Raw genomic sequence first — 71523 nt, 5'->3', positions numbered from 1 at the left:
CTCCATGCAGACTGGCAACTCCATGCAGACTGGCAGCTCCATGCAGACTGGCAGCTCCTTGCAGACTGGCAGCTCCTTGCAGACTGGCAGCTCCTTGCAGACTGGCAACTCCATGCAGACTGGCAGCTCCATGCAGACTGGCAGCTCTAGCTGCTCCATGCAGACTGGCAGCTCTGGCTGCTCCATGCAGACTGGCAGCTCTGGCTGCTCCATGCAGACTGGCAGCTCTGGCTGCTCCGAACAGGCAGGAGGCTCCGGCAGCGCTGGAGAGGAGAAAGGCTCTGATAGCGCTGAACAGGCGGGAGACTCCGACAGCGCAGGAGAGAAGAAAGGCTCCGACAGCGCTGAATAGGCGGGAGACTCCGACAGCGCAGGAGAGGGAGAAAGGCTCTGATAACGCTGAACAGGCGGGAGACTCCGACAGCGCAGGAGAGAAGAAAGGCTCCGACAGCGCTGAATAGGCGGGAGACTCTGACAGCGCAGGAGAGGGAGAAAGCGCTGGCTGCGCTGAACAGGCGAGGTGCACTGAAGGCCTGGTGCGTGGTACTGGAACTGGTGGTACTGGATTGAGGACACGCACAGGAAGCCTGGTGCGGGGAGCTGCCATCGGAGGACTGGTGTGTGAAGGTGGCACAGGATGGACTGGACCGTGAAGGTGTACTGGAGAGCCTGAGAGCAGGACTGGCACAGGACGTGCAAGGCTAGGTAGGTACACAGGAGGCCTAGTGCGTGAGGCTGGCACATTTTTCACCAGCCGACTAACACGCACCTCAGGACTAGTATGGAGCGCTGACCCAGGTGCCATTAAATCCCCGACACGCTCCGTCGGACGAATCTTGTACCTAAAGCACCAAACTAGCAACTCCCTCATTACTCTCTCCTCCAATTTCCCCATTAACTCCTTCACAGTCTCTGTTTCGCTCACCTCCAACACCGGTTCTGGTCTCCTCCTTGGCTCCTCACGATAAACAGGGAGAGTTGGCTCAGGTCTGTCTCCTGACTCAGCCATTCTCCCTCTGAGCCCCCCAAGAAATTTTTGGAGCTGATTTTCAGGTTTCGCTCTGCGCCGCCGTGTCTTTCTTTTCGACTCCATTCTCCTATAGCCCTCTTTGCACTGCTCCAGCAAATCCCAGGCGGGCTCCGGCACTCTCTCTGGGTCAGCCGCCCACCTGTCTATTTCTTCCCACGTCGTATACTCCAAGCCTCTGCTGTCCATAACGTCCTCCCTTCGCTGCTCCAGCTGCCTGTTAACACGCTGCTCGGTCCGTGTGTGGTGGGTGATTCGGTAACGGCGTTCTTCGTTTGTTGAATGAAAGTCGGACCGAAATGCAGCGTGTTGGTTACTCATGTTTTTTAATGAAACAAATGAATCGCGGTACATGAAATAACTGATATAAATAAATAACAACAAAACAGAACGTGAAACCTAATTACAGCCTATCTGGTGAAACTACACAGAGACAGGAACAATCACCCACGAAATACAAAGTGAAACCCAGGCTACCTAAATACGGTTCCCAATCAGAGACAACGAGAATCACCTGACTCTGATTGAGAACCGCCTCAGGCAGCCAAACCTATACTAAACACACCCCTAATCAACCACAATCCCAATGCCTACAAAAACCCCAATACAACAACACAATAACATAAACCCATGTCACACCCTGGCCTGACCAACTAATTATCTAAAACACAAAATACTAAGACCAAGGCGTGACACCTATGATGTACCCTTTAAGGGTAATGAAAGCCCATGCAGTTGATCAAAGTTTGCAGAGGCTGTCTGTCTGCCTGTTTTGCTGTAGTAATTCACTGTGTCTTTCTATTGTCCTCTCTGTGTGAACTCAGATAAGCATCAGCACATTCTGCAGGTCTCCCTCTGCTGTGTCATCTCTTGTATTTTTGTAGGTCAGAGCTGTTGAGGATGAGCAGCAGGAGGAAGCACACGGCTCCATCCTGCCTTCATTCACATAGAGCACTGCACGTTAAATATTAATCATGTCATTCACTGGTCATTCATGTATCCACAAACTTCCTGCCCTCAGGTTTCCGCACTGGGGGTTTGTCTCATAGGCTAGGTTACTATTCGTACCATTTGTTCTTTCGGTTTGCAAATTGAATGTTTTATTACATCATACTAATTTTGCCATTCTGCCCCTGTCCCCAATCTTCTACCTTATTCTGTTCCTCTCTTTTTCTCTCACTCGACCCCTTCCTTTATTCTCTCACTCCCTCCCATTTCTTCGGTCCTGTTGTAGGGTAATAAAGGGGGTGTGAGTGCGCGCATGTCTGTGTTCGGTCACACCATCTGTTTCCTGAACTGCCACCTGCCGGCCCACATGGAGAACTCTGAGCAGCGCATGGAGGACTTTGAGAGCATCCTGCAGCAGCAGCAGTTTGAAGGCCAGGCTGCCACAGGGGTGCTGGACCACGAGTTAGTCTCTATACATATGAACACTGGACCACGAGTTAGTCTCTATACATATGAACACTGGGACACGAGTTAGTCTCTATACATATGAACACTGGACTACGAGTTAGTCTCTATACATATGAACACTGGAACACAAGTTAGTCTCTATACATATGAACACTGGAACACGAGTTAGTCTCTATACATATGAACACTGGAACACGAGTTAGTCTCTATACATATGAACATTGGACCACGAGTTAGTCTCTATACATATCAACACTGTAACACGAGTGAGTCTCTATACATATGAACATTAAACCACGAGTTAGTCTCTATACATATCAACACTGTAACACAAGTTAGTCTCTGTACATATGAACACTGGACCACGAGTTAGTCTCTATACATATGAACACTGTAACACGAGTTAGTCTCTATACATATGAACGCTGGAACACGAGTTAGTCTCTATACATATGAACACTGGAACACGAGTTAGTCACTATACATATGAACACTGGAACACGAGTTAGTCACTATACATATGAACACTGAGCCCACTTAAGTTTACATCCAGGCACTTGCGCAAATAAACAACAGTGTAGTTTTTTTGTGGGGGGGGGGGGTCGCCTAAAGGTCCCAAAACTTCTGCGCATGTGTGAGATTCTCTATGTAGATTTTTTACATAGCTGCTGCTCACTTTGCTAGCGCTTCCCCCTCCTTCCTCCCTGCTGCGATGATCTGACGTCTTTATCTAGTGTAGCCTAGTCTAAAACCTTTCACATGTTGTACAATAGACATACCCTGGTGTTGTACAACAGACATTACCATTGTATTGTACAACAGACATTACTGACATGTTGTACAATAGACATTACTGACATGTTGTACAATAGACATAACCGTCGTATTGTACAATAGACATTACTGACATGTTGTACAATAGACATTACTGACATGTTGTACAACATACATTACTGACATGTTGTACAATAGACATACCCTGGTGTTGTACAACAGACATTACCGTCGTATTGTACAATAGACATTACTGACATGTTGTACAATAGACATTACTGACATGTTGTACAATAGACATTACCAAACTTATTTGTCTGTTGTAACAGTAGGCTTTTACTAACATAAGCACAACACAAACAGGCAGTCTAAATAGCGATTGCATGTCATGTTTTCATCGTCATTGCAAACATTGTCTCAGCAGGAATAAACAAACACATAAGAAAGCATACTTGCAGCAGTCTACCCTCCCTTGTATCCAGTAAAGATATAGAGGGTGTACAGTAGTTACGGTTACACTAAAAGTACCTCATTTAGCCATCGATATACCTAACCAAAGCAAATATTTGGTGTGATTTAGAGGACATACCTTATAATTAAAGGCATCTTCACAGTTCCGCTCTGCCCTCAGTCCACTCCATACTATTCTTCTCCTCCACAGTGTGGTGTTCTGGTTTGGAGATCTGAATTTCCGCATTGATGAACTGGAAATTCCGGCTGTGAAAGCAGCCATTGATAACAACAAACTCACCATGCTATGGGAGAAAGACCAGGTGAGATGCATGTTCAAGAAGAAAGCTCACTATTAAATGGAGAGTGTAATGTAGAGGATGCCACTAGAAGGCATTCAGAGATCAACATAACAGAGACACATAATTTAACCTTATTCACTGTTATCTCCTATTCTACAGCTGAACATGGCCAAAGACAGCGAGTCAGTGCTGGAGGGATTTCTGGAGGGTCCTCTCAAATTCCCCCCCACTTACAAGTTTGATGTGGGGACAGATACATACGATACAAGGTTTGTGGTGACATGGGGGTCTTTCTTGCACCTAAAGATCAAATGAGAGGAGTGTTCTTATCATCACAGCTCTTACCCCCCCCCCTGCTTTCTCTATCTCTTTCTCTCGCTTTCTCTCTCTCTCAGTGGGAAGAAGCGTAAGCCTGCGTGGACAGACAGGATCCTGTGGCGTCTGAGGGCCACAGTTCCCTCTGGGCTGACCCCTAATGCTGGGAAGAGAGGCTCTATTTTAGGGCCGAGCAGCGGGACCAAGGTCACCCAGCACTTCTACCGCAGTCACATGGAGTACATGGTCAGCGACCACAAGCCTGTCTCTTCCATCTTCACCCTCCAGGTGAGACACGGCCCCTCTCCCTCTCTTTCCCCCCCATGTCCCAGTTGTCACCGGAGTTGTGACATGCACGTAACTTTACCTAAAACGCAGCTGTAACCTGTAATAAACAGTGATAACCATTGTTGTAACAGATTTCTACAGACTGTATGTTGATGCTGTATTATGTCGGAGAGAGATGTTGATGTTGTGTTCTATTGATTATATACCATGATGATATTGACCTCCAGAATTCTGTGTGTAGTTCCCCTATAAGGTGGACATGCCCCTGGTGACGATCATGGTGGAGGATGAGTGGAACAGCATTGCAGATGCCACGTGCACGTTCAAGGCTGCACCTAATTTCTCTCGCAGCTCCTGGGACTGGATTGGGCTGTACAAGGTTCTAACTCGCAACCTTCTAGAGCAGATTTCAATGTTTAACAAAGCGTGACGTAACCCAGATAATGTGTCATGATGAAGTCATAATTAGCTAAGACATTAAGTGTTTTTGTAAAATCAGGAATCGGTGCTGCCTTTGCCTCCCCAGGTGGGATTCAAACACCATAAGGACTATGTAGGCTATGTGTGGGCCAAGCAGGAGGAGGCAGATTACCATAGAGTAGAACACGAGGTAAGGGCAACTTTTAATAACAAACATGAATGAACTGGAGAACCTTGTCATGGTACTGTATCTTTATGTGTTTTGACTCGTCTCTCCCTCTTTGCGTGTCTTTACCTCTGCAGGTGACCTTTACTGAGGAAGAGTTGCCCAAGGGCTCAGGAGACTTCATCTTGTGTTACTATAGCAATAACACGAGCACCCTCGTGGGTGTGACAGAGCCTTTCCAGGTGCTTACAGTGATGCTGTCTAGTTTGTATGGTAAATAATAAAACATTGAAGTATAATGGGATTGGTCATTTAACTCTCCTTTGGTTCTTCCACACCCATCCCCGCTACTTCATTTTGTTCTACACCATTTCCTGTGCTACTTCCCTATGCGCTTCTTTTCCTTGGTCCTTTGCTCTTCTTTCTCTATCTCTTCCTCCTCTCCTCCTCTCCCTCATCTCTCCTCTGCAGATCCAGCTGCCCACCTCCAGCCCTGCTAGTAGCCCCTCTGACGACAGCTCTGATTTCACCTCTGAGGACGACAGCGTGGTTGGTATGAAGACCATGTCCCGCAGCCCCAGCCCCCGGAAAAAGAAAAACAGAGCCCGACACAGCCATAGGCGCAGTCCCAGCCACAGCCGTAGCCGCAGTGGCAGCCCTGCGCTGCCCAAAATGAAGGGCCTCAAACTGCAGCCTGGATCAGCCCACAACATCACAGATGGGGAGAAGGAGAAGGCCTCATCTGAGGCTGGGGATAGAGGGTTGTAATAGAGCCCCTGTTATTCTGCGCTCACATGACCAACTCTGTGTGGTTTCTTAGTACATGATGCACTGTACTGTATTATATGTTTCCTTTATTGAAAATGTACATTTTCGGGTGCCATTTGTTTCAGGACTGGGGTTAGGCTTCTCGTACTGGAAGACTACTTTGTCTTGTGTGATTTTTCTTAAGCTGTTTTCAAATGTATGTCTCCCTGTAGATTCTCTCATTCCTCTCACACTCTCTCTCACACTCGGTCACTCTTCCCTCTCAGGTGTAGAAAATACAGGGAGTTTTTGGCTGATTTTAAGAGAACCTTACAGGGCAAATCATTACCAAATCTCAGGCAGAGGGAATTGGCCACCAAAATGCATATTGCCAGTTGTTTCACAGATATTTTGAAGCAGCATAATATTTACCCCTCTGTATCAGCTCTGGGGGCTTAGTCAGCAGGTTAGCATGTGTGACAGCATGAACAAATGATGTCTTTTGATGAGGTGAACAATTAGTTTGACTCCCAAAGGGAACATTCCTCGCAAATAGTAATAATCCCTATTTGCTTTAGCGCAAGTCCTGTCCTACATGTTGATACAGAATTGTGTCTGCTGCTACATATATTCTCTAAGGGACCTGGTCCACAAGTGATTTTTTTATGAGTTTTGGATTTAAAAAAAAGTAGAATCACCAGGAATTCATCAGAAAAGGAGTTTAATTTAGTAAATCTGTTCCAAAGTATTCCCACAAATAAAAAAAAAAGAGACATGTGATCGGGGTTTAATGTAATCAAGGTATGAAATGTATGTTATTTTAACATTTATTTTTGGACTTAGTTGTGGTCAATTTGCAGTGTACAAATGATTATTATTATGCTCCCGACCATCCGATCCGATAAAAATCATCCAGTGGCAGAATCGAGTTGCCTACCCCTGCCTTAGGAAGTGGGCCAAGGAGATGAACATAGAGAGCCAACCCTTAAGGAAATGTGATTCCATTTGCATCCACTGTGTTAGACAGAGTTCTAAATGCTAGGTGTAGTATACTACCAGTATATGAATACCTGCCCTTATTCATGAACCCTTGTGAGTTGGCTTGATTGCATGGATCTTCAATGCCATGAAGAAAAAATAAGTTGAAACATTTTCACCTTCAGGGTACCGGTGTTTCCATTTCTCTTATTTTCTTCCCTGCACTTCACCTCTCTTTTTCCCTCCTCTCTCTCGTGTCCCCTCTCTCCCTTTTCTCTATTGGTGATAGTGATTAGCTGAAACTGTTCTGTCACTAGAAGTGATGTGTTGGATTGTTAACCTGTGACCTCCAATTCAACACCCTAGACACTTTCTACCTATGGGCTGTTAGCTTAGGACAGTGTGTGCTGTTGTACTGTAACCTCATTGTGCGTGATTTCATGTATGTATGCCACTGTGTGTGTGTGTGTGTGTGTGTGTGTGTGTGTGTGTGTGTGTGTGTGTGTGTGTGTGTGTGTGTGTGTGTGTGTGTGTGTGTGTGTGTGTGTGTGTGTGTGTGTGTTTTGGGTTTACAAGAGTGAGTGTGTGATTGTGTATGACTGATAGTGATGTGTGTACGTGCTTGTATGGTTTTCTGGACATACTGTACATTCCGGTACTGTGATTTTGTGCCGTTAAAAGTGCTGTTTTTGACTTTTGACTGTTTGGAAAAAATGTTATGACGACAATGTAAACACAAAATGACATGTTAGATGTAGATACATAAGGAAAATGAAAGGCTGACTCAGTTTGCTTGCAGAACAGCAAGAAAGACAATTTCTTTCATCCTATTTAAACGATACAAAAATACACTGTAGACAGTCTGAAGCTCCTCCAAGGTAAATGATCAGTACTGCATACGTACAAGTGGAAATGGCTTTATATTGTTGTTATCCATTGATTATGTGTATCAATCAATATAACTTAATTGATCCAAAGTATGGTTATAGAAAAGGTGATAAGGAATGATCTGAAAGTCTAATTCAATTGTCTTTTGCTATTTTAGTCTTTGGAAATGTCTCTCTCCCACACTGTATGTGGAATTTTAAATATATGAATAAGGAATGTTATTGAAAGATTATAACGTGTTTAAAACAGGTGAGAGTAGGCTATGTACTGTATGTAAATGTCAAATATCAAATAGAGAACATATGACAATCAATGCCAAAAATTATGCATATATTTTCTTATTTTATTGTGTCAAATGACAACCTGAATTCTGCTGGCAGGTGTGGGAGGACAATGTTAATGCAAACGGGTTTATAGTCAGTTCTATTTAATATATAGTGTATACATATTTGTTTTTATTTATTTTAATTTTATATTTATTCATGCACACAACATAGTTTTATGTGGAGGCAAAAAGAAACAACCTCTTGACTTTGTTTATCTGTGATGTCAGATCAAATGTCATTTTTTAAAATTGTATTGTCTCTGCTAGCTTGTATGTGATTGGGATTAAAACAACTGGAAAACATTACAACAACATTGTGAGAGGCTTGAATTGGCTAGTTGTTGAATGTTGATATTAGAGGGTGTGTTGTGGACCCGTCCAATGGGGTCAGGGGAACCTCTCTGCTTTCCAGCTTAACACCTCTGTCATACGCATTGTTTCGAGAGAAAAAAGAAAAGTCCTCTTTAAGCTGTACAGCTGGTCTGCTCTTTGAGTCTTTCTTGTTTTCAGTCGGTCAGATCAAAGAAGCATTTCTCTACACCCACAATAACATCTGCTAAATATGTGTATGTGACCAATAAAATTTTATTTTATTTGACATCAATAAGGAACTAATTATATTGCAATACATTGATGTTTTTGCAGTATATTGTAAGAAACAGCTCTATTATAAAACATACAATGCCTAGACACCTCATTGTGTCGGGGGTGGTTTGTTACAGTGGAGAAGACCACCAGAAATGTTACAAAGGAAACATATGCTATGAGGTACTTTCAGTGTTGGTTGTTATTTAACAATAACCAGGTCAGATCTTCAATAGTCATTATAAGCTCATCACTAAGCTAAGGATCCTGGGAGTAAACATCTCCCTCTGCAACTGGATCCTGGACTTCCTGACGGGCCACCCCCAGGTGGTGAGGGTAGGTAGCAACACATCTGCCACGTTGATCCTAATCACTGGTGCCTAGTGCGTGCTTAGTCAGGGGTGCGTGCTTAGTCCCCTCCTGTACTCCCTGTTCACCCATGACTGCATGGCCAGGCACGACTCCAGCACCATCATTAAGTTTGCAGACGACACAACAGTGGTAGGCCTGATCACCGACAACGACGAGACAGCCTATAAGGAGGAGGTCAGAGACCTGGCCGGGTGGTGCCAGAATAACAACCTATCCCTCAACGTAACCAAGAATAAGGAGACGATTGTGGACTACAGGAAAAGGAGGACCGAGTACGCCCCAATTCTCATCGACGGGGCTGCAGTGGAGCAGGTTGAGAGATTCAAGTTCCTTGGTGTCCACATCACCAACAAACTAGAATGGACCAAACACAACAAGACAGTCATGAAGAGGGCACGACAAAGCCTATTCCTCCTCAGGAACTAAAAAGATTTGGCATGGGTCCTGAGATCCTCAAAAGGTTCTACAGCTGCAACATCGAGAGCATCCTGACTGGTTGCATCACTGTCTGGTACAGCAATTGCTCGGCCTGACCGCAAGGCACTACAGAGGGTAGTGCGTACGGCCCAGTACATCACTGGGCAAAGCTGCCTGCCATCCAGGACCTCTACACCAGGCGTGTCAGAGGAAGGCCCTAAAAATTGTCAAAGACCCCAGCCACCCCAGTCATAGACTGTTCTCTCTGCTACCGCATGGCAAGCAGTACCGGAGTGCCAAGTCTATGACAAAAAGGCTTCTCAACAGCTTTTACCCCCAAGCCATAAGACTCCTGAACAGGTAATCAAATGGTTACCCAGACTATTTGCACTGTGTGTCCCCCCCCCCAACCCTTCTCTTTTACGCTGCTGCTACTCTGTTTATCAGATATACAAAGTCACTTTACATTCATGTACATACTACCTCAATTGGGCCGACCAACCAGTGCTCCCACACATTGGCTAACTGGGCTATCTGCATTGTGTCCCACCCACCACCCGCCAACCCCTCTTTTACGCTACTGCTACTCTCTGTTCAAATATGCATAGTAACGTCAACCATATCTACATGTACATACAGTACTACCTCAATCAGCCTGACTAACCGGTGTCTGTATGTAGCCTCGCTACTTTTCATAGCCTCGCTACTGTATATAGTCTGTCTTTCAACTGTTGTTTTATTTCTTTACTTACCTATTGTTCACCTAATAGCTTTTTTTGCACTATTTCTTAGAGCCTGTAAGTAAGCAATTCACTGTAAGATCTACTACACTTGTTGTATTCGGGCGCACGTGACAAATAAACTTTGTTTTGATTTGAAGAAGCGTTAACATTATTTTGTAATTCTACCAACGTAGAAAATGATTTACTTCGCTTTTACATTGGCTGCATTCATGTAAAGCCCTATCTAAACCATTTACAATTGTCTGTCCCCACTCCCCAGGCTGCCATCCAGTCCCAGTTAGACGGGGTGTGTACAGGTCTCAGTTATATATCCAAAGTCTGTTGATTTGAATGGTTTAATCTGTACCCCTCTCCTCCCTGTAGATGTGAGTCTGGTCGAGGCTGAGGTCCTGAGTGTTCCAGTGGAGAAGCGCAGACAGGGAACAGAGCCCTCCAGATGGTTACTCATGGACCTGAACACTGGCCTGATCAAGAAACACATCAGCGAGATGGACAGGAGGGTAACACAAGGTAAGGAGGAAGGATAGAAAAGTTAAGGTCATTTTCTGGACATTGAAATAAAATCATGTCCACTGCTGGAAGGCTCACTTTCTCTCCCTGATTCTCTCCTCTGTCCTCTGTGGAAGAGTTCAGACAGGGAACTGAGAACAACAAGAGCGGATGCATCACCTAGCCTGTCGGAGCGATGGAGAGAACTGACATATTGACAACTCGGTTTGAGAAAGTGTTTGTTTGTGCGTGTTTGTGTATACTGATGGAGTCAGAATTTTGTAAAGCCCTATCTAAACAATTTTCAATTGTTTGTCTTCACTCTCCAGGCTGTCAGCCAGTCCCAGTTAGATGATGTACCTACAGGCCTCAGCTCCACTATTGCCTGGGGGACATAAATGACACCCAGAACTCCCTGGCAGACATCAGCAAGGACTGGAAGCAAAGCATCAACACGGTTGAGTCTTGAAGGATGTAAAATATACTGGGATACAACACAGTTAGCTTGCCTCAGCTGTGGAGAATCTAAAGAATATATTTTAAGATGCCACATTATTGGGGACTATTATTATTGGCTTGCATTGCATTTGTTGTGATACTGTATGACAGACCTCTTCAACCTTGTTCCTGGAGAGTTACCTAATTATTATCTGGTTGATAAGCTAAATCAGGTACAGTGCCTTCATAAAGTATTCACACCTCTTGACTTTTTCCACATTTTGTTGTGTTACAGCCTGAATTTAAAATAGATTAAATTAAGATGTTGTGTCACTAGCCTACACGCAGAATACCCCATAATGTCAAAGTGGAATTGTGTTTTTACAAATGATTCAAAATGAATTCAAAAGCTTTAATGTCTTGAGTCAACAAGTATTCAACCCGTTTTTTATGGCAAGCCAAAATAAGTTCAGGGTTAAAGATCAACAAGTCACATAATAAGTTACATGGACTCACTCTGTGTGCAAAAAAAGTGTTTAACGTGATTTTCTTATGACTACTTCATCTCTGTACCCCACACATACAGCAGTGAATTTCCAATGCCTCACAAAGAAGGGCATCTATTGGTAGATGGGTAAAAAAGAAATGAAAACAATGAACATCACTTTGAGCCTGGTGAACTTATAATTACACTTTGGATGGTGTGTCACTACCAGTGGCGATTTTAGCATGTAAATCTTGGTGGGGAAAACAAAAAAATTTGTTTTTTAGATGCATGCCAGCAAAGACACAACACAACACATGACATATCACATCACTAAACAATACATTAATTGCACTATAAAGGTGACAAACGGTGCCCACAAACTTTTTTTTTTTAAATATTTTTTATTTAACCTTTATTTAACTTGGCAAGTCAGTAAAGAACAAATTCTTATTTACATACATAAAGCTGTCCCAACAGCAGAGTCCCAACACCTTACCACTGCTACACCTAGCTATCAGCAGAGCCTTGTCTGGCAACTAAACAGTTAATTCAGCCTCATTTACTGCCTTTAAAAAACATAGCTGATATGGCTGACTTGCTTAAACAAATGTGGTTTCTTCTGACAATTGAGATGTACAAACTATGGCGTAAGTGGACGACAAGCGGATTAGTGGCAATCAGTAATTTCGATTAAGACATTAATGAGTGAGCTCGGACCGACGTAGTCAATATACTGTAACTATTTTTTCAGCACTTTTGAAATGTACAGCGATAGAATTCAGAACATGGGCCATTCTTAAAGTATTCTCCCTGTACACCAAGTCAGAACCTTAGGATAAATAAATGGGGCATATAAGCAGACCATTTTTATTTAATTTTTATTTTACCTTTATTTAACTAGGCAGACAATGAAAGCTCTTACAATATTCAATGATTACATTTCTCGAAAACAGGCCATAGGCTACATGTGCATCACCAAGTAAGAACAGTAGGCAAAATTAAAAGGGGGAAAAGGAACCAAATTATTAGGGTGAGGCACATGGGCTACCGACAGCTTACTACACAAGTATTACTTTCTTCGCTACAGTATACATATCTCCCTGGCATATTACATAATTTATGCTGCAGCAAAGAAAACATTTTTGGTGGTGGCTGTGGTGTGCTCACTTGAACAGGAAGGTGGCGAGGAAGTACTTTGAGGGCAAATTGTGTCATCAAACTTTGTCGTTCTCTGGATTTATGGTGCTTTCAAGATAACTGGGAACTCTGGAAAAAAACAAGGTGGAATCATGATGACGTCAGTGAGCTTCAGGTCGGAGCTGTAGAAAGAGGCCCGATTTCCCAACTTGCAATTCCAAGTTGGATGACCGTTCAAAACACGTTTTCCCAGTCGGAGCAAATTATTTTCAAGAGTTCCCAGTTGTCTTGAACATACTGAAGTCAGATTTCCCTGTTCTGAGTTTCCAGTTGTTTTGACCGCGGCAGAAGTCATGCTGGATTGACAGCATGGCCAATGTCGAATGTTTATCCTTTTAAGCTTGGAAAAGAGACCCCTAAACCCAGACTTGAGACCACACACCCACTCCACTGAATAGTAGGCTAGTGATTGCTTTGCAATGCTTGCAGTTAGCCACTGATTCCTTCAAAACCACTCATTGTTGAATTTGTAATCTCCAACTTGTTGTGTAATGTTTGAGTTCAATGGCAGATGAGCACTAATACAGTGTATCTATAATTTCTCTTCATATGACAAAGATTAAAAAGGATTTGCCAGTAGATTGTCGACTTGATTCATGACTGCTTGCTAGCTAAGATTTTGAAAGTATGATGTCCAATCAGTCCAATCAAAGCTACTGTAGATATAACGTGTTTTAACGTCATCACCTTGAGCATGGGATGGGCACTACTATTGTAGCTCTATGGCAGCACCCAAGTGGCTACCCTTATCATGACTGAGCCAATCACAGAGCAACTTTACAACATTATCAACCCCTACGCTCTCTATTCTCCGCTGGCTGCCCCACCACCACAGAAGGCACTGAGTTAAACTTAAGCACTGAACTTAAAGCAAAAAAAAGAGACCATGTTTGTATGCAGATTTATTAACTTTATTATTAGAATTTTTTTAAACATTATTTGCAAACTGATATGTGACACGTATTAATGCCAAATAACATGCAAAACAGGCAACCCAAGCTTTTGTTCTCGCTAAACAGGTGGGGCTCTGCCCTGAATGACACGTCACCACTGGTCACTACAAAGATTCAGGCGTCCTTCCTAACTCAGTTGCCGGGGAGGAAGGAAACCATCATGGGATTTCAATGGTGACTTTAAAATAGTTAGAGTTTATTGGCTGTGATAAGAGAAACCTAGAGATGGATCATCAACATTGTAGTTACTTCACAATACTAACCTATATCACAATGAAAAGAAGGAAGCCAGTACAGAATATGCAAAACATGTCCTGAATACAAAGCGTTATGTTGGGGCAAATCCAACACAACATATCACTGAGTACCACACTTCATATTTTCAAGCATGGTGGTTGCTGTAATTGGTATACTTGTCCATCGGAAAGAAGTAGGGAGTTTTTTAGGATAAAAATAAACAGAATGGTAACGAACATGAGGGGAGACAGAGAGCTGGTTTCGGGCACAGGACGCAGCAGGTGTTCATTGCAAAGGACCACAGGAGGAGGCAGGTAGCTGGATCCAGCGGCAGGCAGAAGGCCATATACAGGGGTCCAAAAGGGCAACAGTACAGGCAGGGAAAGGCAGGCTAGTAATGTAGTCCAGGAGATCAGGCAATAGGTAGATAACAGGAAATACGATAGGCTAAATTACAGGCAGGGAATAGGCAAAAGGCATTGTTAGTGAGGCAGGCAAATCCTATCATACACATGATGCGTCACTCACAGGCCCAACAACACTCTGTGTTACAAAACAAACAATACCTCACAGTGATGGGGTGCAAAGAACTGAACTAAATAGTGTGTGATAATGACATACAGGTGTGTGAACAGGTGATTCGAATTCAGGTGATTGGGATCTTGAGAGTGAGCTGCGTTCAGAGGATCTAGGTGTTTGAGAGTGTGAGCTGGGTTGAAAAACAAGAGTGGGCTGGAAAACAAGCTGTGTTCAGGGGATCTACATGTGAGTCGGAAGCAGACATTACAGGAATAGAGCTAAGCATAGGCAAACTGCCAGAATAAAACGTGGTTAAGTCTGCAACTACTGTACACCTACAAACATATTTGTTTATTTGTCTGAATGGAGTTGTATTGATAACAAATGTTGACACCAAATCTACTTTTGTAATATCTCTTTACATCTTACCTAACCCAAACAGGCTCCACGAGTTCCAAGCCTTGGCCATGGTGGTGTCTCCCCAAGAGCCAGACAGAATACCCACCAACATAACAACTCCTCCAACCGTCATCACCAAAGGTCAATTCAACAGTAAATGTGATCTAATTCCCTGACCAAGAAGACAACTGAACACTAGTTGACTGCACAAGGCATCAAAGCGTTACAGGTCATAATTACCTGTAACGCATTGTGGAAGAGACAAAGATCAAGCTGAATGAGCTGGGCCTGAGGATCTCAGCCATAGAAAACGATCAGCTGAAAAAGAAAATCCTCAAGGAGTAATTCACCAAAGAGTACATGAAGGCCAAACGTCTGAAGGATGACCCAGGGTGGCCCCTACCCCTGCAGACCAGCTTCGTACCTTTGCCAGAGGAGGTGGTGTGGTGGGTCCTGTGGGATTATTTAAGATACTTTGAAGAGGTAGGGTTTCAGATGTTTTTTCGGGAAGATGGGCAGGGACTATGCTGTCCTAGCTTCAGTCGGAAGCTTGTTCCACTATTGGGGTGCCAGGACATTGAAGAAATTGGACTCTGCAAAGTGGGAGCTGCCCTCAGGTAGGGGTGGGAGGGCCAAGAGACCAGAGATGGCAGAACGGAGTTTTCGGGTTGGGGTGTAGGGTTTGAGCATAGCCTGAAAGTAGGCAAGTACCATGGTCTTGTAGTGAATGCGAGCCTCAACTGGAAGCCAGTGGTCTGCTGGTTGTGGATCCATATTTATGTCATTTTCCTGCTTGGATGCAAGATAGTTAGTTTGTATGTGAAGCTTCACGTCGGCCCAGTTGATAAAAAAGGAATAACGCTATGTCAAGGAGGTTGATTGTTTTTTCCACATGTAGAGCCTTAAACTCAGAATCCTACGTACGCAATGTACGTAAACTAATGACAACACTATCTATATTGCTCAATGACACTAATATTTCCCAATGCATCAAAGAAAAGGTATCAACTCAAGCAAACCGGCCATAATGTCAACCTGTGCATGAGAGGAAGCCAAGCGTGCAGAGTAGCCTATGCTAACTTTCAGCATGATAAAAGGCATAGACTATTCCTCATAATAACGGGCAATAGCATAATTTCGAAATAACCACATCGTTCTCATTATAACGTGATCTTTCTTATAATAACGAGGTCTTTATCCTTATAATGTTCTCTCATTATAATGAGAATGGATTATTTCGTTATTTCGTAATAGTGTGATCTTATCTCCTAATAATTAGGTGAAAAATAGTTTTCGTTAGTGGCAGCAATACTAAGTAGCCAGAGCAGAAAGAAATGTCATTTTAGCAGCCATGACAGCTGTAGCCTAATCGGGTGGTTCTCATGGACAGTGTTGCAAACTATTTTTTAGCTATTGGCTCCTTGATTTGTCACTAGATGTCGCTAGATGATGTTTTACCGTTTCTGCGACGACGTCACAGCACCAATTTTCCTTGCTGCATAAAAATCTGTCTGTGTGCGCTGTAGCTGTGACTTTGTAGCACAGACAGTTTCTCTCACTCTCGCTTGCGGTAGAATTGAGTGGGAAAAGTCACTAAATCTTATCAAAATCATAGAACTCCACAAAGGCAGCCTGAAAAGCAGCTGAATTTGTCGCTAGACACTTTCAATAATAACATTTGCTTGAGTGGTCTGAACCAATGATGTGTATATATATACTAGATGACCAATTGGGGGCACTATGATGAAGCTACCTTGTCTCCATCTTGGCACTCCCACCAGTGTAAAAAAAATATTTTGGAAAATAACGGTTCATTATCAATAACATTATATTGATTAAAACATTCCATTCCCAGTTGGGAGACAAGCCCGCAGCCAGCTCCAAGGAATTACAGCGTAAAACACAGCTGGAATACACCTTTATCTCTCAATATTGGCCACCATTTAATTGGATATTTGAGTGATACAAAATAAAACTGTTTTACCTGACAAGTATGTGTGGTTTATGTTAATTTTCCATCCATTTTGGGCTCTGTTCTGTCAAGCGGCAGAAGGGTGCATTTGCCCACATGTGTATCGTGCTAGCTAGCCATAAACAATATTTGTCAGCTAGAAACTTTATAAATAAACATTGGTAAGTTACGTACTTTTTTTCTCTCCAATCAACATACCTTAGTGAGCTAATATTATACCCCTTTCAACATTGATTTTAAGACTGTTTAATCACGATTGCTGCTGGAAAGCAATTTATACAGACATTGGACCACATCAAATGGGCTAGATAGCTAGCCAATATAGATCACGTCAATTTGGCTAGCTAACAGCTAGCTAGCGTTCAGTGGATAAACTATCTAGCTATTTAACTATCTCTAAATATTGTTTGATTCGCTTGCTAAATATGCCTAGTGATGCCAGTAACTTGGTCAGCCAGACAACTTTACTAGACGGAGTTTAGAAGGTACTTGCCATTGTCAAACTCTTTTCAAAAGCCTTCTCTGATGAAGCAAGCTAAATTACACAAATTGTTTGCTAAACTACATGCCGAATGGATAGGCCTATGCTACCCTCACGTCTAAAATTACTTAATCTAAAATTACATGATGTTTACTGATCATAAAATGTATGCAGTTACTTTCTGAATAACTATTATATAGAGCTAAATGTGCACAATTGTTTTGCATGGAATAACCGGAAATTAGTTGTTCTGATGAGCTCTTCAAGAGGTGATCATATTACAATCAAAGAATTTTAGCATTCATTTGACAATCCCTTGAGGACAGCATGCAGTTGTCAATGGTTTTAGCGGAGCTGGAGGTCTCCTTGACCCCAGAAGGCAAATAGAATGCTCTTCACCTTATTGTGACGCTTTATTGATAACGACCTATAGAAATGCATTTATTAATGTCTACTTTCATTTCTGCCACATTTAATATATTACAGATACCTTAATGTATACTTTTTAATTATATTATGTGAGCTAAACATTGTTTTAAATGTACACATGTTTTCCTTAAAGTAGCATTTTTAGAGATTATTGTCACCACTACTGTCCCCACTACCACAAAAATACTTAAATACATGTAATTTTGTCCTCCATTTTATTGAAATACTGTCGAACTCAATTTATTCCTATGGAGGACTGCGCCGAATGGGGGGTGTCAATATTGCTGACCAGTGGCTTCAAAGCGACTCAATGGCCAATACATATAATTAGTTGTACACGGTTTATATGCATCATTGGTTTGGACACTTACTAAATATATAGAGACTATTTATTTGTACATCGTTACAACACTGTATATATACTGTACATAATATGACATCTGTAATGTCTTTATTATTTTGGAACTTCTGTGAGTGTAATGTTTACTGTTCATTTTTATAGTTTATTTCACTTTTGTATATTATCTACCTCACTTGCTTTGGCAATGTTAACATATGTTTATCATGCCAATAAAGCCCCTTGAATTGACAGTCGCTACATTGGCAACACTGCTCACGACACGTTGTCATACTGTACTCGAGTAGGACTGCCAACTCCCTGATGCAATACTGGCGAAGTGTTAGGCGATTTGGTTGAGTGACACCAAACCAGGACTTTCCATTGCGCGACATGGCACTACATGGTTTGGTTTGTACATTTACATTACATTACTAGTTTTTTTTAACTGATTAAGACATATTCCAATATTATTTTCTTATCGGATACAATCTCCCAATAGAGATCACATGCGAAAAAGAGGAACGGTTCTCCCCCGAAAATATCTAAGAACGGACACTGGTTGAGTACCTTTTATGGCCTTCATTGATAAGAATCTCCTCTGTATGAAGCACGCCATAAATTAAATGGATTGGTGACACCAGATGTGATTTTTACCTATCCACTCTACGTAGCCTACATACATACAGTAAAGGCATGATGATAATAGAACACGATATTACATAACGAGGCAATAAGCACAACTCCCATACCTAATAGTGCTATGCTGACTCCTCTGTGCAACCTGGACTCAGGGGTAGACTAGTCGTAATATAATTAGAGGATAACGTGTTTGTTATTTTTCTCAGAGCTGTGTGAAGGGGGAATGCCAGCTCTCTGTTCTCCCTGATGCAACACCGGGCTGGTGTTGAGGCAGAGGGGAACGTGGCAGTGCTATTGTGTCTCAGCCACATACCAGACACAATCGCTCTCAAAAAATGCTTTGTCATTCTGACTGGGGCAGCTGATATGAAGCAGGATGTTTGGATTTACACATGGCTTGATAATAATAGGATCGCAGTTGACTCATTGTCCCTCCTCTGCTCCTATTATATGACAATGAGTGAATGAGAAAAGTATCAAACTAAAGATGAGATTGCGGATTCCTTTCAGATTTAATATGCCCTGCTTGTAACTAAACACATTTTTTGCAGATCACTTTTGCTGGCACATATTCTGTTTGGTTTTCACTGGCACTGTACTTCATTAGCACTATACTTTTTGCTCCTAAATTGGGATGATTAACTCATTTCTGGCATGGTAGATGTTTATCTCTGTATTGCATGGCATTGATAGTATAATATACACTGAGTGTACAAAACATTAGGAACACCTTCCTAATATTGAGTTGCAACCCCTTTTGCCCTCAGAACAGCCTCAATTCGTTGGGGCATGAACTATACATTTTAGTGCCCCCTCCCCTTGAAGATGGAGAGAATTATTATTATTTTTTTAACGTTATTGTTTTGCAATTCTACACTTTTTACCATGGGGCGGAAATAATTATTTGCAATTTTATTTCAGATTTCCTGCAAATATACTCATTTGGCCATGGGGACAGATAGACAAATATGCCGTTTTAATTTTCTGCAATTCATACAATTTTGTCACGTGGTGGAGAGTTTTAAAGCTACTTTCCTGCAATTCTACACATTTTGACACAACTTATGCCATGTTAATGATATCTGAGTGAGAGTGACTAACAAAATCAATGGGGACCCGCTGGAGGTCAGGGCCCCTTGCATGTGCCTGGTTGGTATTCAGCCATGATTGCTACAACTTTAGATAGCTGGCTAGACTAATTTACCAATCTAAAAATTGTTAGCTGGCATGGCTAATTGAGTGACTGTCGGTGACTGACATAACAGAAAAATTGCTGATGCACAACCAAATTTCGAACTTGCACCTTATGTATTCTACTATTCTAATGCTCAGCCGTAAATTGGAACCCCGACTGAGTTCCCCCCCAAAAAAATGCAATAAATGTTGCAGTTTAAAGCTATTTTTTTTTTTTAAGTGATCGCTTATGCCTGGATCCGGCCCTGTGTCCATTCATCCTCTGATGAACCTGTTTCAAGGCTTAAAAAGCTGTCTATTAACCTGTCTGCTCCTCTTCATATACAGTGATTGAAGTAGCTTTAACAGGTGACATCAATAAGGGATCATAGCTTTTACCTGGATTCACCTGGTCAGTCTATGTCATGGAAGGACAGGTGTTCCTAATGTTTTGCACACTCAGTTTATATCTCAATATCCTCTCTCTTCGCGTCCTTACATTGAACCTCAACACCCCTGCTACACAACCCTGGCCCTGTAAAGGATGCTGTAACCCTTCATTATCAGTAACAATGAGGAAATAATCCCACTCTTAATCTCATAATTTGAGAAAGAACAGAATGGAACATGTTGCAGGCTGAATGAAGGCCCCTCTTGATGCAAGATTAGAGGCAAGCCCAGGGCCATATTGGACCCTTGTATTAGATAAATAACTTTGTGGGTGTCATTATGTAGGTAAAGCAGTAATGCCAAACACACACCATACATGCACACACTCATTCTTGACCTAGTTGACCATAACATGGTTAGCTCATGCATCCAGCTGTCCCGTGCCAGATTGGCCTTTACTTTAGTATGTATTGCTGAAGTGTTGTGCTGGATGTTTGTCATTTGATGCTGCAGATCTACAGTGCCTTGCTGTGGCCAGACCATATGTGGTACAAATGCTTTTCACTTGGTAATGGAGCCCTTTTCAACACATCCATGCCATCATGTTCCTAGGTATTGGAAGGAGTAGAAAGTACAGTTGGATTGCTATACTGTACATGCAGACAGATTTCACGTGGCCCAGCAATCAATACTTGTGACAATGAATCCACCAGTGAATGAAAGCTGTGATGTGTGAGTTGAGTAGAATGTCTAAAGTTGTGTATTTTTCATCTCTCTGTTGTTATGTCACTAATCTGACATGAACATGTGTGGAGGTCCATTTAGAGTGCACCAAGCGCCCTTACTTTCTGATAATAACACATGACATACAATATCTACCAGACAATAAAGTGCAACATAACATTTTTAAAATCTTTAATGAACATGAATTCAAGATTAAGTGGACTGAAATAGGTGTCGATGCTCATTTTGTTTAAAAAAAATTGTATTTATTTAACCTTTATTTAACCAGGTAGGCTAGTTGAGAACAAGTTCTCATTTGCAACTGCGACCTGGCAAGATAAGGCGTAGCAATTCGACACATAGAACAACACAGAGTTACACATGGAATAAACAAAATATACAGTCAATAATACAGTAGAACAAAAGAAAACAAAAAGTCTATATACAGTGAGTGCAAATGAGGCAAGTTAAGGAAATAAATAGGCCACGGTGGCGAAATAATTACAATATAGCAATTAAACACTGGAATGGTAGATTGGCAGAAGATGAATGTGCAGGAAGAGATACTAGGGTGCAAAGGAGAAAAATAAATAAGTAAATAAATACCAGTATCGGGATGAGGTAGGTAGGTAGGTAGATAGATGGTCTGTTTACAGATGGGCTATGTACAGGTGCAGTGATCTGTAAGCTGCTCTGACAGCTGGTGCTTAAAGCTAGTGAGGGAGATGTGAGTCTCCAACTTCAGAGATTTTTGCAATTCGTTCCAGTCATGGGCAGCAGAGAACTGGAAGGAAAGAAGACCAAAGGAGGAATTGGCTTTGGGGGTGACCAGTGAGATATATCTGCTGGAGCGCGTGCTACGAGTGGGTGCTGCTATGGTGACCAGTGAGCTGAGATAAGGTGGGTCTTTACCTAGCAGAGGTGCCGGTACTCATTATACTTTAGGGCCAATATTCTATAAGAGGTTCCAGAAGCACATTTGAGGTGCACACCGGTTCAAGCTCTGCTTATAAAGACATAAAACAGCCATCCAAAATGTGATTTACAGTACTACCAACCGTTGCAATGATTCGGGACATACACGCCCAGGAGCAACCTGATAAACCTGAAAATAAGTTTATGACAAAGTAAAATGGACGATCCTGCGTAGGTTGAGTGTGTTATCACTTGCATAACTGAATTCAGGGTTTCACAAAAAGCCCCCTTTTCACCATTCCCCTTCAGGCTAGATTGATCAGATCAGCCTCTCCGTTTTGTAACTTAATCAAAAGCACTGGCTTTGAACATTGGATACTTTTTTGAGTGCAGATAGCATTAACAATGTTTGTACATTGACTGATTCACCGTGGTTTTAACTGCTCGTAAAAGAGTTTGGTTTCAAAAAGTACTGAGAGGATGCACATTTCCTAGCTGGACCTTGATCACCTGTTTGACCAACCTGTTTCTAAATTCGAAAGATTAGATGCCAAATAGAATGTCATAAATCTGCAGTTTACAGTGTTCAAAGAAAAACTAAATGTGAAATTATAAAACATCCCCATCATTGCTTAATGCAAATAAATGTACTGTGCACATTTTTTATTTAACTAGGCAAGTCAGTTAAGAACAAATTATTATTTACAATGACCGCATACACCGGTCAAAGCCGGACGACGTTGGGCCAATTGTGCGCTGCCCTATTGGACTCACAATCACGGCCGGTTGTGATATAACCTGGATTCGAACCAGGGAGTCTGTAGTGACCCCTCTAGCGCTGAGATGCAGTGCCTTAGACCGCTGCGCCACTCGGGAGCCCAAAACATCAAAATCATACATACTTTTACAGAATTTTGTAAATTATATACAACATTACAGCCTACAAAACAACTGTATTCCTTGCTTTACAGTTTTTTTTATACCCCCTGCTCCTGAACATTTCTCTTGGTGACTGGTTATTCAGCTTGTACACTATAGACAGCTATAGGCTGTACTAAAGACTGTTGACTTATTTTGCCATTAATTTATCGATGTGAAACTGCACATTCACCATTTATTCCACCAATACAGGCAATTTATGAAGCTACAGGAAAACTCGGTAGCAATATTGTGGCCTAATTAATGTAGTTTCCCTAAATTGGTGAAGCAATTCACCAAAACGTGCATAAATGAATAAGCGACGGCTGATGCAATCGAATCCTACAACGATTACACGAGAAGTAGAATGAGGAACCACTATACCCAAAACCTTTGCTGTCAGTAGAGCCACCTGGTCAATGGTGGTTTCGTCTCGAAGGGATACAGCTTTTGTCAAAAATTGACTTTCCGTAGCAGGTTTAGAATAACTTACGCAACAGCTTAGGATAATTAATGTAGCAGGTTGGGAGGAATAAGTTAAGGTTAGGAAATCGGTTAGGGTTAGCTAGAATGCACCAAAACAACTTTTGACGTCAATTCGACAAAAGCAATATTCAATAGTTGGTTCCACCCCCACGTGTAATACTGTTTCGTCAGACGCTCCCTACACTGTAGGCTGGACAATTGAAAGTCAAAATTCACCCAAGCCAGTGACGTTTCTGAATTTGTGAATAAATACTCGAGCGCCACGAACGAAAGATCGTGAATGCATGACATGAACTGATCGAGGAGAAGTTGCAGGAGGACACGATAAATTAATAAATAAAAGCCACATCATTTAGCTAGCTACGGCATTATTTTATCTGCCAAACGAAGAACACTGACAATGATGAACGGACAAATTAACGGTTTTCATAACTCCCTTATTGACGAGGACTGCTTCCTATTCACCTCGGAGTCGGTAGGAGAAGGACACCCTGGTAAGAACTAACTAGCTACAAATACACCCTATAATAAAAACGTATGACTGCTGTGTACTTATGTATTTAGATATAGGTAATAAACGTTAGCTTGCTAGCACACATGCAGGTCGGTGGTGCTTAGCCTAGATTGCTAGCTAACATGCTTAGCTAACTACCTGCAGATCAAACCATATTGCATAAAAGCCGCATGTGAGGCCCAACTGCATGCTGCTTGGTTTATTAGCCAGCTAACGTTAGCTACTTTGCTGAGCGTTGTTAACATGGCCTCTTGGACAATAACATCCGTCCTAGGGATTAAGTCGCTTAAAAAAAACATGTATGTTCTCGAGTCGTCATAAGTATGCCTAATTCAATAACGCGTTTGCCCGGACCGAGCCATAATATATTTCGAAGATTCAGACTAGTTTGCGCGCGTGCTCTCGGGGAACGCGACCTCTTCTCGCGTTTGTTGCTACGTAAGGACCTCTACAGAGACTGTATTAATTATTCCACCCTTGTCTCGACGGGTCATAGTTTAGTTTTAGACGTCCAAACAAATACGTTTTTATTTACACGTGAACCCTCGGAAATGGTGGTGGGTTTATCCCCACTGTACGGCTGCGAGTACAAGGTGTTCCCCGCTTCAGCCTCTCCCACCATCGCCATAATCCTGAGATATGGTACAATATGTGTATGACTGCAGTCAGGCTACGCAATGGTCTACTGTCATACAATCGCGCCAAGCATAATCCAAACAGAAGAGCACAACAATAATTCCCATCAGTCATGCCAGACGATATACATGTTCTGTTCAAGCAACCAACGTTGTACAAAATGTCTGTAGACTTGTGAAGTAGTGGTGCCAACTCTAGTCTTCCCCTTTTTTATATATAGATAAGATTTGCGACCAAATCAGTGATGCAGTGCTTGACGCCCATCTCAAACAGGATCCTGATGCCAAAGTTGCTTGTGGTAAGAAAAATGACCTCTCTATGATGTAACTTCTAGCTGTCCTGGAGTCAGCTGTGACCACATCAATGAAGCAGCTCATTAAACTCTTGATGCATCTTGTTAATATGTAGTAGGTCTATATTATGGCAACATTCCCCTGAGTTTTTTCCAGATGAGTATTGATGATGTGTCCTCTGAAAGGATGTGGTTATGTACTCTTCCACCTTTCTCAGAGACTGTTGCTAAGACTGGGATGATCCTGCTGGCAGGTGAGGTGACATCGCGTGCTACAGTGGACTATCAGAAGGTTGTTCGTGACACCATCCGCCACATTGGATACGATGACTCCTCCAAAGGTTTTGACTATAAGACCTGCAATGTGCTGGTGGCCCTAGAGCAGCAATCTCCAGACATTGCCCAGGGTGTTCACATTGACCGCAATGAGGAGGACATAGGGGCAGGGGACCAGGTAAGTGTTGGGCTGCAGAGGACTGCTGCAGTAGCAGTGTTATCTGTACATTTATCTGACTTATATGTATATATGCAGTTTTCCTTTCTGATGTAACAGTTCTATGTGTTCTATCCTCAGGGCCTGATGTTTGGTTATGCTACTGATGAGACTGAGGAGTGCATGCCCCTCACTATTATGCTCGCTCACAAGCTCAATGCTAAAATGGCTGAACTGCGTCGCAATGGCACCCTGCCCTGGCTCCGGCCTGACTCCAAGACCCAGGTAAGCTGCCAGTGTGTAATTGACGGGCGATTTACATTAGGTTAACTTGAGGAAGTGCCTGTAAAACTATTTTATCCTAGCTTGTTTATCACGCATCAGATAAGTGAATAAGAAATGCAATATTGCACTCTTTCCAACCTAGTTTGTGGCCAGCAGTATCTCCAGCATTGAATTAGTTTTAATCCATGCCTGATGTTGTACCACCCTGCTGACATTCTCTCTGTGTAGGTGACCGTTCAGTACCGCCAGGACCGTGGCGCCATGCTGCCAGTGCGTGTCCACACCATCGTGGTCTCTGTGCAGCATGATGAGGACATCTGCCTGGATGAGATGCGCGATGCTCTGAAGGAGAAGGTCGTCAAGGCTGTGGTGCCCTGCATTTACCTGGATGATGACACCATCTATCACATGCAGCCCAGTGGACGCTTTGTCATCGGAGGCCCACAGGTGAGACTAAGGGGTGGAGATAGGGGGGGGGCTGCTAAAGTAACTTTGATGGACGAGCTTGTTTCACTGATATATATTTTTTAGTACTGTTAGAATTATAGTACCAGTCCTAACTTACTACTTATTCAAGGGTTTTTCTTTATTTTTGTAATTTGTAGAATAACTTTTGACTGGTACTGTGTGTCTTGGTAAAAGAATGACCGTGAACTATACATCCTTTCCCTTGCAGGGTGACGCTGGCCTAACGGGTCGTAAGATCATTGTTGACACTTATGGAGGCTGGGGAGCCCATGGTGGAGGAGCCTTCTCAGGGAAGGACTACACTAAGGTGGACCGCTCTGCTGCCTATGCTGCCCGCTGGGTGGCCAAGTCTCTGGTTAAGGCAGAGCTGTGCAAGAGGGTCCTGGTTCAGGTGAGGGCAGGGTTATGTTGATACACCTCATGCATAGAAATCATAGGTGTGAAGGGGTGCCACAAAATCAACCCTAAAGTCTGCTGTATGTTTCTTCATCCATCTATGCTACATTAGGTTGCTTATGCCATCGGAGTGGCACACCCCCTCTCAATCTCCATTTTCCACTATGGCACATCCCAGAAGAGTGAGAGGGAGCTGCTGGACATCGTCAAGAAGAACTTTGACCTTCGTCCTGGTGTCATTGTCAGGTAAAGTATATGCCTCTATCCGAATCTCCCTCATGTTGCTCACGCTTCCTGTCTTTCTGTTCTGCCTATACTATCACAGCCAGTGTTCAGAGATGGTTCTAAGCCTTTACTGTATGATTACTGTTATACTGCTTTCTGTTTGGCTCTGTCAATCAGGGCTTGTGATCAGTTTGCTGACTCTGATATTCTACCCATTTCGCACCCAACCGGTCTTGCTTTCAATACCTGTACAGTATGTAATGTTAAAGCTTGGCGCATTGAGGTTGCTTCTGCTAGATGACATGTTTAATTACCCAGCATGGCTAAAGGTTTCCTGCTCATCCAATTGGAAGGTCATAGGGTTTCTCAGACCTTGTTAAAGTTCAATGCCATTTTATAAATGAGATCAGTGTGCTTTCCATCTCCAAGCTGAGGTCCCTACACTGCTCAAGGATGAGTTGATTGGCAGGGTAAGTGTCAACGCTTCACTCACCCTTCTTTATAAGCTGGCCTAATGAACCCTTCTGATCATGGTTTTCTTGCTGTGGCTCGACACTCCCTATTGGCTGGTTTGAGGGTTAACTGTTGCTCTGATGTCATTTCCTGTGACAGGCCTCTAAAATGAATCGATTGTGTATTCCAGGGAGCTGGAGCTGAAGAAGCCAATGTATCAGAGGACTGCTGCCTATGGCCACTTTGGCCGGGAATCCTTCCCATGGGAGGTGCCCAAAAAGCTCAAATACTAAACCTGTCAAGCTTTTTCCCCCAGGCCTGTTGGTGTATACTACAGAGAAGCCTGCATGGTCTTGGGGTGAAAGGCCCTTTAAACCCCCTTCCCTCTTAATGGCATATTAAAACCTGATCTACCCCTACACCTTCCCTCAAAATGCACCCCAATCCCCCCTTTCTAACTCCGCTCTTATCTGTACTGTCTTTTTGCTGTTAGTAGTATAAGCTCTAATGTTCTCAAATATTTCAGGAAAGTAATGTTAAGAGAATAAAAGGGTGTTAGCTAGGTACCTGAATCACTGAAATGTGCTTCATTGTCCCCTTTGAGGAGGTCCTGAAGTACCCTGGTCTTCTACTGATGTCCCTCACTACAACTCCTAGCCCCTGCCCAGCCTTAACCAAACTGCAATATTTACACTTTCTTTAGTATCTGGCCTTAGCTGTCCTTATACTTGATCAGTTTGGGAATATTTTGTTACCGTTAAGTCGGACTTACCAAGGCTGCACATGTATCATGTTAATTTACTGGTGCTATGGATTTAAAGGACACCACTCGAAGCAAACGGTTTAGGGATGCAGTATTGATTGGGGATCCCCATTAGATACTCTTCCTGGGGTCCAAACAGTAATGCCCCTAATCTTCCTTTTAGTGTAGACTTATTTTTTTATTTTTTTTTAGTCTGGTTTTGTGAGCCCATAATCCTTCTCCCTCACCTTTTTTCAAGCTTTAACTTCAATTATCCTTGTGGAGGATATAAAAAGGGCACGGTTTTAAGGGTCAGTGGTTGCTGTTTTTCAAAAATGCTATGCATTGCATGCTGAGTAACAAACACATTTTTATTGTCAAGTTCTTGAATAAGCAGAGTAAAGTCTGATGCCCCTGCAGATGTCTGTGCTGTTTTCTGACGTAATACAGAAAAGTCAGAAGCTGCTATGTCACTGCGACAGTCTGTAGGGGTGTTTGATTTTATACTTGTAATTGTTTAAAATATTCTCATTGGATTGTCCTAATGTTGAAGTTTCAATTTTAAACAACTCCTTCAAACGGTATTTTAATTTCCTTCTGTTATTTACATTTGACATAAAATGGCTTAAGGTCAAGGCCCTCTTTCCTTGGGTATTGGTGGCAGTTGTAGCTACAAATAAACCACCATTTTTATCCTGAAGGAGAGCTGTATTTGCCACAATGGCATAGCTCTTACTACTGGCAAACAATATAAAATAAACCTTTTTTTAAATATTTATTTGTTCTCTGAAACTTGCCATGGCTTCAGAAGGCAGCTTAAAAGTTTTAATCACATTTTAACTTGACTGAATGCCATAACTTAACATTTTTCAGTCTTTCTCTCGTGGTTCCAAAGTGTCATACAGAAAAGCTTTGGTCTGCTTCCACAGGGAACGGTCACTGGCTGATGTGATGAGTGTTGCTATTTTGACCACAGATTATTTTGGGTGTGATTGTATTAACCATACAAGTCTGTTTGCCTAACTCCCCCACCTTATCCTTACATGAAGATGGCAAAGTTTGGCTGGTGTTGTACAGAGAAACCAGCCTTGTTTACAAGCTGTCTCTTGTATGGATGGGGTTTCCCCTTGGAGCTTTGGTTTTGTTTCCTGTTACCACTCGAAGACTAGTCTGCTGGCTACTGTGAGTAAGGGTGCCTTTTCTATTTCCTCCCCCAATCCCTGTATTGAACCCATTCCCCCCTCCTGTTCTCTATCAACATGCATCTGACATCCTGAAGAACAGGAAGCTTGTCTCAATTCTGTCTTGAGGTTGGCTACTGATACCTCATGTCAAAGAAATGAAATAAATGGCTACTTTCCTTCATGAAGCATGTTTCTGGTGTCTCATTCCTTGTCTTTTTTTTTTCTTTTTTTTTTACTGTATTTGAAAAGATTACTTGATTTTAATTGTCTAGCTAGATCTTTGTGCACAATCGTCTGACCAGTGCTACCACAAAGTCATAAGTAGCTAATGGTGTCAATCGTGGGTGGTGGTGTAATATAAAGTAACACATTGTAATTAGCCATAATCCCATGTTTCTGGGTATTTAAGCCATGGGGAACACCTGCTGTTCTATAACTGATTACGCAGCACAGAACTGTTAACCTGAAATGCCATCTGGACACTACTGCGCTTTTATGTAATGGTAGTATCTTGCCTTAAAGTGATTCCACCCAAGTCCTTGACAGTTTTATGGGGGCTGTGCAAGGGTGTTTTTCCCCCAATAGTGACTTGTTAGGATGACTATTTAATCACGAAAAAATGAGAAATTACACCGTGTATAGTGTACCAGCTTGACTTTCTCAACACTTGCATGTGGGTAGTGGACACTGTTGGTGATTTACCTACTTAAAATATGACCCACCCAATGTTTTTCTCCATGAGTATCTTTCATACTTACAACTGGATTAATCCAGGATCAAGTTGAAGGGCAAACAATCGTCAAGATAAGAGCTTCTCTTGTGGTATTTACTGTTAACCAATCACCTCACAGAATGTGCGCACACCTCCTTGGACCACTGACAGAAATAATTCCTTCGTGCAAGGTGTACAGTAAGGTTACCAAGACAATGACTTGTTTTACCTGCAGGCGTGTAGCAACAATGTAAACATGTGCATAATGTACATTTAGTTATGCAGTGATTACATTGTCCTAAAACATTTAATTAGTGTAATGACAAACCAATGTAATGACCTAAAATCACTCATAGCATGCTTCATTAAGTGTCACACACTTGAACACTTTGTATTTACATGCCACAACTAAAGTTGCAAAGGGCAGGTATATTACTGGAATGTTTACCAGCAAACTACCAGATGTTGCATTGAAATTTTAGTAGTATTTTGCTAAAAGATTTGATGCACACACACACATTTAGACAGACAGACAGACTCAATAACTGATGGCCTCACTGACTGACTGGGTGTGTATTGGGGGTCGATTGTGTCATTTGAAAGTCTTGATATTACTGCTAAAGTCAGGTTTAGAGCTATGATTTAGGAATGGGGTTTGGTGTGTAGTCTGCTACTAGTGAAGCATGATACTTCATATGCATGAAAATACAGTGAATATTAAATTATTGGTTAAAGTTCTTAACACTATTCATGTTAATTTGACATTATTGGCAATTTATTACATTAAATGCATTATAAAATTAGCTATTACATGATTGGCATTTTATTACATCATCAGTTGCTATAAAAAGGTACAAACTGCAAATCCCTGCTTTTCATTATTAAAGAGGCAGAGGCAGTCAGTAAAGGTTGAGATATAGTTTGAGGTCTGAAGACAGCACTGTTCTTTGAGGGTACAAATCTACCATGTCTTAGGAGGTGGTCTTTAATGTAAAATATACCGTCTTAGCCCAGTATTATTCCACTTCCTGATTTAGAAATAAACCCCCACCTTTCTCCGTACGGATTGTTCTATCTGCTTCCCAAAAAGTACAACTGCTTTGTTCTGTAGTATTCAGAGCATGATCGGTAATATTAACACTCTCAGGCAGACCATTTACATCAGCAGTCAAATCCTGTTCAGTTCGTTACTCAGAATCCAAATAAAAGCTGTAACTTGCTGTTCTAAATGAGTAATCATTTGCGCTGGCTCCCTTCTAATAACTTGGGTGGTCATCGGACGCTCTGGTACATTGTGACACATTTGTCTGGCTGCCTTTTTGATCTAATTAATAGATTTCATAGTCTGCTCAACCCAGAGTCTGCGCCATCTCGAAGGGGATTGGGGATCAACGTTGTGCTATGTTAGCCTGGGCACCATTTTGTTTCTGTCTTTTCTGGCTTATCGCCATCTTGGCAAGGCAACAAAACAGATTTGTTGAACAGTTGAGTAGCCTCGCCTATAGGCCAGGGGTCTCCAACCCTGTTCCTGGAGAGCTCCCCTCCTGTAAGTTCTCTCTCAAACTGAACCATGTTATTTACAACTCGGGTTAATCAGCCACCTAATTATTTGAATCAGTTGTGCTAGATTAAGGTTGTAGTGAAAACATACAGGGCGGAATCTCTCCAGGAACAGGGTTGGAGAGCCCTGCTAGAGTGGTGTATGTACAGCTTGTACATTCATTTGTCAAACTTAGTTTGTTTTGTGTCATGGTCTTGTGCCAGAGTTGCCTCCCTAAAGAGATTAGCAAACCTACATCTAAACAAGCATGGCAGCTACTGTGTGTGTGGAGGTTTGTAGCCTTGATAGTGGCTCAGATGGCGTCTGCTTTAGGACGCCTAAAGCCTTCAAACTCAACTCTGGACCTTGAAGCCAGTTCCACTGCATGTTTTCATTGTTTCCCACTGATCAGGGACTGATTTAGACCTGGGACACCATGTGTGTGCAATTGATTATCAGGTAAAACAGCAGGCTCCAGATCTCGTAGGGTAAGAGTTTGAATACCTCTGCCCTAAAGGAAATCTCACTCACCCTTCCTGGACAAAAATATCTAGGTGACACTTGACTCCCCTAAGGATCAGCGTTCACTCGGCTTACTTGCTCCCAGAGATAGAGGTAAAAGAGCAATACGAAGAGTGATGTGTATTCATGGGGCCAAGGGAAGCCAGGCTTCCTCCAATAATTGACCAGGAAAAACATATTAAATAATTTCTTTCATCTCAGTGTTTCATAATTTTCCTTCAATTAGTAAGAGGCTGAATGCATCTCACCGGAGAAAGCATCCGAGCGAGTGAAACAGCGCCACTGTCTCTGTATGTGTAGGCCATCTATCTGATGCTGTCTGGTGGAAAAGAGTATGACATTGTTGCCGCCCATAGCAACAAAATAGCGCCCAAAGAAATGGCAGCAGTTTTACGGGCGCCCAAACAATTGTGCTATTATGTGGGGGGGGGGGGGGGTTCACATTATTTGTAACTTATTTTGTACATAATGGCAAAAAAGAGATTCTGGATATCAGGACAGCGATCACTCACCTTGGATTAGACAAAGATTTTTTTCTTCAACAAGCAAGACGCACAGGACTTTCTCCAAACATCTGACAGGGCCAACATCCCTGTTATTTGCAAGAGGAAGCGACGCAGGTACAAAGGACAAAGAGCCGGATGCCTGGTCAGGACCCGGAAAAGGCAAGTGGGAAAGCTACCGTTACCGTCAATACTACTCGCCAACGTGCAGTCATTGGACAATAAACTAGACGAGGTACGATCACGAATATCCTACCAATGGGACATCAAAAACTTTAATATCCTATGTCTCACAGAATCGTGGCTGAATGACGACATGGATATTCTGCTAGCGGGATTTACGCTGCACCGGCAAGATAGAACAGCACACATTAATGTGCACACAGTAAGATGAGGGGGGGGGTGTGTGTGCATATTTGTAAATAACAGCTGGTGCACGAAATCTGAGGAAGTCTCTAGATTTTGCTCGCCTGAAGTAGAGTATATTGTGATAAACTGCAGGCCACTACTTGCCTAGAGAGTTTTAAGTTATACTTTTCGTGGCTGTTTATTTACCACCACAGACAGATGCTGGCACTTAGACCGCACTCAGTCAGCTGTATAAGGAAATAAGCAAACAGGAAACCACTCACCCAGAGGCGGTGCTCCTAGTGGCCGGAGACTTTAATGCAGGGAAACTGAAATCAGTTCTACCAAATTTCCATCAACATGTTAAATGTGTAACCAGAGTGAAAACAATTCTAGATCACCTGTACTCCACACACAGAAACGCGTACAAAGCTCTCCCTCGCCCTCCATTTGGTAAATCCGACCACAACTCTATCCTCCTGATTCCGGCTTACAAGCAAAAATGAAAGCAGGGAGCACAAGTGACTCGGTCTATAAAAAAAGTGGTCAGATGAAGCAGATGCTAAACTACAGAACTGTTTTGCTATCACAGACTGGAACATGTTCCGGGATTCTTCCGATGGCATTGAGGAGTACACCACATCAGTCACTGGCTTCATCAATAAGTGCATCGAGGACGTCATCCCCACAGTGACTGTACATACATACCCCAACCAGAAGCCATGGATTACAGGCAACATTTGCACTGAGCTAAAGGGTAGAGCCGCCGCTTTCAAGATGCGGGACTCTAACCCGGAAGCTTACAAGAAATCGTGCTATGCCCTGCGATGAACCATCAAACAGGCAAAGCGTCAATACAGGGCTAAGATTGCTCGCTTTGAGGCAAGCAACACTGAGGCATGCATGAGAGCATCAGCTGTTCCGGATGACTGTGTGATCACGCTCTCCGTAGCCGACGTGAGTAAGACCTTTAAACAGGTCAACATACACAAGGCTGCGGTGCCAGAAGGATTACCAGGATGTGTGCTCCGGGCATGTGCTGACCACCTGTCATTTGTCTTCACTGACATTTTTAACATGTCCCTGATTGAGTCTGTAATACCAACATGTTCTAAGCAGACAACCATAGTCCCTGTGTCCAACAAAATGACTACAGACCCATAGCACTCACGTCCGTAGCCACAAAGTGCTTTGAAAGGTTGGTAATGGTTCACATCAACACCATTATCCCAGAAACGCTAGACCCACCCTATTTTGCATATCGCCCAAACAGATCCACAGATGATGCAATCTCTATTGCACTCCACACTGCCCTTTCCCACCTAGACAAAATGAACATGTGAGAATGCTATTCATTGACTGCAGCTTAGCGTTCAACACCATAGTACCCTCAAAGCTCATCACTAAGCTAAGGATCCTGGGACTAAACACCTGCCTCTGCAACTGGATCCTGGACTTCCTGATGGGCCGCCCCCAGGTGATGAGGGTAGGTAGCAACACATCTGCCACGTTGATCCTCAACTGGAGCTCCCCAGGGGTGTGTGCTCAGTCCCCTCCTGTTCACCGACGACTGCATGGCCAGGCACGACGCCAACACCATCATTAAGTTTGCAGACGACACAACAGTGGTAGGCCTAATCACTGACAACGATGAGCCTACAGGGAGGAGGTCAGAGACCTGGCCAGGTGGTGCCAGAATAACAACCTATCAGTCAACGTAACCAAGACTAAAGAGATTATTGTGGACAACAGGAAAAGGAGGACCGAGCACGCCCCCATTCTCATCGACAGGTTGAGAGCTTCAAGTTCCTCAGTGTCCACATCAACAACAAACTGTCATGGTCCAAACACACCAAGACAGTTGTGCAGAGGGCACGACAAAGCCGATTCCACCTCAGGAAACTAAAAAGATTTGGCATGGGCCCTGAGATCCTCAAAAGGTTCTACAGCTGCAACATCGAGAACATTGCCAATTGCTCGGCCTCTGGCCGCAAGACACTGCAGAGGCTAGTGCGTACGGCCCAGTAGCTGTCTGCCATCCAGGACCTCTACACCAGGCAGTGTCAGAGGAAGGCCCTAAAAATTATCGTAACCCCAGCCACCCCAGTCATAGACTGTTCTCTCTACTACCGCATGGCAAGTGGCACTGGAGTGCCAAGTCTAGGACAAAAAGGCTTCAACAGTTTGTACCCCCAAGCCATAAGACTCCTGAACAGGTAATCAAATGGCTACCCAGACTATTTGCATTGTGTGCCTCCCCCAACCCCTCTTTTTACGCTGCTGCTACTCTCTGTTTATCATACATGCATAGTCACTTTAACTATACATTCATGTACATACTACCTAAATTGGGCCAACCAACCAGTGCTCCCGCACATTGGCTAACCCGGGCTATCTGCATCGTGTCCCACCCACCACCCCCTCTTTTACGCTACTGCTACTCTCGGTTCATCATATATGCATAGTCACTTTAACCTTATCTACATATACACACTACGTTGATATATACACACTACCTCAAGCCTGACTAAAAGGTGTCTGTACTTTTATAGCCTGTCTTTTTACTGTTGTTTTATTTCTTCACCTACCCATTGTTCACCTAATACATTTTTTGCACTATTGGTTAGAGCCTGTAAGTAAGCATTTCACTGTAAGGTCTACTACACCTGTTGTATTCGGCGTAAGTGACAAATTAACTTTGATTTGAATGCAAGGGAAGCCACCGAGCACTTGGCCTCCCTTGAAAAGTATAAAATAATAGCTAATCAGCATTGAGCTAAAGTGAGTGAGCTCAACTGTGAATGGTCCTGGTTTGGATTTGGCGTCACTCCTATCAAATCTCATCAAAAGCATAAGTCATTGACAGAAACAACTTGAATTGCGTTGTTGTCCTCCGGTTGCTATCTAGCTAGCTAAAATTGCCCCTTTCCTAAATTAGCCATGGATGGAGATAGGGATTTGGACTTGTGGTTATACTTAATTCTCCGTACTGGCCAATCATTATAACGGTGATTCTGATCCAACCATTTTTTCATACATTGTCCCCCTGACCTATGAGGATGGAAGTTCAATATGTAGCTAAATGTAGAAGGATAATGTTAACTAACATTGCCCATGAAAGGAAGTTAGGCTAGCTAGCAAGCATTTTAGCCAGGTAGCATAACAAAAAATAAGTGTGTACTCTATGACAGAGTGACAGACCGTTTCGTTTACATGAAAGAGAAGAGGATTGCAATGGCATTTCTCCAGAAGTAGGATGAGTCAACATGTTTTTTTTCTACTTGCACGAACGTGCACACACAGAAATCAGAACCATGGACAGCCACATCATATTTAGCTTACATTGATTGGACTAAATTGTTTTTGGTATCTTTTTGTTGTCACAATTAGACTTACAGGTGATCTGATGTTAAAATGTTGAATTTGAAATGGTGCTGGAATAGTGGTGGCAGCTCCTTCTGTTTTCTTTGCGACTTGCGGTAACTCTGTGGTTGTAAAGCAATAGTTGTTTAGTGGTCGGAAAACATTAACTTGATGGACCATGCTGTAGTGTTTTGTCACATGCAATATGCTTTGTGGACTTCACCAGACAGAGGTTGCTCTCCGGTTTTGTGATGAAACAAAAAGGTGTGGAGGCAACGTTACTGAATATACAAAAGGGGTGTTTAATGTGGTTGTCTCGTGTGTGTGTGTGTGTTTGCACATGGCAAGCATTTGTAAATTCACAGAACAGTACACAGTTAGTCACTCACCCTTTACCATGGCAAAATTGGTTTGACATTGGATAGCCTCTCTCTGGCTCTAGTTAGGGATTGTCAATGAATTACAGAAAGTACTAAGAGGGCTGGGAAAGCAATTATTTTAGATGGAAGCTAGGGATTGGGCTGGGAGATGCTACTTTTTCACCCTACAAAGATGACATATCTGATAATGTTGCATCATACTGTCACCCTAACCCTGCAGCGCCATACTCCTAACCTTGGCCAAAGAGCCAACTGGCCTGATCATGACCTTCTCACCATGACACTGCCCTTGCCCCCAATGTCCATTCTTGGAATCCATAGAGACTCAAAGGACTTTAGCCACCAACCCTTCATATCAAAGTCTGTGAGCTAAGAATGTACCAGAATGTAAAATAACAATTTCCATAGGTTTCCTGATACATCCTCTACACAGCATTGTTTAGTCTCATCTCTAAGGCTCTATAAACCTGTCACACACATGTACTGTCCTTTCACCTCTTTGTTTACTTTCAGTTGTTGCCATGTCACCAGAGTTAGTTAGTCTGTCCCTTACTTGTCTAACTCCTAGAGAAAACACTTCCCAAGGTGACACATTTACCTACAGTATAGTTTTATAACAATTCACCCCTTCAAGAGAAGGCCAACAACTGTGGAATTGTTCTGGCACAAAGGTGGTTCAGGCTTGATTGAAACACTCTTCCACTAACCCTTTCAGGTATGACTGAAACTACATTCATAGTTGTTGGTCACATATACACTACATGACCAAAAGTATCTAGACACCTGCATGTTGAACATCTCCTTCCAAAATTATGGGTATTAATATGGTGTAGGTCCCCCCTTTGCTGCTATAACAGCCTCCACTTTCTGGGAAGACTTTCCACTAGATGTTGGAACATTACTGCGGCGACTTGCTTCCATTCAGCCACAAGAGAATTAGTGAGGTCGGGCACTGATGTTGGGCGATTAGGCCTGGCTCACAAAGGTGTTTGATGGGGTTGAGGTCAGGGCTCTGTGCAGAACGGTCAAGTTCTTCTACACCGATCTTGACAAACCATTTCTGTATGGATCTCGCTTTGTGCATGGGGGCATTGTCATGCTGAAACAGGAAAGGGCCTTCCTCAAACTGTTGCCACAAAGTTGGAAGCACAGGATCGTCTAGAATGTCATTGTATGCTGTAGCGTTAAGATATCCCTTCACTGGAACTAAGGGGCCTAGCCCGAACCATGAAAAAAAACAACCGAGACCATTATTCCTCATCCACCAAATTTTACAGTTGGCACTATGCATTTGGACAGTCACTGTGCTCCTGGCATCTGCCAAACCCAGATTCATCCGTCGGACTGCCAGATGGTGAAGTGTGATTCAACATTCCAGAGAACACGCATCTACTGCTCCAGTCCAATGGCGGCGAGCTTTTCGCCACTCCAGCTGACGCTTGGGATTGTGCATGGTGATCTTAGGTTTGTGATCTTAGGCTGCTCGGTCATGGAAATCCATTTCATGAAGTTCCTGATGAACAGTTATTGTGCTGACGTTGCTTCCAGAGGCAGTTTGGAACTCAGTAGGGAGTGTTGCAAACGATGACAGAGGATTTTTAAGCGCTTCAGCACTCGGCAGTCCCGTTCTGTGAGCCTGTGTGGCCTACCACTTTGTGGCTGAGTCGTTGTTGCTCCGAGACTTTTCCACTTCACAATAACAGCACTTACAGTTGACCAGGGTAGCTGTAGCAGGGCAGACATTTGGACTGACTTATTGGAACATCCTATGACAGTGCCACGTTGAAAGTCACTGAGCTCTTCAATAAGGCCATTCTATTGCCAATGTTAGTCAATGGAGATTGCATGGCTGTGTGCTCGATTTTATACACCTGTCAGCAACGGGTTTGGTTGAAATAGCCAAATCCACTAACTTGAAGGGGCGTCCACATACTTTTGTACATATAGTGTAGGTGTTTTTTGTGTCTCTTATCTTGTGGGAGGTATTGTATATCTAATAGTGAACATGTCCATGGTGGATTGAGGCTGTCATAGTGCAAACCCCAGCAATCTAACAATGAGTGTGAGTTAAAAATAGAAGTTTGAGTAAGCCAAGTACTAAGTACTTACCAAGTAAGTACTTGGGTAGTGTGAGTAGACAGCAGCTGTGGAGTGTAGTCAATTTGTGGCAGACAGTTTGGACACTGGTCACATGAGTAACTTGAGAATAGAAGCTATTCATGGTCCCTGGTTAGTACAGTGTAACTGTAGTAATGTACTACCTCATGATCCGTAAAAATGTGCTTGGGCAAACCTAGAGGTTCCTGGAGTTGACATTGAGTCATTAAAAGGGAGAGAGATGAGTTATTAAAGGCCATTGAATGTCAACGTTTTATTTGGTGTCACAGGGAAGCAGTAAGTAACAGTGATGATGCGGACAGATTGTTATTATAATGTAATTCTATGAGGTTGATGCTCACTTTGCCAGAGGACAGATTCCAAGAGTTCTGCAGAAGCAACAGAAAATGTTTTTTTTTTAAAAGACTACCCCCCAAAAAAATAAATTTCAACTTTTTAAAACAGCCTATGTGCCATCGTTATGAGTATGAAACATTTATTCTCGTGTCAAAATTGACTGCAAAGTGTAAACAGGATAATTTTGGTCATAAAGTCAGTCTCGTCCAAAACTGAGATTTGCAATATGATTGGAAAAAAATGGTATGGCACAGAACGAAGGGTGCCGTAACAGTTCTCCTTGAGTTGGGTTTATTTCCATCCTGCCCACAGCTAGCAGCACCCAAGTAATCATCCATTCAGAGCGCAGCTGCACATGACCCCATCGTTATGACCATGGTCAATTTGGTTTGACATTCAATATCCCTATGGGGCTGGTTCGGGACCATCAGTAAATTACACAATATTTTTAAATGTCAATAGCTCCAAATGTCAGAGACTTAAAAACCACCAACCAACTATATATTTTTGAAATTCTTACACAAATATTGAAAGCATTTAATGAGCCAACTAAAAGATGTGCAATGTGAAAATATTGTCCCATTTACATTGAGGTTTCGGTATGTAGAGAAATCTCATTGTTGTGTGTTCCAAATGGCACCCTAGCCCCTATATAGTGCACTACTTTTGACAAGTTCCCATAGGGCTCTACAAATGCAGTCGGAAAGTAATCAGACCACTTCCCCTTTTCCACATTTTTTTATGTTACAGCCTTATTCTAAAATTGATTTATAAAGCATTTTCCTCATCAATCTACACACAATAGACTAAGTGAAAACAGGTTTTTAGAAATGTTTGCAAATGTAAACATATACCTTATTTACATATGTATTCAGACCCTTTGCTATGAGATTCGAAATTGAGCTCAGGTGCATCCTGTTTCCATTGATCATCATTGAGCTGTTTCTACAATTGAGTCCACCTGTGGTAAATTCAGTTGATTGGACATTATATAGACAGGTGTGTGCCTTTCCAAATAAGGTCCCACAGTTGACGGTGCATGTCAGAACAGAAACCAAGCCATGAGGTCGAAGGATTTGTCCGTAGAGCTCTGAGACAGGATTGTGTCGAGGCACAGATCTGGGGAAGGATACCAAAACATTTGTGCACTATTGAAGGTCGCCAAGAACATAGTGGCCTCCATTATTCTTAAATGGAAGAAGTTTGGAACCACCAAGACTCTTCCTAGAGCTGGCTGCCTGGCCAAACTGAGCAAGGGAGGTGACCAAGAATCCAGTGGTCACTGACAGAACTTCAGAGTTCCTCTGTGGAGATGGGAGAACCTTCCAGAAGGACAACCATCTCTGCAGCATTCGACCAAATCAGGCCTGTATGGTAGAGTGGCCAGACGAAAGACACTCCTCAGTAAAAGGCACATGACAGCCCTCTTGGAGTTAACCAAAAGGCACCTAAAGAACTCTCAGATCATGAGAAATAACATTCTCTGGTCGGATGAAACCAAGATTGAACTCTTTGGCTTGAATGCCAAGTGTCACACCTGGAGGAAACCTGGCACCATCCTAACAGTGAAGCATGGTGGCAGCAGTATCATGCTGTGGGGATGTTTTTCAGCGGCAGGAACTGGGGGACTAGTCAGGATCGAGGGAAAGATGAAAGGAGCAGGGTACAGAGAGATCCTTGAGGGAAATCTGCTCAGGACCTAAGACCAGGGCGAAGGTTCACCTTCTAACCAACAGAACAACAACCCTAAGCACACAGCCAAGACAACGCAGGAGTGGCTTCGGGACAAGTCTCTGAATGTCCTTGAGTGGCCCAGCTAGAGCCCGGCCTTAAACCCAATCTAACATATCTGGAGAGACCTGAAAATAGTTGTGCAGTGACACTCCCCATCCAACCTGACAGAGCTTGAGAGGATCTGCAAAGAATGGGAGAAACTCCCCAAATACAGGTCTGCCAACTTGTAGCATTCGAGGCTGTAATCACTCCCAAAGGGGCTTCAACAAAGTACTGAGTAAAGCGTCTGAATACTTATGTAAATGTGCTATTTCAAATTCTAAAAACCTGTTTTTGATTTTTTATTATGGGGTATTGTGTGTAGATTGTTTTTTTCCTCAATTTAAACAATTTTAGAATAAGGCTGTAACGTAACAATGTGGAAAAGGTGAAGGGGTCTGAATACACTGTATGATTGTCTGATAATCCATCTCCCCCTGCATGGTGACCGAGGAGTAAGCCTACAAGTCTGTCTGGATGGCACTCATTTAAATCTCTGTCTCCACTACCATTTAAAGCCCATAGGTTTGTGTTCCCAGGGCAACTTTTTCAGCTACAAAAATTGCAATTGATAATGCAATGCAGTTACTTACTGTATGTGAACCATCAAACCATAATTCATTTTTACAACATATTTGAATGTAAATTCTACGAGAAACTTTTGATATCTTTGCAATCTCTTGATCTCATCCAGTATTTTTAAATAATGGAGTTACACTATTTTATTTATACAATCCTGTCATTGCTGGAGGAGTATTGTCTAACCAGTCATGGAGTCTTGTCTTAACATGTGAACCTTTTATATAACACCTGAATTTCTGACATTGGTTTAACTGCTTTTCACAGTTTTGTAATATGCTAATTGAACTTACAAAACTTACAGAACTTACAAAACCAGTCAAAGATGAGGAAGGAATGGGAGTCACATAATCCTCAGTTATTGCACCATGTTCAGATGTCTGCTCTGCTTTCTAAATCAGACTTGCAACAAAGAGGTGGTTAATTCATTCATTCATTCATTCCAAATCAGGAAACCCTGTGCAGGCAAACAAACTAAAACAATTCATGGTGACAAATGAATGGAACACTTTTGACATTTACAACCAAGCGTTAAAAGTACGCACAGATGAATATACCACCATTGTCCGACCAGACACCGGAGTCTGCACTGTGGCGAAATTGTGGTGTAGACATTGGGGGATACAATTTCTGCAATTCTATAGTTTGACATGACTTATGCCTCTCGAGGTGTATTTTGAAAACACAGCATAAGGATAAGGGGAAGCCTCCCAATCTAAACATTTTTGTTATTTATGAAAACATTTGGGGGGGGGGGACAGCTAACTTCCTGCATTTCAACACATTTTTCCATTGGGGCAGAGGGGAAATTGTGCAGTTTCATAATGCCATGCTGCACATTTTGTCATGCGTCAGAACATTTTGCAGTTTTAAAGCAAATATCCTTAAATTTGACACATTTTGCCATAGGGCTGAGATAAAAATGCACTGTTATATAGTCCTGGCACCACACACTGCCAGGTCTCTGACCTCCTCTCTATAGGCTGTCTCATTGTTGTCAGTGATCAGGCCTTTCACCATTGTGTCGATTGCAAACTTAATGGTGTTGGAGTCGTGCTTGGCCATGCAGTCGTGGGTGAACAGGGAGTACAGGAGGGGACTAAGCACACACCCAAGGGGCCCCGTATTGAGGATAAGCGTGGCAGATGTGTTGTTGCCTACCCTTACCACCTAGGGGCAGCCCATCAGGAAGTGCAGGATTCAGTTGCAGGTGTTTAGTCCCAGGGTCATAAGCTTAGTGCTGAGCTTTGAGAGCACTATGGTGTTGAACACTGAGCTGTAGTCAATGAATAGCATTCTCACATGGTGTTCCTTTTGTCCAGGTGAGAAAGGACAGTGTGGAGTGCAATAAAGATTGCGCAATCTGTGAATCTGTTGGGGCGGTAAGCAGATTGGAGTGGGTCTAGGGTTTCTGAGATGGTGTTGATGTGAGCCATCACCAGCCTTTCAAAGCACTTCATGGCTACAGACGTGAGTGTTACGGGTCGGTAGTCATTTAGGCAGGTTACCTTGCCGTTCTTGGGCACAGGGACTATGGTGGTCTGCTTGAAACATGTAGGTATTAGACATACATCAGCTACGAAGAGCCTGATCACACATTCATCCAGAACAGCTGGTGCTCTCATGCATGCTTTCTTGTTGCTTGCCTCGAATCACGCATAGAAGTAATTTAGCTCGTCTGGTACACGCTTGTCACTGAGCAGCTTGGCTTCCCTTTGTAGTCTGTAATAGTTCGCAATCCTTGCCACATCCAACGAGCGTCAGAGTCGGTGTAGTACGATTCAATCTTAGTACTGTATTGACGCTTTGCCTGTTTGATGGTTCGTCGGAGGGCATAGCAGGATTTCTTGTAAGCATCTGGGTTAGTGTGCCGCTCCTTGAAGTGGCAGCTCTACCCTTTCGCTCAGTGCGGATGTTGCCTGTAATCCATGGCTTCTGGTATGTACACACAGTCACTGTGGGGACGACGTCATCAATGCACTTATTGATAAAGCCGGTGACTGGATGTGGTATACTCTAATGTCATCAGATGAATCCCGGAACATATTCCGGTCTGTGCTAGCAAAATACTCTTGTAGATTAGCATCTCCCTCATCTGACTACTTTAGTTTTTGCATGTAAGCAGGAATCAGGAGGATATAATTATGGTCAGATTTGACAAATGGAGGGCGAGGGAGAGCTTTGTACACATCTGTGTGTGGAGTAAAAGTGGTCTAGAGTTATTTCCCTCTGGTTGCACATGTGACATGCTGGTAGAAATGAGATAAAACAGATTTAAAATTTGTAAGTCGCTCTGGATAAGAGCGTCTGCTAAATGACTTAAATGTAATGTAATGTAAATGTAAGTTATCCTGCATTAAAGTTCCTGGCCACTAGCAGCGCCACCTCTGGATCAGCGTTTTCCTTATGGCCTTATATAGCGCCTAGGGTGCAGTCTTTAGTGCCAGCATCAGTTTGTGGCGGTAAATAAACAGCTACGAAAAATAGAGGAAAATGCTTGGTAAATAGTGTGGTCTACAGCTTATCATGAAGTACTCTACCCCAGGCGAGCAAAACCTCAATACTTCTTTAATATTAGATTTTGTGCACCAGCTAATTTTTTACAAATATACATAGACCCCCACTCCTCGTCTTACCGGAGGTAGCTCTTCTGTCTTGCCGAAGCACGGAAAACCCAGCCACGTCGTCATTCAGCCAAGAATCGGTGAAACATAACATACAGTTAATGTCCAGTTGGTAGGAGAGTCTCGAACGGAGGTCTTCCAGTTTATTCTCCAATGATTGCATGTTGGCCAATAGGACGGACTGTAGAGGCGGGTTACCCTCTCGCCAACGAATTCTCACAAGGCACCCGGATCTGCATACCCTGTATCGGCATCTTCTCTTCTTGCAATTTATGGGGATTTAGGCCTGGTCTGGAAGCAGCATTAAAATCCTTCATGTTCAACTCGTTAAAGAACAAATCTTTGTCCAGCTCGAGGTGAGTAATCGTTGTTCTGATATCCAGAAGCTATTTTCAATTATAAGAGACGGTGGCAGAAACATGTACAAAATAAGTTACTAAACAAGGCGGGAAAAAAACACAAAAATAGCACAATTGGTAAGGAGCCTGTAAAACGTCAGCCATCCCCTTCCAGCGCCATTCCAGCTTTCCCATTTCTATATAGAATGGTCCACCACCCAAAGGACATCCAGCCAACTTGACACAACTGTGGGAAGCATTGGAGACAACATGGGCCAACATCCCTGTGGAACGCTTTCAACATCTTGTAGAGTCCATGACCTGACGAATTGAGGCTGTGTAACTCAATATTAGGAAGGTGTTCTTAACAACCCTCCCCTATTTTGAACCAGTCCCTGGTTGTTGTGTCACCTCGGCTCAGCTGAGGAATGCCCAGTATCTCTGGTAAGGCTGCCCAATTCTGATATTTTTCCCCCTAATTGGTAATTTGACAAATCCGAGCAGCTTTGATAAAAAAGAGCTGTTGTGAATGGTGAATCAGAATTGGGATGCCTGTGTAAACGCAGCGAGAGGCATGAGAATGGGGCTTGAATTGAGAGGTTGGGCGTGAGTAGTAACAGTGGCAGGCAAGGCATGTGGTCCTGGGATAATTGGCATATTTTCATGCATTGCTGAAAACAATGAATTAATCTCCCACCAAAGGTCAGAGTCAGCAGTTTTACAATGTTAGGTCCAATCCCCCTCGTTTTGTCTTTAGGTGTGAGTCCCATGGGAACAAGTTGTACTACAGTTGTACTCTGGGGGAGAAAAAAAAATGTTTAGTTGTAGATCTAATCTCTAATAAAGTTTCCACACTTGCATTAGTGTCAGTAGGCCTGTGGTATGGATGGAGGTTTGTGTGCCACAACTCTAGTCGTGAAGGCTGTAGGATCCTATCACTCTGGCTCAATGATTGACTCTAGTTACACAAGGTTAAACAACCTGTCCATGCTACAGTCAATTTTCCCAAAATGAGTAACCAAAAGGCTCCAAAATAAAAATAAAAAGTTATTTGATGGGTCTGAATGTTTGAGGGCATTAAACCCGAATTAGTGTACACCTAGACGAAACTCTCACTCCTGTCCCTGCTGAAAGAGAAACAGTGAGAATGGTGTAAGAGCATCAGCAGGTAGAATGGATAGAAAATACAAGTTGGTAATGGGCTCTGTGGATCAATTTAGTCTATTTGCCCTCAAGCTAGACGATTTCAGCGCCTTGTCGAAGTAGTAATGGTATATGCTGCCCCCTAGTGACAAAACATATTGCCCCTAGAGAAGTTATTTTCACATTACATAGGGACGGCAAAGGGGGATACCTCGTCGGTTGTGCAACTGAATGCATTCAACTGAAATGTGACTTCAGCATTTAACCCAACCCCTCTGAATCAGATATAGAGTGAACAGAACGCACAGCCCTAACATACACAAGAGCAGGACTCGTCAACCCCGTTCCTGGTGAGCTACCCTCCTGTAAGTTCCCTCCAACCCCAGTTGTAATAGGCTCTATGCATTATACCGCCTCCCACATTCTATTTGACTTCCTACTGGGGTGCTGACTTCCAGAGCGATTTCCACTATTGGTTTATATCATTAGCTTACTAGCTAACCAACTTTCGTTGATGCATTCCTGACTGCGAAGGAGGTGCTAATGAACATTGTTCAGTGCCTGTGTTCAGTTTCATCAAAATGCAATGGTATTGTGAGCTCCCATAGTTTCCCAGTCGATGTAGAGCTTTATTATTTCCTTACTCACCCATGACATGGCCATTATGGTGGATAAGGGCTTTCTCGTAGACGACATTGGTCCGTGCAAGGTCTACTGGCCAGCCTTTCTGTCAAGACACACAGATGCCAGCGCATGAGGTTAGGGAGACCCAATCCATTGCCAGGCTGAGAGTGCATGTTGAAAGAATGATCCGTGGAGTAAAGGAACACAAGCTGTTTGACACAGTCATCCCCCTGACCATCTCAGGCAGCTTCAACCAATTATTTGTAGTGGTATGCCTGTTGGTCAACTATCAACACGGACCTTTGGTCAGACCATGGGCCAAGCCAGCATAAATGTGTTTATTTGCTAGCAGCAAAATGAACCAATTATCTATGACATGCATCAATAAATTGTGTTATAGTGAATCTTTTTATGTGGAGCTTGTATTGGCTTTAATTAGGCAATGAGTTTAGGGGAAAGAAATCAAGTAAACACAGAATAACCAGAATGCAAGATGGAATACAATTGGCTGAATACTTTTCACGTGCATTTTTTTATGGATATGGACTCAGTGTTCTTGGCTTGTGCCAACGCTGTTCTGTGTCTGTGCAGCTGTGAACTGGTGGTGCAGCAGGAATGTTTAGTTGAGAGTAGTGCGCTGTCTGGTAAAGAAGGGCCACCAGATGACTGCACATAAAACTTCCTGCAACACAGGAGCAGTGGCTATGGACCACTATCACTGGTAGAGTGCTTTAACACCATATGTGAAGTGTGATGAAAGACTGAAGTGAGAAACAAGAATGATGTGGCTTATAAATAATAAACATATAGTAGTGTCTGGTCTTCTTAACTAGAGGCTCATTGAACTATACAGGAATACATTGTGTCTCAGTAACACAATTACCAAACACTGCATCAACAGATCTTTACCAAATAATCTGTTAAGTGTGCAATTCAAAATTGGGATCCATCATTAAGATCTAATAAGAGTAAATGTTGACACTGTCTCCAACATACCATGATGACAGTGTCCCACAGGAGATGTTTAACAAGGTCGCTAGTAGCCATCTATAATCTTTCCCTACTCTCATGCTGTGAGTTTTCACTCTTCCTCATGAACCTGTGACAGGCACTCATGGTGATCTCCAATCGTCAATGTATCTAACAAAGATACATTGTTGTCATTTTTAGCTAGGAAATATAGCTAGCAAGCATAATTTAAGAAATCTAACAAAAATACACTCAGGTAGATTCTGTCAGCGTTACAAATTTTACAAAGTAACTAGCTAGCTACAGTTACTAGTTAAATTAGCTAGCTAGCATGATTGTAGCTAGCTATATCTGTCACTGACCTGGTACTCAACTTCATAGTTGTGTGTGTATATAGGAAGCTGCATAGACACACCTTGAACTAATTTTCATTCTTGCTAGCTGGAGTCTCGTTGGCTGATTTAATAATTTGATGTAAATCATTAAAATTATATTTGAGGCAAGTCCTGAAGACACCTAGTTTAAAAAAAAAAAATACTACTACCTTTATGTTATCTCGTCAATAACTAGACTGACTCATCTATAGTATGCGCCACCGGAAATTGCCACACCGGTAGGAAGCGTGCTTTGAACAGTCGGTCATGGAATGCATAAGGGCTATTTACCTGATTCAGTTTTATCAGTTGGAGTGAAAACCTACAGGTTGGTAGCCCTCCAGGAATAGGGTTGGAGAGCCCTGCACTAGAGTCTAATCTGGCCATGTCATTTAAGATTGCATGAAGCGCATCATCTAGAATTTTAACCATAACAATGACCTTCTCCCCAACACTAATGGTACTCCCATCACCCAGGTCGTAAATTAAAACATTGACCTGGAATTGCGTAAGAGAAGGAGATCGATTAACATACAATATTGAACACCTTTACCAAAACTGTATACACTAATCTGCATACAACCAACCACCTTTTGTGAATAAAAGGCCAATAAACCCCTTTGGAAAATAACTATATTTAATATACAGTATGTAATACTAAAACAATAAGGACCTCTCCATATATGTACATTATCAAAAATAAAGTATCCGAAAATATAGGCCAATCAAAAATAAATTAGAATAGAGTGAAGTCATGACCACGGCACATTTGTAACAAACACAATAAAAACAGAACAGCTATGACCAAAGGATTTGCTCTACAGCCTAATGGTCAAAGGTGGGGGGAGGGGGTTATAGTTAAGGCCTGGTGTGGCCCAGAGAGAGGTCCAGGTTGTATCAGCTAGGTCCTTTGGAGCAGGTTGACAGCCAATGCCAGTCCAATAGAGGAGCCATGAGGTCAGATCCATTTCTACCATTCTGTAAGTCAATCTATTCCCCACAGAGGGGACGGCTTGGCTGTGTGAAGTCACTTGGATCCTGGCTTACAGTCTCTTAGGATGAGGGTCCACAGTAGTCCTCAGCTACTAGCAGTCTTTACATACAGGGAGAAGGTTGGCCAGAGGGTAAACAGAGGCTTCTTGGTCCTCCTCACCCGTTTGTCAACTCCATTCTCCTCCTTTAGCGTTTGTTCCGCCGTTTATCCATTTCTTTTCGAAGCCGGGCCTGCAGTGCCATCCTCATGGTGGAGTCCAGAACATTCTCCTCCGCTACGCGCTCCACCACCCTCTCTGGCTTATCCTCCTAAGAGACAGATGGAGCACAGGGGTCATGACGAGGACACAAAATATTTAAGTGATAATGCCAGAGAAGACAATGTTTGGAGGATATATTGGTATGGATATTAGACCCGAGACGAAGACAGGACTGTTGTTCAGAGCAGCTTGTCAGCTGTGTTGTTGACAATCACTTCAAACTGATGCTGGAAAGACTGCAAACTAGCTTAACGTCATTTAGTTGTACCTTTTTTTAAATCTCTCACACACCTACACACACGATTTAGACTGGCTGAGAAAGGCTGCTTGCCTTTCACATTAATTACTATGGGGCAGCTGGAGATTGAATTTAAATATTGAAACATAGTTGCAAATGTCTGAGAAAGACAGCAAGGTTTATACAAATCTCCGCTGTTGAAAACAAAATGTTTGTCTAAAGGATATGAGAGAGAATGTCTAATGTTTTTCTCTAGTGGAGATCAAGTTTATAAATTGTCAGCTGGGTTGATGAGACAGTGGATTGCGCAGTCAGATGAAACATGGTAAATAGGCATTTTAACGTCATAGATTTAGCACGTGGTAACTTGTGAAGTAGACACCGGCTGGAATGCGGTTTTAACCAAACCGCATTCAAGATTATACACAACCGTTGTAACATAGGACACTTGAAAAAGTGTGAAAACTCTGCTGAAGGTGTTGAAACTACACTATATGGGCAAAATAATTTGGACACCCCTTCAAATTAGTGGATTCGGCTATTTCAACCACACCCGTTGCTGACAGGTGTATAAAAAAATAAAATAAACGAGCACACGGTCATGCAATCTCCATAGACAAACATTGGCAGTAGAATGGCCCATACTGAAGAGCTGTGACATTCAACGTGGCACCGTCATAGGATGCCACTTTTCCAATAAGCCAGTTCATCAAATTTCTGCCCTGGTCAACTGTAAGTGCTGTTATTGTGAAGTGGAAAAGTCTAAGAGTAACAACGTCTCAGACACGAAGTGGTAGGCCACACAAGCTCACAGAACAGGACCGCTGAAGCTCATAAAAAAATATTTTGTCCTCAGTTGCAACACTCACTTTTGAGTTCCAAACTTCCCCTGGAAGCAACATCAGCACAAGAACTGTTCACCGGGAGCTTCATGAAATGGATTTCCATGGCCGAGTAGCCGCACAATACCAAGCGTCAGCTGGAGTGCTGTAAAGCTCGCCGCCATTGGACTCTGGAAATGCATTCTCTGGAGTAGTAAATCACGCTTCACCATCTTGCAGTCAGACGTGCGAATCTGGGTTTGGCAGATACCAGGAGAACGCTACCTACACAAATGCATAGTGCTAACTGTAAAGTTTGGTGGAGCAGGAATAATGTTCTGGGACTGTTTTTCATGGTTTGGGCCAGGCCCCTTAGTTCCAGTGAAGGGAAATCTTAATGCTACAGCATACAATGACGTTAGACAATTCTGTGCTTCCAACTTTGTGGTAACAGTTTGGGGAAGGCCCTTTCCTGTTTCAGCATGACAATGCCCCCATACACAGAAATGGTTTGTTGAGAACTTGCCTGGCCTGCACAGAGCCCTGAACTCAGCCCCATCGAACACCTTTGGGATGAATTTTGGGATGAATTGGAACACCAACCTAATCGCCCAACATCAGTCCCCGCAGCAATTTTCCAACATCTAGTAGAAAGCCTTCCCAGAAGAGTGGGGGCTGTTATAGGAGCAAAGGGAGGACCAACTCCATATCAATGCCCATGATTTTGGAATGAGATGTTCGACTAGCAGGTGTCCATATACTTTTGACCATGCAGTGTATAAACGTGACAATAAACTTGATTTGATAGACAGACCTTGAGTACGATGTAGGAGGTGACATGGCCAGAGTCAGCCTGGTAGTCCAGCCAGAAGAGCTCAGTTCCATGGGTCTCTGGCTCTGTACTGGATCCACTCTCATTCCACTCCTCAGTCTCTGCACCCACTCCTGGCTGAGATCCATCTGGAGACATATACATACAAATCACCACTTACCAGAGCCTTCCATCAAGTTGACAGAAGAGTTCATACTATCAGCAGTGTTTTCTTACTTCCACGTCGAGGATGGTACACTTGGATGTCTGGTCGTCGGGGGAGTCGGGAGGTAGTGGTGTGCCTGGGCCTCTGATGCTCATTGGCCTGCTTCACCTGCTTATCATAATCATCTCTGCAAGACATCAAACAAGTCAGTGCAAAGAATCTATCAAAACATTTAGAGAGCATCTTGACTGGCTGCGTCACCTCTTGGTATGGCAAATGTTTGGCATCCGACCGCAAGGCACTACATACAGAGAGAGGGTTGTGCGTACGGCCCAGTACATCACTGCGGCAGAGCTCCCTGTCATCCAAGACACCTGCTACCCAAGTCATAGACAAGCAATACGCACATAATCCAAAAAGTTTAAATCAATTAATATCAGAATGAGCAATATATCAGACATCACTCAGTCCGATATTTCTCCCTTTTACTTTTTGGATTGTGTGTATTGTTTGTATCGCTAGGCATTATAACTGCACTGTTGGAGCTATGTACACAAGCATTATGCTACACCTGCAAATCTGTGTATGCGACAAAAATAAACTTCGATATATAATGACACAGATACAAAGATGAGTCCTCTATCCATCTCTCCGGCCTGTTGTTCACACGCGTATCTGCCCGCTCATTGGCTAGAATGGTCCCACCTGATCGCGCCTGCCTTCCATCTTTGGGATATCCATTTTCATTGTTAGAGCGGTAGCATGTATATATTGTCAATATAATATACAGTCTTTAGTAATAGTTAGGGACGTCCCAATGAACCCGTATTGCACTATCCCTTTGATGAGCGGAAGGTCTCTGTTATATGTTTGTGCGCATGCGTAGAAGTGGTTAGGCGTAATAGCGATTAATTTCAACATTATGTAGAAAACACTCGAAATTGAACATCTGCATGCGCTCAGAATGAATTACATTGATAAAATATACACTCCACGTGTTAGCTCAGATTAACAAAGTTTAGTGATTCACCTGGCAATCTGGTTCCTTCGAATGTGGTGTAAGAAACCGTGGCTCATGTCCAAACGACCCGTGCGTTTATATTTGAGCTCGTGTTCTTCATCATCCCGCAAAATCTCCATCGTGATTGATAATTGATTTAGTAATTCTTTATATGCGCAACATCACAACAAGCTGCATCTTAACGTTAATCAAGCTTTTAAAGTGGGCTGCTGTCCAACTAGAATTGCACACGGAGTTACGAGCCTGTTCATAGTCTATTTTTAATATCACGTTTCTACCCCGAAAATGATCATTTTCTCACATTTTGAATCTTCATTAATTAATTATTTAAATTGTATAATAACCTATGTGTGAAAGCTGCGTTAAGTTAGATGCCCACATAAAAACGGCCAACATTATTCAATCTCAACCGTTCGGTTTTTGCCAGAGTAAACGTGAAAACTTGGGGTACACTCTGGTTGGCCATTTTGATATTGTAGTCTGGCGTTTGCGTGTTTTGGCGAGCTTGCTAGTTAGCGAAATAAACTCACCAGTGGCTTTAGCTAGTTAACTATACATTTTCTCCATACACAACAAAGATTAACGCTATGGTATCTGTAAAACGGGAGCGAGAAATTGACTTGGAAGACGATGAAGGTAGCTAGCCAACATATTTTAAAACTTGTATAAGCGAACTCTAGATAGTCACACGCTATAATAACAAACGAACGTTGCCGTTTATTTCTAAACGTGTAGCTAGCTAGGTTAGCTGCTAAGTTAGCCTAAATCACAATGTTAGTAGCTAGCTCTAGCTGGCTAATTATTGTTAGCTAGCCAAGACCCCATTCAAGCATCAAACGTGTTTTTCCTAGGTGCGTTATTGTTTGCCGCCAGAGCAGAGGTTTCCTGTAAAAAGAACGAGCTGTGTTAGCTAACGTTACCTAGCTAGATACGATTGTCATTGTTAGTTAACATTTAGCTACACTTAATTATTTGTTGAAATTGTTCTTTGTCTTACACAGTACCTGTGAAAATTGGCCGTTCGTCCGAGGACCGCAGAAGTCGCCATTGTCCCTACCTCGACACAATCAATAGGTAAAGTCAACTGGCCTTAACATGGAAGATGCACAAGATAAGGCATTTGTTGAATGTGTACTCTTTGTGTAAATCACCTCTAACACACACATTTGTCTTCAGGAGTGTACTGGACTTCGATTTTGAGAAGCTATGCTCCATTTCCCTCTCCCACATCAATGTATACGCCTGTCTCATCTGTGGGAAGTACTTCCAAGGTAAATTATCCAATACTTCAGATTAACGTTGTTGTCCCCCCACCTCTACCTGAGAAGTGTTCAGAAATGTTTTGATCTAGGCCGAAACCAATGCAATGTATATTCCAGGTAGAGGTCTGAAGTCCCATGCCTACACTCACAGTGTGCAGTTCACCCACCATGTGTTCCTCAATCTGCACACCCTCAAGTTCTACTGTCTACCAGATAACTACGAGATCATTGACTCATCGTTGGAAGACATCACAGTGAGTCTACAGAGATGGGTGGTGCACACATTAGCTCTGTAATCAGAAAGAACATGTGTCAGATGCATCAATTCAAACAGGCACTGATTGATAAACTGATAGTTCTAAACTGATAGTTCTGAATTATAGCTTTTTAACAGTTCTTGTTCAGTCATGGTTTATACAATCATCCAGTGGTATGTGTCTAACGTTATATAGTGGTGGTAATGTATTTTTCTTTGTGTTTTAGTATGTACTGAAGCCCACATTCACCAGACAGCACATCTCTGGATTGGATAAGCAGGGAAAGCTGTATCGAGCCTATGATGGCACCACCTATCTGCCTGGCATTGTAGGGCTCAACAACATCAAGGCTAATGACTACGCTAATGTGGTGCTGCAGGTAAGACTGTCATCCAACACAAGAGTATCCACTGGTGAATCTGACATCTCACCATTCACATGCTGCTAAACATTTTCCTGTGTGATGATCATTCATGTTGATTTTGGTGAACTGTTTTTATCCTTTCAGGCCCTGTCCAATGTGCCCCCACTGCGGAACTACTTTTTGGAAGAGGAGAATTACTGCGGCATCCGTAGGCCGCCGGGTGACATCATGTTCCTGCTGGTGCAGCGATTCGGTGAGCTGATGCGCAAGCTGTGGAACCCACGGAACTTCAAGGCCCATGTGTCGCCCCACGAGATGTTGCAGGCCGTAGTGCTGTGCAGCAAGAAGAACTTCCAGATCACCAAGCAAGGTAGGATTTTATTATAACACATTCAGTGAGACACAGAGCCCTGATTCTCAAGAGCAAATTTATTTTTAGTACAGTCAGATGTATGTTGGTATGTGTTGCACATTATGTTGTGAATAAGCTATGCTGCTGATTGGTCTGTCCTTCAGGGGATGCTGTGGACTTCCTGTCATGGTTCATGAATGCTCTGCACGGCGCACTGGGAGGAACCAAGAAGAAACCCTGTGAGTGTCAGTGGGAGGTGGAGGGAATGATGTTGGGGAAGTGTATTCTGCCTCATTGTACAACCTGGGAGATTAACAAAGATATTTCCCACTTCTTTCCCCCCGCTCTCCTATTGCCATTATAGCAAGCCTTACCAAAGTGTTCCAGGGTTCCATGCGTATCTTCTCCAAGAAGCTTCCTCACCCAGATTTGGTAAGTTGCTTATTGTCAACCCTTTGTTAAAGACTTCAACATTGTATCACAGTTTAAATCCTTATTTGTGAATTCATGACTCTTCAATATGATTACATATTTGAACTGTTAAATTGTCCATGTTTACATGCCTTTCTCTCCAGCCACCAGAAGAGAAGGTGGCTCTGCTTCTGAAGGAGGAGTACCAGGAGGAGATGTCTGACACCACCTTCCTCTTCTTGACCCTTGACCTCCCCACAGCTCCGCTGTACAAGGATGAGAAGGAGCAGCTCATCATCCCACAGGTCCCCCTCTTCAACATCCTGGCCAAGTTCAATGGCAACACAGAGAAGGTACTGCCCTCAAACTCAATTAAATTTGCTCAGATGAACAGCACAGCCATCTCGCCCATCAAGTGAGATGGAAACTAGCCTCGGAAGCCTAGGTTTCTCACATTATTTTTTTCCCGGAAGCCTGGGGAAATTCTCCTTGGGAAGATGACAAAAAGGGGTGGCATACGGTGATCAAGATGTAAGCTAGTGATGAGTTGCCACTTATCAAGCCAATCAAATATTTAGCATGGGTGGATTTACAAACAGATGTGTTTCTGAAAAGATTTCAGACTAGCAACAAGCTTGCTAGCGTAAGATACAAAAGTAATGATGCTAGTGCTCCCATTCAAATGCAAAATCTTCCAAAAGCAGAGTCAACGAGACAAGATTTAGAATGTTTGCCTGTGAGACTCCAGCTTCTGTTTGAAAGAGATTTGATCACCTCTTCTTTGACCTTTCCTCTGAACCCTCCTGTTTGCTTTTAGGAGTATAAAACATACAAAGAGAATTTCCTCAAGAGGTTCCAGTTGCTCAAGCTGCCCCCCTATCTCATCTTCTGCATCAAGAGGTTTACCAAGAACAATTTCTTTGTGGAGAAGAACCCCACCATTGTCAACTTCCCCATCACGTAAGAGACTGTTGCATACTTTCCCCATATACTCAGTTGTAATTTTGCGTTGTGCTCAGCCTTATGATTCTGTGTGTGTTTTTGACTGACCCCTTGCATTTGCTCCTTGATCAGGAACGTAGACCTTCGTGAGTATCTGACAGAGGAAGCACAGGTCACAGAGAAGAACACAACCTATGACCTGGTGGCCAATGTGGTGCATGATGGGAAGCCCACTGAGGGGGCATACAGAATACATGTCCTGCATCATGTAAGTGACAGCTGCGTGTTTTAGGATATTTTTTTTTTCTGGTGAACTCTACAAGCTTTAGATGTGTAATATTTCTTGATATTGTGAAAGAAAATACTCATCCTGTTCAGTTATTGGTGCTAATGTGAGCCTGTCTTTGTCGCTGAAGGGCACTGGAAAGTGGTACGAGCTCCAGGACCTGCAGGTGACAGATATCCTGCCCCAGATGATCACACTGTCAGAGGCTTACATTCAGGTAAGTTCTATTGTTACATTAATCACTGAATATACAATATGCTGTTCTCTAACTTACCTGTTTATGTCTAGATAAGTTACTGACTCCCACTAACTGTCAATTGTGTTGATGTGTGGGTTCTCTGTGTTCCAGATTTGGAAAAGAAGAGAGAGCGAAGATGACACAACTAACCACACTGGGGCATGAATGAGGCATTTCATGAGCATTGATCATATTTAAAGATTGATTGTACAGGAAAGAGCTGTCACTCGCTGGCTAGTGGTCAGACAGTATCCAGTGGATTTGAATACTGTCCAATATGACCTCAGGGTAAGCCCACACCACATGAGGACCAAGACATTTTATTTGAGGATTTTGGCTATAGCGAAAACAATGATGTTTACTATTTTTTGTTCTTCACTTACATTTTTAACTGTAAATGGTAGATTAAACCAGCTTTGGCATTTCTGTTTTCAGTCATTAATATTATTTAAGATTTTGCACAATTTGACACGTGTTGATTTATTAGTCTTAGCCATAGTTGGGTCTTTTATTTGTGAAATAAGGAAGTAAATACAATTCCAACATTTTGAATAAGACATGACCAAATAGTGAAGGTTACAAAAAGATTTTCATTTTATAAGCAGTACATTATAGGATAAATATACTCATGTATACACAAATGCTTCGGACTCACACATGAATATTACTTAGATCATAAAAATCAAACCTAAACATTGTATATCAAACTAAGGCAATGTATTGACATATTACTGGTTAAAAGGATGTCTCCATCAAAGGAGGTATATGTTCACTCAAATATATTTCTTCAAGACACTTCACCACTTTATTTACTGTACCATATTTGTTTTCCCCGATTATGACTGATTTTATATGAATAACTTTATTGCAGATAACAGGGAAAAGTAACAATTTCTAATGTAAATGAGGTATTATGCTTGTGGATATATCTGCTTAAAAATGTCCACAGTTCTTTTAACTCAACCATTTACAGTATGTTTGAATGAATTACTTACTGTACTCGTAATGGCCCACACAGTGAAAATCAAACCTGACACCATCAAATAATCTCAGTGCTACACCATTAGCCTACCACAAGTACAAATCTAATGAAGGAAATGTACAGACATTTTTCTCAAATTGCTCAACAGTGCAATATAATACCTATTAAATGTACAGACAAATTAAGGCAACAGTGCAGTCATTAACATGTGACATTCTTAAACACACTTAGCAGTTAATAAATGCAGATAATTCATCATAGCTTCCATGAAGGGAGATCTCTGGGTGTGGTTTTCAGCTCTAGTTCCTCATGACCTTCTGGTAGAAGTCTACCATCTGGAGTTGTATCAAAATGAAAATAAAACCAGATCAGATATAATGCACTATACCAAAACATTGATGTGGGTAGTGTTGTTTTTCAGATAATAAACCATGGCTTGTACTATGCTCTAGTTTGCTTATTTACTTGTAGTTTGGGTTATTGTATCAGATAGTAAACCATGGCAGATCTAGTTTACTTATGCCTGAGAGGTTTTCGCAACACACACATCAGCTGTCTGGAGCAGACAGTGACAAATAGCCGATATACTGACTAAGAGAAGACTGTCACTCTACACACAATCACACCACGGTTGTCACTGGGACAGTCAATCTACAAGAGTATTGGTCTGGGGATTATAGACAGTGAGGTTGATTTACTAGGCAAGTCAGCTAAGAACAAATTCTTATTTTCAAGGAACAGTGGGTTAACTGCCTGTTCAGGGACAGAACAACAGATTTGTACCTTGTCAGCTCGGGGATTTGAACTTGCAACCTTCCGGTTACTAGTCCAACGCTCTAACCACTAGGCTACCCTGCCGCCCCAGGTTAGGAATGTCATCCACTGTAGAGACAGTGGATGACCTCTACTATGACTGGGATGTGAATGGTTTAATTACCTCACATGCATCCATTTGGCTTCCCAGAACCTTCTGCAGCCTGGGGCCTTAGAGTTTGGTGAATATTTCACACTGGAAAAAGCACAAAGATGGGCATAATGAAACTGACGTAACTGCTACTCGCTGTTTATTATCTATGCATAGTCACTTTACCCCTAACTAGATGTGCATTCGGAAAGTATTCAGACCCCTTAACATTTCGCTATGTTACAGCCTTATTCTAAAATCAACTCTTTACATAACTTTCTGAATGCAAAGTTTCAGACCCCTTCCCCTTTTCCTCATTTTGTTACGTTACACGCTTATTCTAAAATGGATTAAATAAAAAATGTTCCTCGTCAATCTACAAACACTACCCCATAATGACAATGCAAAAACAGGTTTTTAGAAATTTGTGCAAATTTATTTAAAAAGAAAAAATGGAAATATCACATTTACATAAGTATTCCGACCCGTGATTACAGCCTCGAGTCTTCTTGGGTATGACGCGCTTTTAAAACAAGCTTTTAAAACAAAAACTGAAATACCTTATTTACATAAGTATTCAAACCCTTTGCTATGAGCTCAGGTACATCCTGTTTCCATTGATCATCTTTGAGATGTTTCTACAACTTGAGTGAAGTCCACCTGTGGTAATTTCAATTGATTGAACATAATTTGTAAAGGCACACACCTGTCTATATAAGGTCTCACAGTTGACAGTGCATATCAGAGTAGAAGATGGTGGAAGTGGATACTGAGATCGAATTAAGCAGTGCAACCAGCAATTTTGAAGAAAAATGTTATGAATGGACAACGGTAGTATTTGAAAGTTGGAACAAAAAGGAAATAGTCTAAAATTGGAGTGGATGACACGTGTGTAAATGATAATGAATTGCTTCTTTTTGGGATGCGTTTGAGTAAGGCTGCATATGTGGAAAACTCGTTTGAGGTGTTAAAAATGGTGAAGTATGCGCTTGGAAAGGGGAGGCTGTCAGAGTGACCAGGAGAAATCTTATTTTGATTAATTGTATTTCCGAAGAGCAGAGGAAGATTGCAGTGAGCCTCAAAAGAATCCAAACAACAGAAGTTTTTTGTTTTGAACTTCTGTGTAGATCACCCGTCAAAGGAGTCATCTCAGGGGTGGTGATGGATGTTCAGGCTGAATACCTGAAGAGAATTCCGGGTGTGGTTGGTGCCCGGCGTCTGACCCCGATGGGTGAATGGCGGAAAAGAAGAAAGTCTATCAGTCCTGTTGTTTTTTTTTGATAAAGAGCAAATGCCTACACATGTGAAGCTTGGTTATGTAAGATATGCCGTAAGAGCTTCCATCCCCAAACCACTGGAGTGTAAGAATTATAAAGGATTTGGCCATGTTTCAAGTGCGAACAGAGTATACTGTAGAAGGATGAAGGTGTTGCATTTGTAGTGGGGATAATGTTCCTGGAGTGCCCTGTACGGGTGAAGGAAATTGAGGTGCAAAAAGTTAGTGGTCAATCGAATCTCCAATGCAGAGGTGATTAAAATAATTGAGAAAACGAGTGATGCTAGTGAAGATATGGTAGTGGATACACCACAGCCTGTAGTAAAAGTTTGCTGCCAGACAAAATATCACCTTTTTAACACACAGGATGATTTTGTTGCGTTTATTGCCACAGTTCTTAACTTGAACAGCAAGTCTCAAACAAGTTGATGAAACTGGACATTATTGTGGTTAATGGGACTCAATAATTTTACATCTGAAGAATTGGTGCCGGAAGTCTCCCAGGTTCCCCTTTAGCCTGTGTAGGGATCAGATCAGTTTTTTGTTTTTTTTATTGTATTTTTGGGGGGGGGGGGTCCTGGTTACATCCCGCATAGTAGGTGGCGGGATGCACATTATATTGTGTGATCGGCAATATACCAAAGAAGAAGTGCATACAAACATTTCTGCAGCACTCCACCTATCTGGCCTTTATGGTAGAGTGGCCAGACGGAAGCCACTCCTCAGTAAAAGGCTCATGGTAGCCTGCTTGGAGTTTGCCAAAAGGCATATAAAGAGCTCGCAGACCATGAGAAACAACATTCTCTGGTCTGATGTAACCAAGATTGAACTCTTTGTGCTGAATGTTAAGCGTCACGTCTGGAGGAAACCTGGCACCATTCCTATGGTGAAGCATGGTGTTGGCGTCATGCTGTGGGGATGTTTTTCAGTGGCAGGGACTGGGAGACGAGTCAGGATCGAGGGAAAGATGAACAGAGCAAAGTACAGAGCGATCCTTGATGAAAACCTGTTCCAGAGCGCTCAGAACCTCAGACTGGGGCAAAGGTTCACCTTCCAACAGGACAACGACCCTAAGCACACAGCCAAGACAACGCAGGAGTGGCTTCAGGACAAGTCTCTGAATGTCCTTGAGTGGCCCAGCCAGAGCCGAGACTTGAACATGATCTAACATCTCTGGGGAGACCTGAAAATAGCTGTGCAGCGACAGTCCCTATCCAACCTGACTGAGCTTGAGAGGATCTGCAGAGAAGAATGGGAGAAACACCCCAAATATAGGTGTGCCAAGCTTGTCGCGTCATACCCAAGAACACTCGAGGCTGTAATCACTGCCGAAGTTGCTTCAACAAAGTGCTGAGTAAAGGGTCTGAGTACTTATGTAAATGTGATATTTTTTTATTACTTTAAAAAAAATACATTTGCAAAAATTCTAAAAACCTGTTTTGCTTTGTTATTACAGGGTATTGTGTGTAGATTGATAAGAAAATTTGTATTACATCTGTATTACCTCAATTACCTTGAATAACCTGTATATTGACTCAGTATAATTTTATTGTTATATATTTTTGTAAACTTTATTTATAAAATATTTTCTCTTAACTCTTAGTTTTCTTAAAATGGCATTGTTGGTTAAAATCCAAGGATGTGTCCCTCTTTTCTTCTTTTTCCTAAAATTACATCTAACTGCCAGTAGCTCAGGACCTGAAGCAAGGATATGCATATTATTGATACCATTTGAAAGGAAACACTTTGAAGTTTGCAGAAATGTGAAATGAATGTAGGAGAATATAACACATTGGATCTGGTAAAAGATAACACAAACACCAAAACATGTATTTTTATTTTTTTATCATCTTTGAAATGCAATAGAAATGCCATTATATAATATTGCAGGTTAGACACCAGCTAGATTTTGGCCACAAGATGGCAGCAGTGTGTGTGCAAAGTTTCAGATTGATGCAGGGAAGTATTGCAATACAGGACAATGTTTTGTATCAAGTCTGCCCAAATGTGCCGAATTGGTCAATTGATACATCCGACTGCTGTGTGATGTCCAATTTGGCCCTGGTAGGCTCTCCGTGAAGATCCCGCAGAATAACTCACAGTTTAGTTAGTTACTAAAAACAAAAATTGTTAACTAGGTCAGGTCTGAACCAGTATCTGCATTAGAGACCTCTCTATTGCCCAGAAAGCTCAGATTCAAACTTCCATTCACCAGCTCTGCAAGCATTATAATGTAAAAATACGTTCATTGCTCAACATGGGTGACAGGCAGCCTAGTGGTTAGGATAGTTGGGCAAGTAAATTAAAAGTCGCTGGTTCAAAGTCCAGAGTTGACCAGGTGAAAAATATGTCGATGTGCCCTTGAGCAAGGCACTTAACCCTTGTTGCTCCAGGGTCGTCGTCAATAATGGCTGATGTGCAAGCATAATCAAAGTGTCACTGGACTAGTGCACTTGCCACAGTCTTTAGGTTGTCTATATCTACGTTTCCATTTAATTGGTGACAGATTTTCATGCGAATATTCTAAAATCTGCATATAAACAATATGAACATTTCAAGCTTTCCTTTACGAAAATATGGCACCGGATAACGTGACCGGGAACATTTTAATTTACTGAAAATTTGAGAATTTTACCTCAGATTCGATTTGGCGCAGTCAGCGCCGTCAATAAACGAGGGATATTGGCCAAATGAGCCACATTTATTTGTCCTTAAAAACAGCCTAATACCAAATTACAAAACACTATTCCTTTTGTTTGGATATGTAGCACAAGAAAACCCTTATAACCATTTTTTTTAAATAGTTTTTTTTAGGCTACTTTTCTACAACAATAATTGTCCACCTCACGGTTCAGCTGTTGGGTATTTGAGCACCAAATGCATCAAGGCATTGCATGCATAGGCCTATAGGCTTAGGTGTCCACTGTATGATATTAATATTTTAAAACAAATATAGCCTATATAAAGGAAGAGAAGCTTACGCCTAGCCCCAGGGAGATGGAGAGAGAAATGCCGGCGGTATGCTACAACACAGCCATGCATTTCTTTATGTATGATGGCTACTGCGTCTGCTATACAGATATAGATTTACAGAAGGAGGTTAATTCGTTAATTTTCTAACAGAATATGTTGTATTATGATAAGCATTATACTGTTAGATTATAGGAGTAACTAGTAGGCCTAAAACATTTCTCCTCACCTCAAGTTCAATTGTCGAAGTCAGTTGGAGCGCCAGTGTGCACTGCCTTCATATCATAGGCTTGCAGTAGTCAAAGCTTAATAATAGCCACACCACACCAAAAGTTTTAAACTTTATTAGGGTAATACCAAAAGTAAGTGACGCCATTGTTTATAGCGAAAATATGAGCAGGCTATTATATTGTAGCAAACACAGCATCACAGCCAAAGCAAATGGCTCAACAGAATTAAATTAAATAATTTCGAACTGATTTAAACATTCACAAACGTTTTGAATGGGCTATATCGCAGTAATTACCAACGAAGGCCAGCGCCTACCATACCCAACACATGACAGAAATAGGCTAATGTTCTTTCTTTTACAACAGACCTACTTATAACATATTTTAAACTAAATAATTAAAAAGACAAATGTTATTTAGCCAATACAAATCTCTGAACAGAATTAAACCAAACAGGTTTTGCATATTTAAAAAACAAACAGGTTTCAATTAATAAATAGGCTTACAATAATAACAATTATATACAATATTAATAATGATTAAACAAATGGCCTCCATCTTCACAATCAACAGTATGCTAGGCCTAGGTACCTCTCTCGCTCTCTCTCTCTCTCCTCAGAAGCAGGCCAGGCGTGAGAGAATGGTGCTGAAGCGCGAATAGACACCCTCTCTTGGACAATGTGACTGGCTACAATTCTATTTATTTACTTTTCATGTTTTTATCGGCCAAAAACCGCAATTACCGGCTAAGGGAAACCCTGGCGCATTTTCCTATCAGAGTTGTGTTTCCATCAAATTTACTTGTTGCCGATACAAGTCTGTGTGTCAATACGTAGTGCACATAAAATAATTTGAGGTGAAATTCCTCAAATAAAAAATACAAGTTAAATGAGTTTTCATCGCATTTTCAACTCTTGGCCTACTGATGGTTTTGTCACAAAAAGTGTAGCGAATGTGCTGACTCTCGTATGCATTTGCGCTCCAGCCATCCGTTTGCAGATACAATGCAGGTATAGCCTACTACATGATGAGATTTTAATGGACAACAGTGGCGAGATTATTTTTCTTTGTCAAATAGCAGCCAAGCGTCGATGATCATGTCACCAGAATATGACCCTCCATATTTATTGAAAGGAGCATCAACCTCATCACTGTGCACTTTCAAGTGTAATGTATTTAATCCGTAGCCTAATAAACTGCACGCAGTCCCATGATTCCATGACATTTTTTTTTATCTCACATGTAGGCTACTTTACTCGCATCAGAAGGTTGGATGGAAACCTGGTTAATGTCAAGCCATTTTGAGGATGCTGGAATTATATTTTGAATGAATGTGCGCATGGCTACAGTCAATCAATCAATCAATCAAATGTATTTATAAAGCCATTTTTGCATCAAGAGACTTTTGACGTAGCCTAATCCGATTAAAACATTGTGACTGGTTGTGTTTATCCCACATATAAAACGCAATACATTTAAAAAGTGAAATTATACATATTTAGGCTATATTTATGCGTTAGGTTCTAGGTGTGCGAGTAATAGCCGCTCGGATTGGAAAGGAGGCAGAGTACATGTTAAACTTTCCTGAATAACTGGGCCTGCCGGTTGCATATGTGGTAACATTATTATAGGACGACATGAGAGAATGGGCTAGAACTTAGCTCTGACATGTTTAAAAAATATATTTTTAATCAAAGCTCTCCAGTTCCAATATTGAATTGAATGTATTACATGTTAGGCAAACGGAAAAGGCAGACATTTATGTTCCATAATCTGGCATTACTAATGAATGAAAAAAGCACGACTGCTTCCCAGCGCAGTGTTAACTCATATATTAGTGCAGAATACACCAGGTCTATTTTTGTAATTGGTGAAACAATGCAGCGACAGTCATTCAGTGACAGAGACTCGATGCATTGTCTGACAAGGATTCGCCAAAAAGACTGTCAATATAGAATCATATACTAGCTAGGGTAGTATCTACTTACCGATACAAAAAATATGCAATGAAGATCGAAACAATGAATTGTAAAACCGCCATTGTAAGAGGGAACAGAGTATGATTTACAGTCGGCCCTGAATCAATAAAGGGTGACAGTAGGCTATCCAATGGCTATGAGTCCGGAAGCACAGATTGACTCGCAGCCAATCAGAGAGACAGGAAATAATGCATTTAGGCAGAGTTTATTTTTAAGTTAAGCAGTCAGAAAAAAAGAACAACACAGCGACATGTTATGCTTGCTGTGTCAAATGAATTTACCAGTTGACATGCTTACAAAAAACTTAAACAGAGTTAGGGTAGGGGTAACTAGCCCCCTGGGGTAACTGCCCCCCCCCCCCTCTGTAATTCACATTAAAACCACAAGATGTCACCAAATTATTTTACCAACACTTTGTCTGGCTGCTCCATAAAAAATGTCCTTGGAGATATTTCATCAAAACGATTTTGTGGTAAGTTGATCTATTTTTTTACTTTTTGAAAAAGTTGTAGATATATTCCACTGCTTCTGAGCATACTACTTGTCAATGTCCAGTCTCTAGACAACAAGGTGGAGGAAATTATGGCACGAGTTGCCTTCCAGAGAGACATCAGAGGTTGTAACATTCTCTGTTTCACAGAAGCATGGCTCACTTGAGATATGTTGTCATGAGGCCACCGGGTTTCTTCATGTGTCACGCCAACAGAAACAAACATCACTCTGGTAAGAAGAAGGGCGGGGGTGTATGCCTCATGATTAACGACTTGTGGTGTAATCATAACAACATACAGGAACTCAAGTCCTTTTGTGAGTAAAACATTTAAACGTGTTAACACTCGTAAAGCTGCCGGCCCAGACGGCATCCCAGCCGCGTCTTCAGAGCATGTCCAGACCAGCTGGCTGGTGTGTTTACGGACATATTCAATCTCTTCCTATCCCAGTCTGCTGTCTCCACATGCTTCAAGATGGCCACCATTGTTCCTGTACCCCAAGAAAGCTAAGGTAACTGAACTAAATGACTATCGCCCCGTAGCACTCACATCTGACATCATGAAGTGCTTTGACAGACTAGTCAAGGATCATATCACCTCCACCCTACCTGATACCCTAGACCCATTCCAATTTGCTTACCGCCCCAATAGGTCCACAGGCGATGCAATCGCCATCACACTGCACACTGCCCTATCCCATCTGGCCAAGAGGAACACCTATGTAAGAATATTGTTCATTGACTACAGTTCAGCATTCAACACCATAGTACCCTCCAAACTCATCATTAAGCTTGAGGCCCTGGGTCTCGACCCTACCCTGTGCAACTGGGTCCTGGACTTTCTGACGGGTTGCCCTCAGGTGGTGAAGATAGGAAACAACACATCCACCCCGCTGATTATCAACACCAGGGCCCCACAAGGGTGCGTTCTCAGCCCTCTTCTGTACTCCCTGTTCACCCATGACTGCGTGGCCATGCACACCTCCAACTCAATCATCAAGTTTGCATACGACACAACAGTGGTAGGCTTGATTACCAACAACGACGAGACAGCCTACAGGGAGGAGGTAAGTGCCCTCGGAGTGTGGTGTCAGGAAAATAACCTCTCACTCAACGTCAACAAAACAAAGGAGATGATCGTGGACTTCAGGAAACAGCAGAAGGAGCACCCCCCCCCCCCTATCCTAACTGAAATGGTCCACCCACACAAACAGTGTGGTGAAGAAGGCGCAACAGCGCATCTTCAACCTCAGGAGACTGAAGAAATGTGTCTTGTCACCGAAAAGCCTCCCAAACTTCTATAGATGCACAATCGAGAGCATCCTGTCGTGCTGTATCACTGCCTGGTACAGCCACGGCACCGTCCTCAACCACAAGGATCTCCAGAGAGTAGTGCGTTCTGCACAACGCATTACCGGGGGAAAACCACTTGCCCTCCAGGACACCTACAGCACCTGATGTCACAGGAAGTCCAAAAAGATCATCAAGGACAGCAACCAACTGATCCACTGCCTTTTCACCCAATTATCATCCAGAAGGCGAGGTCAGTACAGTCAGCTGGGACCGAAACACTGAAAAATAGCTTATATCTCAAGGTCATCAGACTGTTAAACAACATTCACTAACATAGAGAGGCTGCTGCCAACATACAGACTCAAATCACTGACCACTTTAATAAATGGATTTAATAATGGTATCACTAGTCACTTTAACTAATGCCAATTTAATCATGTTTAGATATCCTACATTACTCATCTCATATGTATATACTCTATTTTATGTCATCTATTGCATCTTGCCTATGCCACATGGCCACCGTGCATCCATATATTTATATGTACATATTTGTATTCCATCCCCTTACAGTATGTGTATAAGGTAGTCGTTGTTAGATTACTTGTTAGATATTACTGCACTGTCGGACTAGAAGCGCAAGCATTTCGCTACACTCGCATTAACATCTGCTAACCATGTGTATGTGACCAATACAATTTGATTTGATTTGAAGTTAGATCTATAATTGTTTTTAAATATACAAGTAGGAAAGCCTTAAACTATTGAAAGCCTTTTTCTTCTGAAAGTCATTTTAAAGACTGCTGGAATTTAAAATATTACATTATTCAAATCATATTTGGTACAATTGTACATAATGGAATGTATGGAAAAAGAACAACAAAGAGAGAACAAGGGAAATGAATGTGCAGGTGAGTTAAAAATAGGGACTTTACATCAAATCTCCTCATAGTACAGATATTAATAGTAACATGTGCAACACCAATTCCCCCCCACCCCCATATTGTATTTAAATAATTAAACTAAGACAACTAGACATAACTTTTAAGTATTTCTTACTAAATAATTTTTCAAGGGTCAAATTTGGGGTGTAGGCTTTGTCGTGACCTTGCTATCGTTAATGCGATAAAGGCTATTCATTGAATAATTACATAGCACGTTCAAAGATTAGGCAATTACATTAATAATATAACAATTCATTTAGTAGTAATTGTTTCCCTAATCAACTCAAAAAAATCTGAATATCTCGATATACTAGCCATCATCCATCAATCATTTGCTCCTATTTCAGTCTCATTCTGAACGTCGTAATATCCTAAAAATCTGCACAAACCCTGGTCTCCATGATGAATCAGCTTACAAAAATTGGCTTAATTATTTATTTACTAACTAATGAAATAATCGCACATAGTATAAACACACATAGTATAGTATTGATTAACCTAATGCAATGAAATGTCCCTTGTGGACTAAGCCGATATGACGGCTGGTTACACAATGTAAAGAGGGTGTGGAACGAAACAGCGGGAGGAGGAGAGACAGGAATTCAACTATTGTTCATACAGTTGAATAATACACTCATCGTAACTGTGGATGCTTAGCACCCTAACAACCTATCATTCGGATTTAGAAATGCAAAGTACATATTTACGCATGTATGCCTTTGTGTCTCTCTGTGGAGAGTAATTCGGCAGAAGTCTCTGTTGTGTAAGTCTCTGGTTGTCCACCAGAGGTCACCATGTCCTTTGTATTTGTAATAGGTTGGTCTCGGGGTGTCTGTTAGAACTGCTCTTCCAGAGGTGTACCATATGGTGTTAAGAGGTCCTTGTCCTTCACTCTGTTTGTATAGATACCTATGTGTCTCTGCAACCTTAAAGGTCCTCAATGATGTCACCATTGCCATTGATTCTAAGCAATGTTGTGCTGCTATTTTTAATGACTTGTCCAAAGCATTTGATACAGTAGACCATTCCATTCTTGTGGACCGGCTAAGGAGTATTGGTGTCTCTGAGGGGTCTTTGGCCTGGTTTGCTAACTACCTCTCTCAAAGAGTGTAGTGTATAAAGTCAAATGTACTTGTTGCCGATAAAAGTCAGTGTGTCAATACGTAGTGCACATAAAAATAACTTTTGAGCAGAAAAAATGTAATAAAATTTTAAAAAGTTAAATGAGTTTCCATCGCATTTTCAACTCTAGGCCTACTGATGGTTTTGTCACAAAAAGTGTAGCGAATGTGCTGACTCTGGTATTTGCATTTGCGCTCTAGCCAACAGTTTGCAGATACAGTGCAGATACAGTGCAGGTATAGTCTACTCAGTAGCGTGCCATGGTTCTGGGGCCTGGGCCTTCAGTGAAGTCCTACACAGTCCCACCCGAATTAATCCACCTCTTATTACCATCATTATGATGCCATGGCTCTAGACACTATACATTTAGACAGAAACGCAGTATAACCAGGCGTTGCGTCACCTTGAAATTGATTTTTTGTTTTTCAGAGAATTGCAGGGGAAGAGTACAATACCTTTTCATTGTGCAACTTCGTTGGGTGTCCCCAAAAGTTTTCAAAAGCACCATTGTTTGTAAGTGCCCAGCCATACTTTGGTGTCTCGTTGCTGCCTTGTGTGGCTCCAAACACCAAATCGATCACTTGCAAATAATAGGCATTCCCAGCAGTACAGTTTGCAGTGCTTCTCGGAGCCTGTCTTTGTAGCGTCGGCTTTGTAGCATCAGCGTCTACCTCTCCTGACAATGTCTAACTTTTCTTGAAAAGTTTGCCTTGAGAATGGCGTTATAATTATATCCTCGACCAAATCGATATCTTCTCCTTCCGCCATTGTGGGTTGAAAAAACAGTTTAGTAGTACGCAAATTAATTTGTTGATCAATCGTTGATCAATTTCAGTTTCCTAGTTTCCTAGTTGGTAATCCAATCAAAAGACGTGCAGGCCTTGCTGGCCCTGACATCCCACCACTGAGTCTACTACATAATGAGATTATTATGGACAACAGTGGCAAGATTATTTTTATTTGTCAAATGGCAGCCAAGCGTCAATTAATTAATTAATTAATTAATTACGTCCCTTTACTAAAAACAAAATTTCATGAAATAACTAAAAAAGTTTCAACTGTGGCCATTTGTTTCCCTTTATAGTTTATTCTAAGGAGGCACCGATATGACATTTTTGGCCGATACCGATATCCGATAATTTCCTTGACAAAAAAAACAGATACCAATTTAGCGGGCCTTTTAAGCATTCTAGTACAGGTAAATAGATGAAACACACATACTGAACAAAAAGTAATTTTGTTGGCATTTTACGTATGTCCCCATTACCAGTAAAACATAATCAAAACCTACCTAACCTTCTTTCACTTACTTGCCGTGCTGTTTTGTTGTTTATTCTCAACCGGGATTTCATCATACATGTCAAGCAGTCTGTCACTGTGTCCGTCACTGTGTCCGTTTCCATCTTGTCCAGTTGTGTTTGTAACATATCACATAATGCTTCAAACATGTTCTGAAATGACAAGCTGGATGTAGTCTATCACAGTGCCACCCATTTTGTCACCAAAGCCCCATATACCACCCAAAACTGCGACCTGTATGCTCTCGTTGGCTGGCCCTCGCTACATATTCGTCGCCAGTCCCACTGGCTCCAGGTCATCTATAAGTCTTTGCTAGGTAAAGCTCCGCCTTATCTCAGCTCACTGGTCACCATAGCAACACTCTCCAGCAGGTATATTTCACTGGTGATCCCCAAAGCCAATACCTCCTTTGGCCGCCTATCCTTCCAGTTCTCTGCTGCCAATGACTGGAACGAATTGCAAAAATTACTGAAGCTGGAGACTTATATCTCCCTCTCTAACTTTAAGCATCGGCTGTCAGAGCAGCATACGATCACTGTACCTGTACACAGCCCATCTGTAAATAGCACACCCAACTACCTCATCCCCATAGTTGTTTATTTTTTTGCTCTTTTGCACCCCACTATCTCTACTTGCACATCATCATCTGCACATCTATCACTCCAGTGTTAATGCTAAATTGTAATTATTTTGCCTCTATAGCCTATTTATTGCCTTACCTCCCTAATCTTACCTCATTTACACACACTGTACATAGACTCTTTCTATTGTGTTATTGACTGTACGTTTGTTTATCCCATGTTTATCCCACTCTGTGTTGTTGTTTGTGTCACACTGCTTTGCTTTATCTTGGCTTGGTCGCAGTTGTAAATGAGAACTTGTTCTCAACTGGTCTACCTGGTTACATAAAGGGGAAATACATTTAAAAAATACTGGCCAGTGCCACATTGAAAAGGTTTTTTGTTTCTCACAATTGCATATGCTGTCATTCATTCTGATCCAAATCAACTATATTTTTTACTGAACTGTGCCTCACTTCCTCTGTGTTTGTACCTCTCAGGTTGTTACAGAACTAGTTTCAAACAAACATTCTTCTCAGATTTGACTTTTCATTGTAATTGTTGCTACAAATACTTTCCTCTGGTCTCTGATCTGAGGAATGGGGAAGTATGCTATTTTTGTGTCAGTCTTTCCTCATTCAGATCATGTCTGAGGCCTCAAATTTTCAGTAAAGCAGTATGATTTAAGATAAATTCATAAGACAAATTCATTGTGGTTTGTTTGATCATTTACTGTCATGCGTTTTGTTTTTCTCCCATTAGGCCTATGTATCATTCATTTGTAGATATAATGTGCATTCAACATTTCAAAAAGGATGCTGCTGCGACCTTAATAAGTAAAATGATGAAGGTTAAACAATATTTAATGTATCCCAGTGCAAATTCAAGGGTAAATCAATTAGGATTGAGCAATTCATGAAAATAGTATTACTGTAATCCAATGGTTTTATGGACACAGGTGACAGATTGACAATGCAGGTCTCCATACAGGTTCTCACACAGGTGACAATGAACAATTTTGTGATGTGTGCTGCACGTTGATTAACCCCAAGATCTGGTCGTCTGCTTTTTGCCCCCATTACATTTCACCATCTTCACTCAGCTCTTTCAGCAAAAACAAATGAGTTGTCACCAGAGGTCATCTTGATGCAATTGAAAGGATGGTAGGATGCCTCTTTGTGTGTCAACACAGGGTAAATCTGTCACCGGTCAAATTCACGTCTCTGTGTCTGGCTGGCTGTTGAACAGGTGCGAATAAAACCCCATATGTCAAGACGGTCTCTGATGACACTAGCCAAAGTTAAGAAAGTAAATGACATACAGGTAATTGACAAAATAAAGGAAACGCCAACATCAAGCATCTTAATAAGGCGATGGCCCTAGGGTCGCAAAGGGAGGGTATATTACTGGAAAGTTTACCAGTAATCTTCCAGAATTTTGGTATCTTTCAAGGATTTTATGGAATCTATCACAAGACATCTAGTGACTCTTTTGGGTACTTCAGATGATCAAAGGTGTCAGGTAGCCTAGCAGTTAGGGCGCTGGTTTGAATACCTGAGCGGACAAGGTAAAAATATCTGTCGTTCTGCCCCTGAACAAGGCAGTTAACCCACTGTTCCTAGGCCGCCATTGAAAATAAGAATTTGTTCTTGTGGAATAAATCAAGGTGTATGCATACTTTCTGAAGGCATTGTAATCATGTAATTCAAATTAAATACCAACTGTTCAATATCTAAATCATATAATTATGCAATTCATATCATATACCTACTGTGTGGAT

General features: G+C 42.1%; 4 protein-coding genes and 1 long non-coding RNA gene across 11 annotated transcripts in view; 3 read left to right on the top strand and 2 right to left on the bottom strand.

Annotated features, from left to right (window-relative positions):
• The window catches only part of LOC135514053 (inositol polyphosphate 5-phosphatase K-like), a 44100-nt gene extending 35690 nt beyond the window's left edge, over positions 1–8410 (top strand). For all 6 annotated transcript variants that reach the window (XM_064937229.1, XM_064937232.1, XM_064937227.1 and 3 more), the window contains 8 exons: positions 2262–2437; positions 3879–3990; positions 4129–4238; positions 4365–4572; positions 4814–4951; positions 5099–5182; positions 5296–5400; positions 5630–8410. In XM_064937229.1, the coding sequence (XP_064793301.1) occupies positions 2262–2437; positions 3879–3990; positions 4129–4238; positions 4365–4572; positions 4814–4951; positions 5099–5182; positions 5296–5400; positions 5630–5926 (1230 nt within the window). In that variant the 3' untranslated portion in view covers positions 5927–8410. The remainder of the gene's footprint in view (positions 1–2261; positions 2438–3878; positions 3991–4128; positions 4239–4364; positions 4573–4813; positions 4952–5098; positions 5183–5295; positions 5401–5629) is intronic.
• Positions 8411–15172: 6762 nt separating this feature from the next.
• LOC135513532 (uncharacterized) lies at positions 15173–18976 on the bottom strand. Its single transcript, XR_010451556.1, has 3 exons — positions 18904–18976; positions 15357–15721; positions 15173–15250 (listed from the first exon to the last, which is right to left on the bottom strand). It is a non-coding gene; the product is annotated as an uncharacterized LOC135513532 (long non-coding RNA).
• Positions 18977–23580: 4604 nt separating this feature from the next.
• LOC135514051 (S-adenosylmethionine synthase) lies at positions 23581–29211 on the top strand. Of its 2 annotated transcripts, XM_064937217.1 has the most exons (8): positions 23581–23892; positions 24769–24846; positions 25059–25294; positions 25415–25558; positions 25787–26005; positions 26235–26417; positions 26535–26668; positions 27291–29211. In XM_064937217.1, the coding sequence occupies exons 1-8, from the start codon at positions 23799–23801 to the stop codon at positions 27391–27393; spliced, it is 1191 nt and encodes a 396-aa protein (XP_064793289.1). In that variant the 5' UTR covers positions 23581–23798; the 3' UTR covers positions 27394–29211. The 2 variants fall into 2 exon arrangements, with proteins under 2 accessions (XP_064793289.1, XP_064793290.1); XM_064937218.1 differs by lacking the exon at positions 27291–29211 and having other exon boundaries at positions 26535–26672.
• Positions 29212–47891: 18680 nt separating this feature from the next.
• LOC135514050 (UPF0561 protein C2orf68 homolog) lies at positions 47892–51815 on the bottom strand. Its single transcript, XM_064937216.1, has 4 exons — positions 51592–51815; positions 50633–50748; positions 50399–50544; positions 47892–48574 (listed from the first exon to the last, which is right to left on the bottom strand). Exons 1-4 carry the CDS (start codon positions 51699–51701, stop codon positions 48452–48454), a joined length of 495 nt encoding a protein of 164 aa, XP_064793288.1. The 5' UTR covers positions 51702–51815; the 3' UTR covers positions 47892–48451.
• Positions 51816–52046: 231 nt separating this feature from the next.
• LOC135514049 (ubiquitin carboxyl-terminal hydrolase 39-like) lies at positions 52047–57122 on the top strand. Its single transcript, XM_064937215.1, has 13 exons — positions 52047–52218; positions 52584–52656; positions 52759–52853; positions 52962–53098; positions 53328–53480; positions 53610–53835; positions 53982–54056; positions 54182–54249; positions 54393–54581; positions 55046–55188; positions 55303–55438; positions 55587–55673; positions 55806–57122. Exons 1-13 carry the CDS (start codon positions 52170–52172, stop codon positions 55857–55859), a joined length of 1485 nt encoding a protein of 494 aa, XP_064793287.1. The 5' UTR covers positions 52047–52169; the 3' UTR covers positions 55860–57122.
• The last annotated feature ends 14401 nt before the right edge of the window (positions 57123–71523 follow it).

Source organism: Oncorhynchus masou, chromosome 25 (genome assembly GCF_036934945.1).
Source record: "Oncorhynchus masou masou isolate Uvic2021 chromosome 25, UVic_Omas_1.1, whole genome shotgun sequence".
Lineage (NCBI taxonomy): Eukaryota > Metazoa > Chordata > Actinopteri > Salmoniformes > Salmonidae > Oncorhynchus > Oncorhynchus masou.
The sequence above is the reverse complement of the archived record's forward strand: the minus strand, read 5'-3'. Positions and strand labels throughout refer to the sequence as shown.

What these genes read in the sequence shown, in the direction of transcription:
- LOC135514051 (XM_064937217.1), top strand. Translation starts at nt 23,799, where the DNA reads ATGATGAACGGACAAATTAACGGTTTTCATAACTCCCTTATTGACGAG. An exon ending in TGATGCCAAAGTTGCTTGTG is followed by an intron (nt 24,847 to 25,058) that starts GTAAGAAAAATG and finishes CACCTTTCTCAG; the next exon opens with AGACTGTTGCTAAGACTGGG. An exon ending in ACATAGGGGCAGGGGACCAG is followed by an intron (nt 25,295 to 25,414) that starts GTAAGTGTTGGG and finishes TTCTATCCTCAG; the next exon opens with GGCCTGATGTTTGGTTATGC.
- LOC135514050 (XM_064937216.1), bottom strand. Translation starts at nt 51,701, where the DNA reads ATGGAGATTTTGCGGGATGATGAAGAACACGAGCTCAAATATAAACGC. An exon ending in GTACCATCCTCGACGTGGAA is followed by an intron (nt 50,545 to 50,632) that starts GTAAGAAAACAC and finishes ATATGTCTCCAG; the next exon opens with ATGGATCTCAGCCAGGAGTG. An exon ending in CCTCCTACATCGTACTCAAG is followed by an intron (nt 48,575 to 50,398) that starts GTCTGTCTATCA and finishes TCTGTCTCTTAG; the next exon opens with GAGGATAAGCCAGAGAGGGT.
- LOC135514049 (XM_064937215.1), top strand. Translation starts at nt 52,170, where the DNA reads ATGGTATCTGTAAAACGGGAGCGAGAAATTGACTTGGAAGACGATGAA. An exon ending in TACCTCGACACAATCAATAG is followed by an intron (nt 52,657 to 52,758) that starts GTAAAGTCAACT and finishes ATTTGTCTTCAG; the next exon opens with GAGTGTACTGGACTTCGATT. An exon ending in ACGCTAATGTGGTGCTGCAG is followed by an intron (nt 53,481 to 53,609) that starts GTAAGACTGTCA and finishes TTATCCTTTCAG; the next exon opens with GCCCTGTCCAATGTGCCCCC.